Source organism: Amphiura filiformis, chromosome 10, assembly GCF_039555335.1.
Source record: "Amphiura filiformis chromosome 10, Afil_fr2py, whole genome shotgun sequence".
Taxonomy (NCBI): Eukaryota; Metazoa; Echinodermata; class Ophiuroidea; order Amphilepidida; family Amphiuridae; genus Amphiura; species Amphiura filiformis.
The window spans coordinates 40,598,958-40,671,046 of record NC_092637.1 but is presented as its reverse complement, the minus strand read 5'-3'; the positions used below and the strand labels follow the sequence as shown (position 1 = coordinate 40,671,046).

Below are 72,089 nucleotides of genomic sequence, written 5' to 3'. Positions count from 1 at the left end.
GAGAGCACAGTACTTTGACAATGGAGTGAAATTATTGATTAGGTGCGGATTTTAAAAGTACAGCTTCTATGCGTGTATAGCAAAAAATTGGAATAAAATGTTTGGAATCATGTAACTAAAATACTAAATGCATTCTGCAAAATGTGCTCTGACCAATATATAAAGCATTTCATTAGCTTTAATTTGACATATTGTTTGACATGTTTGGAATTATGGTAAATCATTAAATAAAATATTTATTAATTAATCAATTATGTCAATTAATTAAAAATTTAATGCAAATATGCATATTTTCTCTGACAGAATTGTAGGATTTGACAAGAGCCATCTTTCTTGTAAGTTTGATTCTTATAACATACCGGTATCGTATTGCGTCCCGTTATAGTTGCAGAAAAATACGCGTGCAGGACACACATACGCACCCCCCCACACACACACACCCAGGGGATCGTACCGTTTTACAATCGTATAACATTCATTGGCGCTAGTAGTAAATTCCAATTTTCTTTGCTTTACCTCACTTGTTCGGCTCCAAAATTAAAGGGGGACATATCTGACAGTAAAAGCTTACATTTTATGGAAATTATGTTTACCTATTTGCTTAAACAGCACAAAACAGATAAAGCAGACAAATTTACTATGGGCCTATACGTATGCCAGGGACTGTGTTGAAGGGACTGGAAACGGCTTCCACCCATTGTCCCATGCGGGTTGTTGGTTTACAAATTATCCTCAGTTGAGCAAGCATGAATAATACGTTGATCGTAGTCCGAATAATCAGTCCCAGAACCAGTGGCGTATCGTGGGTCATCTGATTGGGGGCACCGACCATGATTGGGGGAAGCGCACCGGGTCTGATTGGGGGGCACAAGCCATTTTTTGGCAATTTTTCTATGGGATTTTTAAAATTTTGCAATCGATTGGGGGTGCGGGCACGTGCCCCCCCCCCCCATGCCCCTATGACGCTACGTCAATGCCCAGAACAAAATATAAATTTCTGACATGATCGTGCTCTGGGTCTGAACTGTTTCCGTTTGAAATCTTGATGGCAAATTGGACAAAAGAAGCACGTGGTTCTACTTGACCTCCTGAAACTTCCGGGCATTCCGGGGAGGGGTCAATCAAGGTCACATGGGGTCAAATTTTCAGAGTGCTCCAACTATGCCAAGTAATATATCAAAATACTCGTATGGTCATGAGGATTCCAAAATGTATAGTTTGTTATGCGTCAGACCTTTCTACAGTACGACAGCAACTTTGTGACCTCTTTTGTTCGACAGAAAATTTATACGGGTTGGTGAACACGGGTTACGTAACACAATGTTGAAATTTTAGCCGGCAAACGCTTTTTATCAAAATAGCTCCAGAAATGGAAGACACGGGTCGTATATTGCTCCATTTATGTACCCTGACCACAGATAAGATATCAAACATTTGTGTAAAGCAACAAATAACGTGTAAAAGTTGAATGCATTAGCATATCTTATGGAGCTTGTCTGGAGGATGATTTGAACTAATGACCATTCGTGCAAGCACTCTATTTGACATAACTTTAGAAATATTTGAATAGGGCAACATGAGTAAATAATAAGAAAACAAACATCACGCCCTCGATGCAACTCGCATGTAATCAAAGGCCATAAAAGATAACCTGATAACAATAGCTTGACAATCTATAATCCGTTTCGAGTCCCTTCATACACAGTCCCTGGTCCAATGCATATACTGTGTGTATTGTTCCCGGGTATAGTCAATGCAGTCAAGCAAACATGTATTACATTTTGAAAAGGCTATAGTGTATCACAGGCATGTATTGAATGGCCAGTCATACAGGAATTAATCAACTTGCAGTGACTGGTTCCTTTGTTACCACATGTTAGTAATCTATTGGTTTTTTGACCATCGTATCACAGTGATGGCCAATCACAGGCGAAGTAATCAAATAGCAGTGACTGTTGCCTTTGTTACCACATGTCAGTCATCTTGTGATTATTGGACCATGTAAACCTGCAAAAAAACGAGCCAAAGTGCAGGCCCTATGACACGCCCGTTGATACTCCGCGTACGCGCTCTGCGAGCACGCGATAGCTCCACGCGCACGCAATAGCACGCGACAGACGGACAAACTCTCTATAATTAGTATTAAGATAATCATTATTTTTGGCGTAAAATAACTCGGCTTCGCCTCGTTGTTTTACTTAAAAATAATGATGTCGCCCGTGTTATATGAGACGATAGATACACTCCAGCGGCTAAAAACAATACCTTTATTCTCAGTGGCGTAGCCAGGATTTTGGAACCGAGGGGGCACAACTTGTAAATGTACCGACGGAAATATTTTTTCCCGACGGAAGTTGTGATTTGTTGACCCAAAAAATTTTTGCATGGTTTGAAAAAGTGAAGAGCAAAAAAAAAAAAAGCAAAAAAAAAAGAAAAGAAAAGGGATTATATGCGGTACCAACATAAAAATACAAATTTTTTTACAATTTTTCATTTTTTTTTCTTTCATAATTCTCCCCTTTTTTCGGTCACCCTGGGTAAAAATAGCCCAACATATCTCATATGCACAGTTTATCCCTTACATACACTGTGTCTTGAATAACTATTGTAGCCCATCAACCTTGTGATTATGAGGCTAGGAAATAATTCCTAATGCCTCATACCCAGGTTTGTATCCCTTTATCTAATCCGGCCCCACATGACAAGGACTTTTTAGCACATCTTATCTTGTATTGAAACAATGGCAGCCAGGACTATTTTTTCGCCTTTTTTCTTAGCATGTTTACTATTGGATTGAGCCATCACATGATTATAATAGGCTTTACTGATTGGTGGGTAAGGTCAATGCTATTGTTTATTTTGTGATAAGGCTGAGCATATTACTGCATATGAAAAATACACTGCTATTTTGATACAGGCGATTTACTCAATTCCTTCCAACTGACAAAACTTAATTCCTGTTATCTACCCAGTAATGTTTGCTTATCTTAATTGGATCCCAAATAATTATTGGGCCAAGGTTATTATCTGCATGGTATATTAATTGAATTTCAATAAGCCTATGATAGTGATAATGAGTTTCTTGCTGGATGGAGAGTTATATAGCCAGAGTCACGATGTAGTAGTCATTATGCCTCAAATCACTAATTTATTGTAAGATCAGTGCAGAGTAGGTTAGATATGAAAATGGAAAGTTATAGAACAAATATACACCTGATCCGTGAACTGTGTCTTTTTAAAAGACTCTTCTTGTTTGGCCTTATCCCATTTTGCTCTGCATTGCTGGCCCCCTGGCTGGCCATAATAGGCTTCAACATTGAAAAGTCCAAGTTTTGAGATATTTTCTCACAATATCAAGACTACTCCCCATTCCAGAAAAATACATTTTTGGGATTAAAAAAATATTATAAAGTTCTGCCAAATGAAACATAGCTCAATCCTAATCATTCATTTAGTCCTAACTGGAGATAAAAGAAAAAGTTCACTATTTTACTAATTCCTTGAAAAAAGAGCCCAAAACATGCATTTTAGGCATGTTTTCTGACAATCAAGTCACACAAATCAGACTTGGAACAAGTCTAAGCATTCAAAATCTTGAGTATATGCCGGAATTTTGCTCGAATTTTCACTTTTTTTGTTTTACTTTAAATGGTTGGTTATAAGAATGAAACATGTATTTTCCAAAATTTAGAATGCATAAACTGAAATTAGTCTTCGTACAAGTCTTTGGGCTTGATTATCACTACAAGTAAAAACGCATGTTTTTGGCCCTTAGGGAACGTTCATAAATACTTTGGTAGGGGGGCTGGAAAATTTTGATTTCGGTATGTCAAAACTTTTTGACCCCCCCGCCTCTGTCTGTATGTTAAACTTTTAGAACCCCCTCTTTATGGACTGAAAACTTTGTTGACACCCCCTTTGGTATACACCCAAGCTCCCCCCCCCCACACACACACCCCCACACACAATGAAGATATACTAGTACTTAAAATACTCCGCTCTTGTTTCCACTATAGGTAATGCTTTATTTTGGATTAAACTTATACAGTTTCAACCTTGTTACAAATTCAAGCAAACAGATCCGCAATAAATTTATCATTTATCAGTGTCACTCTTACGCCTTATGTGTCACAGGCCTTATGTCTATAATAGGCCTAAATTGTCAGGACATCATAAAATATAAATAAATTGCTTTCAAATAAGGTCTCAAAAGTTATTGCACGGATGTATCAGGGGTGTATCCAGCTTTCTTAGTGTGGGGGGGGGGGGGCAAATAAAATTTTGGGGCACAGACGAAAAACAATTGCAGTTGCTTTACATACATATATAGGCCTACCGGAGCTTTAAAAAATGCTTAACTGAATTTTGTATTCAACTTTTAGACCCCCCCCCCTTTATGGGTGTCAAAACTTTCTTGACCCCCCTTTTGCCATGTCAAAACTTTTTAACCCCCCTTTTTTGGAAGGTCAAAACTTTTTTGACCCCCTACAAATTTTCCAGCCCCCCCACCAAGGTATTTATGAACGTTCCCTTATTTCCAAAAATTGGCTAAATATTAAAATTTCTTTTATTGCTAGTTAGGACTAACTAAAGGATTAGGATTTAGGCCTAGCTATGTTTCATTTGGCAAAACAGGATAATATTTTTTTTATTCAAAAAAAATAGTTGTATTTTTCTGGAATGGGGAGTAGACTTGTTTGTATTAATTTTAATGCATTTTTCATATTGATTCAAAATATGGTCATGAAAATGTACGGTACATTCTGAAATATTCTGAATTAAAAAAAATTTCAAACTTGTCGTCTGCAGTCGACACACACGTGGAAAGGGTTAAGCATCTATCTAAAGATATGGTGTGGTGGTTATTACGCGTATACTTCACGTATTTCAATATAATTTACATAAAGTAGAGAAAATCCAAGGAAAGACTATTCTTCTACAATCTACAAGGACACTACTATAATAGTCAGACATTTATAAAGTGAATAGATATGTAATATCATCAATATATGGCCCAGTGGGTTCAGTCTTCACTGACGATGTGTACGCGTGATGGTTCCAATTAGGGGTAGGGGAGACCGGGGATGGACGTTACAAAATTGACATTTTGCCCCATATAATTCCAATGAAAGAACTCGAACACTCCATCTTGGGTCTGTGGTTAGCACATTATGTTTACTAAAACTTGGGGCATACAAAACATGAAAACATCAAACAACTAATTAATTACTAATTACCTAATGAAGGTAATTTTTTGTAACAACTTACCCCGCATACCGGGTAAGTTGTTACACCATGCGGCACACCGACATCGCCTGGCTAATAATTATTTGGTGCAGCAGAGACACTAAAATGAATACACGGGATCGATACACGTGAATTGCTATGCACGATTTTGATATCAGACGAAAATCTTCGGATACTGGGTTAGAAAATGATGAATATCTCCCGCAAATGATTTTTTCTCAAGAAACCAGATGTGGTCTCATACACTTGAAAATACGTGTTAAACAGATATGATAGTCGTTAGCGTGCGCTTTGAAAATTGGCCGTGCGCTTTGAACTCAAAATCTGACCTAAACTCTAATGTTGTATTGCGTTGGTCCTGTATGGACTACGGCGCGCAGCGGGCTATACATGCACTCACTACTCAGTAGAGCAGTATAACCATTGACCGCAATGTCGTATACAAGCTTACTCACACAGCGAGAAATCAATTACCCCGGTTATTGTCAGTAGCCTTAAGGTTCGTTCATACTACCACCGCATTTGCGATGCGTTGCTTTGCGATGCCGATATATCGATTACTTTTGCCGCAACTCGACGCAACTCGTCGCATTTCCAAGTTAAAATGTATTTAACTTTATTGCGATATCGCAATACAGTACTTGCAGTATGATGCAGTGCGACAACGCACCGCATCGCAAAGCAACGCATCGCAAATGCGGTGGTAGTATGAACGGACCTTAAGTCAGGTCACTTCGCTAATTATGCATCTCATAAGGTCCGAATAAAATGGCCATGGGTGGCTGTGGATTTCTACCATGAAGATATCGGGGCGATGTCACTGTGTGCGGGGTAAGTTGTTACAATGTTACAAAATTTTATGGACCTTTTATAGGCCTTTAGAAGCATTTAGATCATTTTTATTCTATAATGAAACAAAATTTAGTTCAACACATGTAAAATGTAATTGGGGTAGGTTGTTACATGGGGTAGGTTGTTACAGTGTAACAACTATCCCCATAAGGAGTTTTACACACATAAGCCATTATAACACAACCCCGAGGCAAAATTACAGGTCATGACTCGGGGATATATTAGTGACCTACACATATTATATTTACCATAACATGCTAGCATAATGCACCTCCAGTTGTTAGAGCTATTACAGTATTACAGTTTTGTCAGAAAGTTACTAGGAAAGGACAAAAAAGTTTTTTTGACTTAACATTTTAGTAGAACAATAGAGAAAGCTCGCAATTGTCAGTATACCCCAGTGATGTATAGGCAACATATGGATGTCAGTTAGCCTGCCCTCTCTTATTCCAGCTTGGCACACCGAGAGGTGTAACAACTTCCCCGTAACTTCCATCCCCGGTCTCCCCTACTTTTCAAGAAATATCCGCGGAATTTTCGAGGACAAAATTGTTCGCGATTGTCCAAATTAGGGGTATTTTGGAGCAAAATTGTCCTTAAAATGAAAAATAGGGTGTATTTCTAGGACTTTCGTCCGCGTTTTATTTTACCGCTACAGTTTTGGTTTTTTGTATTTTTTCTGTCCGTTCAACACAAAAATTGATGGGGTATTTTTTGTCCTCATTTGCCCGTTAAATAGGGGAAAAATTCCTTGAAATGGTAAAAATAGGGTATAAAAAAAAGAAAAAAGACCTTGCTTCTTTGTGATGAAATGCGTCCTCAAAATGATAAAAATAGGGGAGGTATTTGAGGGCAAATTTATTTTCCTTGATTTCGCGCAAAATAGGGGGTAAAATTGCTGCAAATGTCCTCGATTCCCCGTGAAATAAGGGTCATTTTCAAATCCTGAAACGGTCATACGTCCTACTTTTAAATACAAACTAAACCCACAGGGATATATGGAAGCAAGAAGACGGTTGAATAGGGCCTAAGTTGGTTTTATAATTATAAAAGGGGTCATTGGGTGAAAGCTGGTGAAAAAAGGGTGTCATCGGATGGCAGATTTGCCTCAAAATAGCGGGTCTATTGACAGGCACATAACGCGTAGGCCTACAATATATGGGAGTGCCCCGGGTGAATAGTGCATCAATTCTGTGCACTATGAAATGAAGCGGATATAGGCTGAAAATTAATTCTTTTGTGTGTCACTATGGACCACAATAGACTCATCCAAATGGCATAGTCCAATAACCTCAATTGCATAATCAGTAGTGCAAAATTTGACCTCAAGTTGTAGAGTATGAGTTTTGTACCCAAATCTTCAAAGGTCATTCAATGAATGTACAAATGTATTGAAGTTTAAGAACTGTGCCCCTGATAGATGAGCATGTTGTGGATCCTGGTGTGTGTTAAGTATGTGTGTTATGTGCCATAAGGCTGCGTTCACATAGAAGTATACTATTCGGGTATACGGTGCACGTTTTGCAAGTGCACACGTGTATAGTTTAAATCGAGCAAGGCAATTCCATAGTACCGGGTCACATAAGGCTACGATCACATAGAAGTATACTATTCGGGTATACGGTGCACGTTTTGCAGGTGCACGCGTATAGATTAAATCGAGCAAGGTAATTTCATTGTACCGAGTCACATAAGGCACTATTCGAACGGCCGTATACCTGCGTATAGTATAGTATAGTGGGAATCGTGCGTGCTCGATTTTAGTGCAGCGTATACCGTCCTAATTTTAAAACTTAACCATATGTGGGTAAATTAATGTTTTTGTAATAGATGCACTATCTAATTCTACACATTATGACACCTCATTGAATGCAATGTGACCTCAAGAAGTAAAGTTACAAGCATTTGAGTAGACGAAGAAAATTGGTAAATTGACCTACAAATGTATACTCGCTATTCGCTATACGAAATACGCTCATTCGACCAGGCTGAGTTCACATAGTATACTCCTATATGAACTCAGCCTGATCGAATAAGCGTATTTCGTATAGCGAATACCGTATACCGTATACTTCTATGTGAACTCAGCCTTAGGCTGCGTTCACATAGAAGTATACTATTCGGGTATACGGTGCACGTTTTGCAGGTGCACGCGTATAGCTTAAATCGAGCAATGCAATTCCATAGTACCGGGTCACATAAGGCTACGATCACATAGAAGTATACTATTCGGGTATACGGTGCACGTTTTGCAGGTGCACGCGTATAGCTTAAATCGGGCAAGGTAGTTTCATAGTACCGGGTCACATAAGGCACTATTCGAAGCTATTCGAAAAGGCCGTATACCTGCGTATAGATAGTATAGTGGGAATCGTGCGTGCTCGATTTTAGTGCAGCGTATACCGTCCTATTTTTAAAACTAAACCATATGTGGGTAAATTCATTTTTTTGTAATAGATGCACTATCTAATTCTGCACATTATGACACCTCATTCAATGCAATGTGACCTCAAGAAGTAAAGTTACAAGCATTTGATTAGACGAAGAAAATTGATAAACTGACCTACAAATGTATACTCGCTATTAGCTATACGAAATACGCTCATTTGACCAGGCTGAGTTCACATAGTATACTCCTATATGAACTCAGCCTGATCGAATGAGCGTATTTCGTATAGCGAATACCGTATACTTCTATTCACATAGAAGTATACTATTCGGGTATACGGTGCACGTTTTGCAGGTTCACGCGTATAGCTTAAATCGAGCAGGGCAATTTCATAGTACCGGATCACATAAGGCTACGATCGCATAGAAGTATACTATTCGGGTATACGATGCACGTTTTGCAGGTGGACGCGTATAGCTTAAATCGAGCAAGGTAATTTCATAGTACCGGGTCACATAAGAGCTATTCGAAAAGGCCGTATACCTGCGTTTAGTATATAGTATAGTGGTAATCGCGCGTGTTCGATTTTAGTGCAGCGTATACCGTCCAAATTTTAAAAACCTAAACCATATGTGGGTAAATTCTTTTTTTTAATAGATGCACTATCTAATTCTGCACATTATGACACCTCATTGAATGCAATGTGACCTCAAGAAGTAAAGTTACAAGCATTTGATAAGACGAAGAAAATGGGTAAACTGACATACTCGCTGTTCGCTATACGAAATACGCTCATTCGATCAGGCTTGTATACTCCTATATGAACTCAGCCTGATCGAATGAGCGTATTTCGTATAGCGAATATTGATACCATATACTTCTATGTGAACTCAGCCTTAGGCTGCGTTCACATAGAAGTATACTATTCGGGTATACGGTGCACGTTTTACAGGTGCACGCGTATATAGTTCAATCGAGCAAGGCAATTTCATAGTACCGGGTCACATAAGGCTACGATCGCATAGAAGTATACTATTCGGGTATACGATGCACGTTTTGCAGGTGCACGCGTATAGATTAAATCGAGCAAGGTAATTTCATAGTACCGGGTCACATAAGAGCTATTCGAAAAGGCCGTATACCTGCGTATAGTATAGTATAGTGGGAATCGCGCGTGTTCGATTTTAGTGCAGCGTATACCGTCCAAGTTTTAAAAACCTAAACCATATGCGGGTAAATTCATTTTTTAATAGATGCACTATCTAATTCTGCACATTATGACACCTCATTGAATGCAATGTGACCTCAAGAAGTAAAGTTACAAGCATTTGATAAGACGAAGAAAATGGGTAAACTGACATACTCGCTGTTCGCTATACGAAATACGCTCATTCGATCAGGCTGAGTTCACATAGTATACTCCTTTATGAACTCAGCCTGATAGAATGAGCGTATTTCGTATAGCGAATACCGTATACCGTATACCGTGAACTCAGCCTTACGGATAAAGTACAATCCAAGGATGTCTGGATATGTTACAAAATGTTCTGCTCGCTACGCTCGCATTTACGATTTATGGTTATGGTTTCAAATGTGAGTTCCTCAAAATCTTGCATGAGTAAGGGACCGTTCACAAACACTAGTTGGGGGGGGCCTGATGCAAAAATATTCCATCGCGACAATATTTTTGCCCCCCCCCCCTTTCGAGATCTCAAAAATTTCAGGGCCCCCTTTTTGACATGAAAATTATGGGTCAGCCCCATAGAAAAGCATATAAACTCAATTTTCCCAGGAAAATATTTGGTCATTTTTTCAGCCCCCCTCAGGAGGGTAAAAAATTTAAGGGTCCCCTTTTTGCATCAGGCCCCCTAAAAAGTGTTTGTGAACGGTCCCTAAAGGGCATGAGTAAAGGGGGGGGGTATGAAGATTTCTGGCACGTCAAAAGGGCGGGGGTGTCACGTTGAAAGGGGGGTCCAAAGATTTTTTGGCACGGCTAAAGGGGGGGGGGCAAGCGAATTTTGGCAGACCATTGTGAGAATTGACCACCCCGGGGTACACTCGTTGCTGTTCTGTATTGTACATATATAATACATAGCAGTTATAGCTATGGGTAGGTAGGGAATTGGAGACCGTTAAGGGGGAATAATACCCTGATTTTCATCAGTACCCCTCTTCTTTTTTTTCTTGCAAATTTATAAAGTACATAAATATGTTCATCACCTCATGTCATGAACTTATAAAATATATCTACATACAAAGTGTTTTTAAACCATTTTAGTAAGTCATTTTAGCCCTATATATTTTTGTTTACTGTATCCTAGTAACTGAGATGTGTGTTTCATAACAAACCATAATTTATTCTATTGAACATGTCCAAGTAGAATACATGAATAGAATACATTAAATCCTTTGTTATACTATCTATAGAAATGTACTCACTGATTATAACACTGAATAAATTAAATACGCCTAATCTCTTCCACATAGACAATTTAATACTACACCATGTATGTATCTTCTATAATGTGTTGTTAGGAAAAGAGATTAAAAAAAGGCTATAAGGTCATCAAAGGTCAGGTTATATGTCAATTGGTTCAGGTCAAATTCAGGCATCAATTTTGAATACATGTGATAGTCTGGTATATCATACATGTCATAATGAGGCATCAATTTTGATATTTTGTCTGTTACTGGATATATAATGGAAATGTGTGAGGTGGATATACTAAAATACCTTGGGATGTAAATGGTGAGTACAATTTAGATTGCCTTGTTGAGATGGATTGGGCAAATAAATATTAAAATAGTTACCAAAATCACAAAAATGAAGCTTACGGAAAACTACCTAATATGGTGGTATAGGTGACAAAAAATACAATCTTTTTCAACATTGCTGTAGTGTGGTTGTGGTAACCTGTTACCTATGGCTTAATTAGGTTTCAGTGAAATAGTGTCGCAAGTTCAAAATACAAAATATAGCTCAACATTGAAAATAGAAGCATTTTAACCGGTTCGTTTTTTGATAGTTGTGGAGCACCAAGTTCATGAAGTAATAAAAGAAATCAGGGACCACTTATTCCCATTTTACATATCAACATTATTTCCCTAATGTGTTAGCAACACATATCCAAAATTTTAACGAAATCCGTTGATAGTAAGCTTTCCAAAATGAAGTGAATTTAAAACATCAGTGATGTACCACTTTTTGGCTCATACCATTAGAAGTATGTACGCGTCATTGATACTGATGCCACCAATTGAACGAGAAGATTTGCCCCTTCATTTTGCATACCACTTTGTCCAATTTCTTTTTCTCATTTCTTCACAAAATGCAAAAAATGCAAACATGGACAATGACACACTTAAGGGGGTAGGAAGTTTACCCCCTTCGGGGGCCCCTACTACATGAGCACACACAAAAAATTCTCCACCAACAGCAAATTAACTCACTACTAGTAATTACGCAAATAGGCCTATATGCAAATCAGGGGTCGGCTTCACTATATAATACATTAGAACATATTAGTAACACTTTGACCAAGTTTCAGAGCAAAAGTATGCAAAATAAAAGTACCATGAACATTTATGCATTGATTTTTAGCAAAATATTGGCAACTATTACATATAATCATGGAAGAGGCGAAGCCGAGTTTTTTTACCCCCAAAATAATGATTATTATATATAATTATATGAGACGATAGATACACGACAGTGGCTAAAACCAGTACCTTTATTCTCATTCTTAAACACTGTCTTCCATGATATAATGAATCTTTACATTCCTTTTAGCTCAATAACTATATTGATTATTGATAAAAACAATAAGATACGAAGAAAGTAGGCCTATATTTGAATGTATTATGGAAACCGTATGTCCGATTTGCTTCAAACAAAAGGGAAATTGATCAGTGTTATCCCTACTCAATTAAGGTTGGTCTTAACCCTGGAATTATGGAAACTTTCGGGCCTCATATCCGCTAAATTGTTGATTACGTTGAACGAAAAAGAAGTGGGCCAAAAAACCCGTTTTTTGGCCCAAATTTGACCTCACAGATAACTTTTTCAAGTCTTTGCCATTCTAAATATGTATACTTTTATTTTATACTTTAGACCAACAATTTAAATGTCTATGTAATCATAAGGGTGTGGAGGACAACATTCGTTGCGATTTGGTAGTTCACAGCATCTTTTGTAAAAATTGATCATTTCATAGCGAGTGTGTAGAAGAATTCAAATATCACAGATATACTTTAGTAGGACCTAGGGTTCTTGAAATGTGTTGTAAAGAGGGTCGAAACAACAACACTTTTGTAAAACGTATACTCTCTAAATGTAAAAAAGGGAAAAACTCACTCCCCAAAAGAGTGATTCACTTATAAAACCACTCAAAAATGAATGAAATGTGTTTTTTAAACTTAACAAAAAAAAAAAAAAGAGTGAAAACCACTCTTTAAGAGTGAATTTCAACTCGTTCAAGGAGTTTCATTTAAAAATGAAGGACAACACATTTTTAGAGTTGTCCTTCATTTAACTCCTTGAAAGAGTTAAAATTCACTCTTAAAGAGTGGTTTTCACTCTTTGAGTGGTTCTAAAGTTAAAAACACATTTCACTCCTTTTTGAGTGGTCTTATAAGTGAATCACTCTTTGGGAGTGAGTTTTTCACTCTTTTACATTTAGAGAGATAACTCATTCGCAACATTAATAAACCAAGCAATGTTTCGAAGTATATGATTTGTAAAACGAACTTTTGCAAAACATAATGTTATTTTTCAATAATATATTGATTTAGATAACGAAATTGCTTCTACCAACAATACCTATATAGACTTCACAATATTTAAATAATAGTCGTCATCAGAGTAAGTCATACACATACTAAAGAATAATAATGACCCTTGTTATGCAAAGTATCATGCAAAACGACGCTGTCCTTTGGGCTAACTTTGCTTGGCTGCACATCACATGCTCAGAGAAGATGAGCACTTAGGCTCATTTGCATGGCATTCGGACTCCTCCATAGTATTTGTTCATCTGTGTATGGAGAGGGTTCATTGTATTTGGATTCTTCAGTGCCCTACCCATTTTGCTGCTTGCCATTCGAGATGGACGGACGTATTTTGTTAGCTGTAGCCACTGTGGCAGTCCTGTTTTTTACAGGTATGTAATAATATTAATAATATTCAAAGTAATGCTTACTTTATTTCTCGTACTTGGAAAATTCTCACTTGTCTGGTGTTTTTTTTTTTTTTTCAAATAAGTTGAAAAAATATAGGGCATAATCTTAACAGCAATAAAAGTGTTTTTCAACTATGGATGACGGGGGTATACTGGACTGGTTCTATTTTGAAAATATCATAATGTGCTTAAGATTGCGTAAAAGCAGAGCAACCAACTTATTATTGTTCAAATTTGGGTATGCTGAATTTAGTCTCGTCAAAGACTACTCACGATCGCCGGCGCGGCGATGCCGCGACATCGAGCTAGCTGCGAAGCGGCGAGTAGTCTCTGCTTTATAGAGACGCACCATTTTTTTTACTCCTCGGTAAGCCATTTTTTCAAAATAGTAAAGTTCCCTATAGTAAAGTTCCCTATTTTTAACAATTTTGTAGCATCTAAATCTCGCATGCCGTGAAAAAAAATCATTAATTTTAAGTTAAAATACATTCATGGGCATTGATCCATTTCTATGGATTAGGCCTATTTTCTTCAAAAAACTCATGTATTGGGTTACTCACTAAAACATATCCACATCATATCCATCCCACGTATATGGCTCACATGAGTATGGCATAGATTTCTTTTTGACATAGGGTGGACTTTATAATTTTTCATGAATAAAATGCACACAAAAGACTTATAGGCCTACCAATTTGAAGCTAAAATATTGTAGACCTATGATGAAAAATGGACCAAATTCACGCAAACCGCGAGAAAATCTGCTATTAAAAAACTAAGATTGCTCATAATAATTAATTTTTCTTCTAATTTTTGTTCACCCTTAACACCAATTTTTTTCTGTTCTGAGGTGGAGTAATTTTTTTTTTGTTCAAATGGCGAGACATGATTTTTCTTCATTAAACTACTTTGCCCCCCCCCTAATGATGCGTCCCTTACACACTGTAACCACAAGTCACAAGGCATCAAAGTATATATATATTAATTGTGACCTATCCCTTATCTGCTACGTGTATCCATAGTTCTATGCTCCACTAACTTTCCGATAAAAAAAGTCTCAGATTTATTTACCCTAATAATAGAATTGCAAATCCATGTTACGCAATCCCATTGTGACACTTTCCCGGTTCCCTGCGCATCATTACCATAATCAATTCTTTAGCATAATAACAATATTGACACACCCTGTTCAATAGATTATGTTTGTGTCATACTATTTAAGCATCCATGATTTAAGGGACGCACTATTTGATTTTGGGGTGGGTGGGGGTGCTGGAAGTTGGGGTCAAGATTTTTTTTCACCGCCGAAGTGGTGGTGTTTCTTTCGCTGCCGAAAGCGGTAAAGTATATTAATGTTCATGTATTATTGTTCAGGGCCTAGACAGTTAGGCGGGGGAAAGTTTTTCAAAAGCTTTCAATACCGAAATGAGTTGTTCTCTACACCCTTGATCAGGTTAGCCGATCTACTTTCGAAATTCCAACACTGCGCGGGCAGCATTCCTTAAAGTTGAGCCAGTAGCTCCTGCCAGTGTGCTTGTTGATTATGTAGCCTATTCATTTCTATAGATACATACATACATGAGAGCTTTTTGTTTTTGTTTTGGGGGGCACTGTAATGGTGAGGGGGGTATCAGGCGCGTCCGTAAATTCACGTAAAAAGGGTATTTTTTCAGACTAGGGTACGTTACGTGCGTAACGTGAATGGTACATCAAATTCATGTAAAATTGGTGTAAAAGGGTATGTTTTTGGAGCTCAATACGTACTTAGGGTAGTTTTGCCAAGTTTGGGATTTTGTGCTTTCAGTCATTCATGAAAAGTGAAAGGAAAGTGTCTTCTTCCTACACCCCAAAAGCAGTTAAAAGCCATCTTTTAGCTGTCAGAGATGACAGATCCCTATACTGGCCCAGCTAGCATACTAAACACGAGGTCCCCGGACGAGGTCACAACTTGTTCAGAATATACAACCAATCAGCATGCTTTTTCTTAACTGTGGAGTCAATAAATTTTGAGGAAAAATATAAGAGGATTTCCGATTGGCCGAACCTCTTTAAACTCATTAATATTCATAGTCTTGGTGGCTTCCAGCCCAGAAAATTTGATCGGAACATGGTCTAAAGGAGCATCAAAGCAACCACAAACTTCTAGGTTTGTATTTAAGCTGTGTCAATGAACTTTTGACATGTGTGAAATTTTACCGGGGTATTTACAAACACAACGATTGAATAATTTGGCTTTCTTAAAATATAAATCAATGAGTTTCAGGATTTTGGTTGGGTTTACCACTAAATCCAGTATAATTAATGCTCTAGGATGTTTTAAATCGAGACGAAATAAACCAAGCTAATCTGGCCGTGTTTGCCGTCTTCTTCCAACTTCAATGTGTGGTTTGCAATCGCCATGGTCGTAATTTGCGTTGGACTTGCAGTTCAAAGTCTCTTGGATATGTGGAGATATGGGTACATCACAATCCCAAAGAATAAATTCTACAATATTTCAATAAAAAGGGTTGGACCTGTGATCCAAAAAGGGGAAATTATTGGCCCAAAAATCTTGAAAATATTGGACATACTGCATGAACTTTGAGGTAAGCTTTAGCACCACGTAAACTTGCATGGCTCAAAATTCAGACGGCTTGCCAGAAATTGCTAGCCCTATATCATGACACTCGCCGCCTGGGTTCTGTGTGTTTACTTGTTTAGGGGTAATAATTGCATCAATTACTTGTTTAGGGTTGGGGAAAAGACAACTACTTGTTTAGGGTAGCAAATCGTGCAACTTATCTACTTGTTTAGGGGGGGAAATTTCAGTCTCGGAAATACTTGTTTAGGGTGCTTTTTGAGAGTCCTCGGACGCGCCTGATACCCCCTCTTGACACTATAGTGGCCCCCCCGGGGTTACACGCCATTTCAAGCGTGAAAAACCAAAACAGTCACCATCTTCTCATAGATACATGAGAAGATGGCGACTATAATCATGTTGAGAGCAGTGGCGTGCGCAAAGGGTGTGGGGCCGGGGAGGGGTGCCACCCCCACTGTTGTCAAAAAGTCGCTGGAAATCCCGGGCGGGAAATGTACTCAATCGGGCAGGCGGCGGATGACATGATCGAGCCGGCAACTTGTGAAACCGCCCGGCCGTATGGCATTTTCCAATATAGTCGGTTAGTTTTGTGGGGTTCATTATCGAACCCCAACGGTTTTAGCTTGTATTTATATTATTTATCAACATAGGCCTATTTGTTTGTGATATTTCAAGCGTTTTAAAATTTCAAAATAATCCCATTCAATTACACGGTTGACATGAAAATTTACTGAATTTAGAGAATGCAATGCGGCCACACCACCTGCAAGGGGGGGTAAATTAGCTATTACAACTAGCGAATCCAGCCGGAAATTTCAGAACAGTCGGGGTAATCAAGACCCGCGCCCTCCGAACTTTGAAAAACCTGCGCACGCTACTGGTTGAGAGTTCTCAGTAGAAAGCATGTCCATAACTTGGATATACCAGAGAATATCTTCTCCATCTAATCATAATGACCAGGCCCTTTAACTCCGATCTAAAATAGGCCTATCATACCGGTTTACATTAATTTTACTCTACATTATCTTGCTGTACTATTAGGGCGCCATAGGTTTTCTGAGAACAAGACAAATTATACGTAATCTATTCATGACTTCAGTGATGCGACCTCGATGGACACGATTTGTATTCACCATGTCCATTGAAGTGAGAGACAATTGAATAGCTAGAATTTTAGAACGTTAGAAATACTGAATCCATCCATATGCAGGTATTAATATGTAAATATTAAGAATCAGATAGTGGATAAATAAGAGAAGATTATTTTTTATCATTAGAGCGCCGTTGCGTAGTACGCACCATTAAAGCCATATAACATTTGCTGAGAAGAACGCCCTCAAAAAAAAAAAAATTGATTCGGGTTTTTACACGATTCTAATGTACTTTAGTAAACAAAGATTCTCTGCAAAAATCAAGACTTTAGGTACTGTACTTTTGTCAAAGTCCGTTCAATGAACAGACTTTTCTGCGTAAAAATTAGGTTACACAATCTGACCAAAGTTGGTTATTCAGATGATTGGTTTGGAGTGTCCCCTTAAGAAATCAGTATAGGTGGCCCCCGCGGGTGTACTTGGGTCACTAGTTATGATACCGTAAACGTTCGCCCAATGGCGCCCCTGGGCTCCTTTGACTTGGGGGTAAATTTCATGTACAAATAGAGAGCTCACTCCTAAAAAAATCCCAACAAGAATTAAGGGTATGTGCCCTTATTTGCTGGTGGGATTTTTATGGGAGGGCACTTTTAGTTTGTCTAAAATTCCAGTTATGTCAGGGGAGCCCATAGCGCCATTAATTAGGCGAACGTCACGGTATACCGGCGTTATCAACCCATCAATAGTGATACTAGTATAAGGGTAACCCTATGATATGTTCGCAGGGAATAAATAAGATTGGGAAGTGTCACTCTATATAAAAAGTAATAAAAACACTACCGGCTGCAACGCGTCCGTGCTCCGCGTTTATAAGTAATGAAAATTACCCGTAAAATCGCGGCTTGCTGCATCCACGCCAACCCTGCTACAGTGCATTTTTTCAAATGTTGGACAGCTGTTTTAATATATTTTAACGCATCCATTAACTTAATTTAATAATACATCAAATCGACCAACAATCCCAATATCCAGGCCAATATTTATACAAGAAAAATACTGTTTCAATCACAAAAATTAAAGCCATATTATAACATTATCATACAAAATAGATTAGCATTTCTTTGCCATAAAATGTTAGTTTTTACTGTCAGATATCCCCTTTTATTTTTGAGACGAACAACTACGGCAAATCAAAGAAAATTGGAATATACTACCAGCGCGTATGTCGCCAATACGTACCACTCCTTCGGTCATGTTATGGTACGACCCTTTGTTGTGTAGTTCACCGTCCCGCACGCCGTGTATGTACTGTGTGTTATGAACATCGTGGAATGCGTTCGACTAATAATTCCATCGTAATAATAAGACGCCGGTTCCGGCACTTTATTCAAAATTTCGGATTTTGACAAAACTACAGCACCTAGAGTCTTGATTTTTGCAGGGTATATTGGTTAAATAAAGTACAATGTAATCGTGTAAAAAATGAATTTTAAAAATCAGTGAGGGCGTCCTCAACAGTAAATGTTATAATGTGGCTTTAACCTTAAAGCCTTAAGGTTAAAGCCACATTATAACATTTCTTTAAAAATAGATTAGTATTCATTTTCAATAAAATGTTAGCATTTACTGTCAGATATGTCCCCTTTTAATTTTGAGCCAAACAAGTGAGGTAAAGCAAAGACAATTGGAATTTACAACTAGCGCCAATGCGCCGGTGGTTGTAATATGGTACGATCCTGTGGCGTGTCTGTGTGTGTCCCGCACGCCGTGTACGTAGGGGTGTGTTGACATCGCATACGCGTTCGAGTAACATTTCTATTGTAATAATAAAACGCCGAATCCGGCAGTTTATTGAAAATCTCGGATTTTGACAAAACTACAGCACCTAAAGTCTTGATTTTTGCAGAGAATCTTTGTTTACTAAAGGAAGTTACAATCGTGTAAAAACCTGAATTTAAATTTTTTTTGAGGGCGTCCTTTTCAGCAAATGTTATAATATGGCTTTAATTTCGCGCCTACACGTAAGATTTGGCGATAGTCCATTTAGATCATCGTTGTCAAGCTCGAGGTGATTGACCCCCGATGATTGACAGTTTGGACGCGTACTGTACGCCTAGCCATGGTAGTGTTAGCACCCGTTAGCACCCCATGGCGTCACCCACCACCTGTATGTACCGGTACGCTTTACAAAAGTGTTGTTGTTTCAGCCCTCTTTACAACGTAACTCAACTCCACGGGACCTACAAAAGTATATCTGTGATATTTTTAATTCTTCTACACACTCGCTATTCGCTACTTGCACGGTTCCGCCATTATGCACTATGTGCGGGAGAGCCTCGAACTGGCAGCATACATGAATGGGAATTGAACTAGTCATAACGTTCTGTGTAAGGTTACATAATTCTTCCTTTCATGTATGCTGCCAGTTCGAGGCTCTCCCGCACATAGTGCATAATGGCGGAACCGTGCAAGTAGCGAATAAACTGAAATGATCAATGCAATTTTTCCAAAGCTCACAACCATTCGCAAGATGCTGTGAACTACCAAATCACAACAGTTTAAGATAGTTGCTAACGTTGTACTCCGTACGGTACCTTTGAATATAGGACCCACGGTCCAAATTTTGCAACATTTCAGGATAACGGTTCTGGTAGGATCTAGGAAGGGAGGTGGTCGGCCGAGAAACGAAGCTAGTAGGCCTACGAAACGTTTATATAGGACATCATCGATTTGTTTTGGTATATTCCTTAACATTTCGAACAATAAAAATAATTAAACTGTGATAAATGAAACATAAAAATGAGGAGAATAATTTTTTGACTTTGTGAAGTTAGGTTTCCACTTTGAATGCGCGCGCTTTCAATTCACTGTTTAATATGCTTGGATGCACAATGTATATCGGAATGATTGTGGAGCCACAAGACGGAAAATGCGTTGGACAAATTAATTCACATCGCGCAGACTAATTCATTTACTGGGCAAATAGCAAAACGGGGGACAGGTAAATGGCGAGTTAAAAAAAAATGGGCGAGTTAGATGAACTTCGGCGAGTTAGAATGGCGAGTTAGATTAGTTACCCTGAGTGACCCCTGCTGAGAAGTTCCGCCGGCGAGTTAGGATTTTTTCGTCAAGTCCCGCCGATGAGTTACGACAGGTCCCATCGGTACGTGAGTTACGACAAGTCCCATAAGCGAGTTAAGATTTTTTACAGCAAGTCTTATTGGCGAGTTATGATTTATATAAATATTCTAAAATATCAAAATAATGCTTTATATAGTTTCTTTCATTATCATCATGATTTATGTACTAGCCCTGTTGAGGGATTTTATGGTGGTGCCGTAACTCGCCGGTGTGACTTGACGGCATTGCTATAACTCGCTTACAGGACTTGGTGGTGTTGTCGTAACTCAGGCGCTTGCAGGACTTGATGGTATTGACGTAACTCGGCGGTGGAACTTGTTGGTGTTGTCTTAACTCGCCGATGGGACATGGTGTTGTTACTCGCCGATGGTACATGATGCATTGATGGTGTTGTCGTAACTCGCCGATGGGACTTGATGGCTTTGTCGTAACTCGCCTTTAGCTGAAGTTATACTTCGTGGGGGGTAATTGACAAAAATATCTGTGGGGGTAACTCGCCTTTTAATTCGCTTTTCTTCAACTCGCCTTTTTTTAACTCGTCTGTTTTAACTCGCATAGTTACTGCTCTCGCAAAAACGTTCGTTTTGACGTGTTATTTGCCATAACTGAATAACTGCAATACGTATGGAAAATATAAATGTGTCCAGCGGCTTCCTCGACTCATTTCCAATAACATATAATAACCCAAACTGGGACAAATATGCCCTGAATGTTCCGACTCGCCTTAAGGTGGTACGGATAATGTGGTATTGCATACTGAATCGTAATTTATTTAACCCGATTTCATAATATCATAATGCTATTTTAATCTTTTTGGTGGTGTGCGTAGGATTTCATGGTGAGGGGGCAGGGCAATTATATAGCTAGCCCCGTTCTTGAAGGGGGGCCGACCTGCTCGTAATAAGGGGCTGGGCAATAATTGAGCCTCCAGCTTGTCAAAAATTCTTTGCCCCCTTTGCACATGCCAAATTTTTGGGATGTCAATTTGCAAACCTTAAATAGACTAGATACCGGGGGTGGGGTTGGGACACTTAGAAGTGACGGGTTTGTGCCTGACGACTCGATAGGTAGGGAATATCGGGTATAAAACGTTGTTTTTAAAAAGGGGGTCATTGGGTACAAACAAAATGAAAAAGTGGGTCATTGGGTATAATATTTTGAAAAAAGGGGGTCATTGAGTATAAGATTTCAAAAAAGGATCATCGGGTAGAAAATTTTGAAAAAATGGAGCAAAATTCTGCTGCTTGTTCCAAATTTTCAATACAAAATGTAATTTGCTGAAATACGAGAATTAAAGTTTCTGCATTATTTTGTGGCATTTTGATTATGCCATTTTAGAAAAAGGGGAGATCATTGGGTAGCCGCAAAACAAAGGGTAATCGGGTATGACTTTAAAAAAGGGGCCATCGGGTATAGTCGACTTCAAAAGAGGGGACCTATTTTATAAGCACATACCGTCGCGTCACCCCGGATATATTGCGAGTGTAGCGAGCATGGACAATTGCATATTTAGACGTTTCCGTGCAGGTCTACTGTTTTTTTCAGATTCAGATTATTTTATTTTCACATATAAAATCACATCTTCACATACATAAGTAATTAAGATAAATGTTACATGGATTGCACATTATAAAAGTTTTTAAATAAACAAAGTTTTCCTAAGCCTTTTTAGAGCGTTTTATTTAAAAGGCGCCCCATGAATTATGTGTGCCAAAAATCGTTTGCCCCCTCTCGGCTCTCCAAAATTGCTTGCCCCCCCCACTCGGCTTGCCAAAAAAATCCTGCCATCCTCCTTCAATTTTACCCTTCCCCACGGGGCTTATTATTAATGACTAATGACTCTAAATACAGTAAACATGACAATGTGATTTTAAGTTTGTATTGTGTACCGGTATTCATTTGCTTTAATATTCGTTTGCTTATGTTTCTGCCTCAACAGGAGCCTCGGGTACCCCGGAGCCGGGTGATGTGCAACTTGTAGGTGGGGATAACGCTCGAATTGGTAGACTGGAGTTTTATATAGATCAGTGGTATACGGTATGCGATAACGGATTTGGACTCGATGAGGCTGAAGTGATCTGTCGACAACTCGGCCATTCTACCGACCATGCTGTACCTGTATATGATGGTCCATGGGCAGATGGTACAGGGAAGATTGCAAATATAACGAACTGTCCTGCTTCTGGGAATACGGTCGACGATTGTAACTATGATGGGGATGATTCAATACTTAGTTCATCAGCAGGAAATTCCGTCAAGCCATACCAGTGCCTGCACAACGAAGATGTTGGGGTGCATTGCATAGAAGGTGAGTGGTATCATAAGGATCGCACCATTTGATTTCTAGTGGGTGGGAGTTTGAAAAAAAAAACCCAACCTTATCCTACTATTGAGGCAAAAATAAATCGCCAAACTGATGCTGATGAGTAAAACAAACCCCAAAATTCCCTAACCTAACGCTGTATAAAGGTAGGCCTATTATGCGAGGGTAGTCAATATGTAATGAAAGTTTACCTTTGACCCCATATGTATCATAGAGCTATACATATATGACGTTTATAATTGAGGTAGTCCGTGTTACAAAATATGGCTCAGTCTAGGGTTACGAGCCAGTCTTCCTTATTATGAACCACACTGTGATACAAAAAAAATTGTATCTAAAAATCATATTGGTACATATTAACACCAACAACAATGCACAAGGCCCTCGTTTGGCGGAAAAAATCTTGATATTTCAACCCCTCTGAGCCTAGTTTACAAATGACAAACTTTGGAGGGGCATAACATCTTGCGCCATCATCCCAACCTGCATTTTGCATATTTTTGAAGCACCAAATGGTTACATAACTAAAAATCAAGAAAAACAGTTGCGCACTAAAACAGTAAATCCAATTTTTGAAATTGACGTAGCCTCATTGAGCAATTAATGTGGAGGTCAAAAATGACGAGCAGCACAATGTGGGTTTATACTGCATCACAAAAAGATGCGCCAACAAGATCCCAAATTTATTTTTCATCATCTAGCTTCTTTGGTGACTAGTAGACAAAAAACAAGCAAGAACTACTTGGGATCATGTGGGCGCACTGATATTATAGAGGTCAAATTTCATACTTTGTGCCGAATTGGCATGATTGCCTATAGACCTTTTTCCCTCTATCCCACAATGCACTATTCCAGGGGGGTATGACGTAGTTCATTAACCTCATAGATCGTGTGCATCCGATGGTCTTTGTAATGATTTTGTCTTAATATGGGCATACTGATTCCATATATGCGGATTATCGTAAAGGCCATCGATGTTACTAATTATGCAATTATTGAATACACGAGTGATGCAGTTACGGAGCAATGCAGAACATCTGTGTAAGAGATTAATGTTTACATTTTATTTTCATCTCCGAAAAAAAGTGAAACGGAAGCCGACAAAATATCACTGCGTGTCCCGTCATTAGTTTTTCACCATTAGGTCTATAAAATGTATACAAAGTTAGGTTTCAATAACAGGAAACTTATTTTGGCGACGACACCATGTCCATAAAGCATAGAAATGTTGTTTTTGCCCCGAAAGGTATTTAGTGATCGGGCGCCATTATCGTGATTATCGGGGATTCCTTTTTTTTTGTAATGAAGGCACCAGCCGAAATGTCCGTATTCAGAATGTAATGAACATAACTCTGTACTCCCCGGGGAGATGGATGTATTTTGCGACACTCGTACCCCCTGGAATAGTGCATGATGGGAAAGAGGAAAAAGGTCTATATGTGCAGCACAAAAGTGGAACTTTGACCGGCAATAGAAATGTGCGCCAACAAGATCCTATTTTACATTATGGATGATTGGCTAGAAGAGCTTATGTATAACTGATATCAAGTAAAAATTTTTTTTAAAAAACCGTGGGATCATGTGGGCGCAGAAATTCAATCGAGTTCAAATTTCATACTTTTATGCCAAATTGGCATATTTTTGCCTTTGTACAATATAACAGTTGAACAGTGGAACTTTGACTCGCAATTAAAAATGTGCACCAACAAGATCCATCTTGTAGCAAGTGAAAAAAGTGGGATCATGTGGGCGCACTAATCCAATAGAGGTCAAAGTTCATACTATCTGCCAAAGTGGCGTTATTTTGGCTATACCAAAGTGGAACCTATTGAATATAGTGCACCCACATGATTCCACCTTTTTTACTTGCTATCAGTTGTACATAAATCCCTCTAGCTAATCATCCAAAAAGTAAGATGGGATCTTGTTGGCGCATATTTTTATTGCTGGTCAAAGTTCCACTTTTGTGCTGCACATAGGTAAAATTAATATGAATTTGGCACAAATTATGAACTTTGACCTCTATTGAATTCAATAGAGGGCTCGCATGATACCACTTTTTCCGCCATTTGACGAAAACTCTGAATGTAGGCCTATATACACTTCATTTAGGTGTATTTTGTCTTGGGTCCAATCTCTAGCATGGAAAGTTTGCTATATCTTTATAAATATAATGATTGTTTGTACTAGATTTGGGTTTTTGTATCTCATTATTTGAAAGAACCAATGTTTAATTGCAATATTTTGAAACCACAAACCAAAACTGGGTGCTATGATGTACGAAATCTTTTTCGTGGTGACCTTTAAGATGGGTCTTTTCAGAAAAAAAAAAAAAAGAGATGAGGTTGTTGAAGAGTTTAGGCAGATAGGAAATGTGCTGTATAAATTTTTTGTTCATAGCTGAAATTTGCTGTAATCAACAATATCTGGTGAATGACTCAATTTCAGTACAAATTGACACCTAACACATTCAAATCGGTTGAAATTGGACGAAAATCGGATATTTTCTTTTGAATTAATACTTGTCCAATTGTTTTTGTTATATCAATCTATTGGCAATAAAATTCCTAGTAGCCAAATTTTCATATACCAGTTATATCACATCCATCCATCCCTGGTATACTATACTCAGAAACGGGGTTCAATGCGTATTATCTGTTTTTGGCTATAACAATGTAGGCTAATATAATCTTGAGCATGTTTTTGTAGCCTCAGCAGGTAGACTGATGATGAATTGCAGCTAATTAAATCTGAATATACAATTAAAAAAAACCCGCTTATTTTGTAAACAGATAATACAGATAATGTGATTATTTATGGATGAAACTTAAGGGAAATGCTATCAATGAGATAATTAATATATTAAACATACATTTTGTTTTGTCAACGATGAAAACCCGTTCACAAATAAAGTTTTTTAGGACCAATAATATTTGACAATTCAATCAGAAAATGCATGGTTGGATTGAGTAATCATGCAGTCTTTGTGATTATAATGTGCTTTGTAACTAACAGTAAACTATACCATGCGAGTAAATATATTTTAAACAAAATGCCATGCTTTTAAGGGATTGGAGGAGCCATATTTTTTCAGTTTTACGTGAATTGAGTAATAGATTGTCAGATTGTCAGCAAACATTCTTATTTCTTAAGGTCGTCTGAATATAGATTGTTGGATTGTTGGATTGTCGTGAAACTCGGTGGATGAGATTGTTACACGTCTGAATTAAATGTAGACCTATTTAGAACACATTTTTCAATTCAGCTTTCAACATGAAAATTCTTGAGCATTTCCTAATATATATATAAAGGGTTCACAAAAAATAACTCCCCCCTTAAAATTACAATACATTTCTTTGCATAACTTGACATACATTTCGTTGATTTGAAAATTTTAAAACCTGAATAAAGAAATCATTTTCCTACCCTCCTAAAGTTATTTTTTTTTTTTAAATGTCTTTGTTTTGGCCAAAAATAATCAAATTTGCCAAAAAAGATGCTTTCAGAAAAAGTTGCACTTTTCCACATCCTATACATGTAATGTACAAAAACATTCTCGATATCAATGTTTTGATTGATTTAATGGTGTTTTTGTTTTCTTTAATTTGTATGTATACGATAACCCAGTCACCCATGCAATCATCTTGCAGTATAAAACAATGATTCATTGACATGTACGGGGTATTTCTAGAAGGTTTTATTGAGCCGGTGTTTCAAAAATGGTAAAATCAATTTAGGATTTACAAAACATTTCTTTACAGAACTTGACATTCATTTTGTTGATTTAAACAAATTTAAAAACCTGTGAATAAAGGCATATTTTTGCTACCCTATCAAAGTTATTCTTTCTCAAAATCCTTTTGTTTTGGTAAAAAATACTCACATTTTTCAAAATGATGCTTTAAAAAGTTGCACTTTTTAACATCCCTAAATGAGGATGTTGAAAAGTGCAACTATGTCTGAAAGCATCATTTTTGGAAAATGTGATTATTTGTGGCCAAAACAAAAAGATTTTTAGAAGAAAAAACTTTGGGAGGGTAGAAAAACGATTCCTTTATTCACCGATTTTAAATTGTTCAAATCAACGAAATGTATGTCAAGTTATGGAAAGAAATGTTTTGTAATTAAGGGGGGGCGGTATTTTTGTGAACCCTTTATATATGTGTCATTGGTGGTATTTACTAATAAATACCGATATCCCCCACCCGATTGATTGTGCAACACAAAAAAGTACTAGCATTCAAAGTATTTCGATACAAGTTACCTGGAGTCTACGACCCAAGTTTGGGGTAAAGTGTCCGATTTAAGGGGGTACTACACCCCTGCCCAATTTTGTGCCAATATTTGCATTTTTCTCAAAAATTATAGCGCATTTGGAGTCGAGTATAAGATATGTGTATTATAAGGGCAAGGACTACAACTACTGTACTGGAAATCTTATTTCAGCACAGACAACAGTTGTGGAGTTACAGTCAAAAATTAGGGAAAACCAGTATTTGATCAATAAATCAATAACTACTTGCTTTGAGTTGAATTTTCAATACAGTAATTGTAGTCCTTGCCCCTATAATATACATATCTTGTCATAATGTGCTATAATTTTTGAGAAAATGCAAAATGGGCACAAAATTGGCCAGGTGTGTAGTACCTCCTTAAGGCACATTTTGACATCGGACCATATCACTCCTCCTTACGTCAAACATAAATTCGCCCAGCCCCATTTCCTAAAATAAAATTCTCAAAAAATTAAACTTGGCAGAGGTGGGCCTCGAACCCACGCCGCCTGCCGATAGCATAGCTATCGACTAAAACGTCAAGTGTATGGTTGCGATGCGCTAGCCCGCTCGCCCACCGGTTGTTCAGTAGCCATTTTGAAATACGAAGCTACAATGTATGTACATAACCTCAACATATCGGGTATAGAATTGACAATATAAAGACAGAAAACGTACCATATTTTCGGAATTGACATTAAAAACATTAATGTGTATTATTTCCAACAACAGTCGAGTCATTCCAAATCCAGTATTTTTTTCCAAACGTACCTGAGAGGTGTGGAAGATTTTGGAATTCCAACCAAATTTAACACAGTCAAGCCATTCCAAATCCAACCATTTTCCAAATGTGCATCAAAAGGTGTGGAAGATTCAAATTTGACAGTGCCAAACATAGCCCAACTGGGAAAGTATATTAAGTGTATGCCTATATCATACACAGTTACCTTAGTGGCTGTGCAATAATTATGACCCCCCCCCCTCGCCCAGGGGGGTAAATTAACTTCTCGGCCTGCTAAAAATTGCCTCCCTCCCACTTTGCACAAGCCAAATTTTTTTAGGTCTCAATTTGCAAACATTAAATGGTCTATGAATGCGTGCCCAAAATCGCTTGAATCCCAGGAATTGAACACAGACTGCAGAAGTACAAGTAACATTATTTTAATTTCTTAAATAACAGGAATTGAAAAATAATATTACCATATAAAGCCCGAAATGAAATTGAGGGTTTTCTATGATAAATAATTTGATAAAACATTGCTTCTTTTATTTTACAACCATAACTCTTGCATAGGTTGGGGGCGCACGTTTTATGTGACGTGTTATGTCAAAAGGAGACACTTTTGGGCAGGATAGTAAATGGAGAAAAAGCCAAAAATCTGCCCGGGGTGATTTTTTCACAATTTGGGTTTGTTGTGAATTGGTGATGTTATTAATGTTAAAAATATTGTCTGGTAGTTTTAGACCGGAATATAACTGGCATCTTGTATTTTTAAGACATTTTTCAAGGTAATTTCTACTCTCTACATTGTCAATAATATTTTTAAAGGCCGATTATATCTTAATTTCCAATTTTATAATACTATAACTTACGAACGCAATATCTTCGCTTAGATATGTCCGATTTCATTGGGGAAAACGACGATGTGGAGCAAAATATCTCTATATTTAAGATATGTAAAAACCTCAAAATTGATAACCTGCCCAAAAGTGTCTTTTGACATGACACGTCACATATGCGCGATTGGAGATTTCAACATTGCATCAATGTTTTAAAAAACAACATTGAAATTCAATTTAAAGTTGAAACAACATTGATTCCACATTAACATATCAACATGTGCCTGCTGGACATGCCTTTAAACAAAAAACAAAACAAAATATAACCTACATGTTTTATAGATCGATTTCTAATGTTTTGGTGATGGCCCTAGCTGTTAAGGGGTGGGGTATGAACGTTTGGACAGTATATCGAATTGCATTCTGAATATGAAGAATGTCCTTCTGATATCAAATAATTTAGATTTTTGAAATTCGCAATGTAATACACATTTTATGGCAAATCATTAAAATTGAAATTTTTGATATTTAACAGTACTCGAAGTAAACTTTACAAATCTGGTGATTTATACTTGAAGTGTATGTAGGTGGGATGAAAAGCCGACGATCAATTGAAAATTTTGACCTTTCGTATTGAAGATATGGATTTTTTTCCCCAAAACACCAAAACAAATTAGGCCTTTTGGGAAAAAAATCCATATCTTCAATATGAAAGGTCAAAATTTTCAATTGATCGTCGGCTTTTTCTCCCAGCTACATACACATTAATAATATATCATTAGATTTATAAATTTTACTTAGAGGACTGTTATATATCAAAAATGTGAAAAATAGCAAATTTTAATAATTTGTCATAAAATTTGTATTATATCGTGAATTTCAAAAAAAGAAAATTATTTGATATCAGAAAGACATTCTGTGTATTCAGAATGCAATTCGATATGTCTGATGTGCTCTCATGTCCCATAAAAATACTGTCGAAACGTTTAAAACGCTCATTCCAGATCCCTTAACTATAAACTCAGTACAATTAACATATAATTTTGAGTAAAGCATTGGTATTAATTCCTACTCGTTCTAATTCCACCAAAAATCTTGCATATTTCAAAATCTGCTATTAAATTGATAGCGCCAGATCCAGATGAAATTCCAGCTGGAATTTGACTACAAAATCCCACTGACAATAAATCCAACTGGAATTATGTGAAATGTTAAAATCTTCCACAGTACTCTGCTGGAATTAAGTGTAGTATAGGTAAACATTGGTAAACAATTGCTGCTGGATTGGACGTTTGGTTCAGCTGGAATTGAGGTAGTATCCAACTGGAATCATGTTAGATTTCAAAATCTTCCACACCATTCAGCTGGAATTCAACCTAAAACAGGTGGATTTATCCAACCGGATTTTACTTCTGGTGCAGCTGGAATTGAGGTAGCAATCTCCAATCTTCCAGGGGGGGGGGGGTGGATTTCAAATAGAATAGCCCAATACGAGGAGCCTATGATGCACAGCGTCATCATCCCTATATCTTCGTCTCAAAAATTGCCGTGATAGTACGGCGAATCCTCTCGTTTTTCAAAAGCTACGCATGGCGATTTTGTTCGAGATAGGCCGAGCGACTCGGGCTAAGCATACCATTTACATGATATGAGATACCATAGCCATGCCATAGAGCCTGCCGTTTAGTTTCTATTCTACGATTTGCGCATGATCAGTTCCACATATGGTGTTACTATTATAGAAAATTCGAGTTGTTTTCAGGTAAAACCATGAAAACGCAGGTCTTATTTCCAGTACACTAACTCGAAAAGCAATACACTAATTAGCGGGGCCTTGCTGTTTGCTGTGGTTATCTTTAACTGCATTTTATAAGTAAAGATTTTGAAATCCAAAGTAAAAATTCTGATATATTCAACTATTTGAGAAATGAATTCAGCATCGAAGTGGTTACGTAATTCTCTTGGTTACCGGATCACGCTACTTTGGTATGCCTTCGAGTGCCATATACTTTATGTGGTGATCATTTCGATCGTGGTTCATTACTCTAGCGCGTGATCCCGTTGACATAGTAACATTACGTAACTTCGATACTGAATTATAAAAGGAACCCGTGTAAAATCCAGGTGCTGTATCTATAATACAATGTACATTATCGACTTTCTTCATCTGCGTCAATAATAGAATATCGATTTCAATCGAATTGAATACATGTCTCCATTTTGAGTTTGTACTACACCTCTAGCTCTGAGCGACAAAGCGATCGATTTCTAGCCAATCAGATACAGTAGGCCTCCTTTTCTTGCCAACGGAGTATTTAAGTTTATATTTATAACACTGGCTGTTGACACTGTGTGATACATACCCCGGAGGTGTCACTTAACACAAATGACCATACGGGTATGTTCCCCGGAAAGACGCCCCTTTTTGGATTTCGCAGCTCCGAAAGACTCCCTATATTTGACCAAAATAGAGAGTAGTAATATTGCATTTAGAGACGTCCACTTCCGGTTCTGGGTCAACCGAGGTCAAAGGTCAATCGAGGTCAAAGGTCAACTTGGGTCACTTCCGGGTCATGGGTCATGAGGTCAAAGTTTACGAGTCCAAAAGGTCACGAGGTCACTTCCGGGTCAAAAGGTCAACCGAAAATGATCAAGGGTGCATGCCACTAAATCCGCGTGTGAAGCGGTTTCCGGTAAAAGTTTATCACGACTATAGTCCCAACTTTGCATTAAAATGTGCAAAATCGGTACAATATTAACAATTTTAGTGTTGCAAATCGTGTTTTGCTAGAACTTGTGAATGTGATCTCTACTAATTTGAACAGAAAACGCGAAAATTTGAGTGATGTTTACGATGATGAGCGCATGAACACACGAGGTCAAAACGCGGTTAGCAGTCGGACGTAAACACGGGAAAATCGGGTCTTTTTATATAGCGCTATTTTTCTCAAAAAGTAGACCTAAAATATGGTGTCATTTTCGGATATGTTATGCAGAATTTTGTTCTGATTAAGATGATATCAAATATATATTTCAAAGTAAGACGTAACTCGACTTATAGCCTAAAACGTGACCCCTATTTTGCACGTAAAGTCTATGGAAAGCTATTTTGTGGCATGTACCCTCAAAGGTCAATCGGAAATACCGCCATTTTGAAAATTAAAAAAAAATTTCAAAAAAAAAAAAATCAAAAAAAATTTCAAAAAAAAATTTCAAAAAATTTCCAAAAAAAGTTTTAAAAAATTTCAAAAAAAAAAAAAAAAAAATGTATCGGCCGTTCTATGGTACGTATTGGCTTCAAATCCGGTATACAGGGTGAGGGTCGATTTACAAACTACCCGCGGGGGTCGAGAGGTCGAAAGATCGATGCACTTAAAAAAAAAAAATTTTGTCTAGGGAAATATCGTATTTTTTCGTTTTATACTCCGTATCAAAGTAAAACTTAGAGGTAGTTAGTTAGTTAGGCGTCCATCCAATGATGGACTTTTATTTCTCTATCGACCCTTCCGGGTATGAGAGATCAAACAAGATTACATGAATAATAAAAGATGGCAAAAGTAATAACATAATAGAATAACAAAATAAGATAAGATGGTACTGTACATATAAGAGTTTTCAGAAACACATGAACATGATATAGCCCTATACAATGAAGAAGTAAACATACCAATTAAAACATTGGAGTGATGAAATAAAACTTAAAAGCACACTGGTTAAGTAAATTTTGAGGATATAATTTTTACAAATTTACAAAGATTTATGAGCACCATTACATCAGTTGAGTTGAATAGTTCAAACATTTTGTGGTCGTTTGATTGAATGAGGATGTTTGGATGCAAGTATTTAGTTCTATGAGAATTGAAGAAATTACATATAAACAAGTAATGATATTCATCTCCAATCAAATCTTCATCACAAAGTTGACAGTTTTGTTAACGTTGACTGATTTGAAATTGCGTATATTATTAGGGAATTTAATATTCCCGCACCTGAGTTTAGAAAGTAAAAGTCTACAATTAAAATCTAATTCATTTAAATAAAGTTCAAATGAAAGATCTGATTTAAAACATTTATAATTGCTACAAAAACGGTTGCTATCAACTTCATCTGACCAATTTTGAGAGTCATTGTCTTTAATTCTACGAAATAAAGGTGCGACCATGCAAAATGGAAGTGACCTTTGACCCGGATTTTGATCCCTACGTGACCTCTCCTCAAATGCGCAAATTGCACCAAACGGATCAATGAACAAATGAGCAGCAAAATGAGTCAATGAGGAGTGAAACGAGCATATGGGCATTGAAATGAGCAAATGGGCGGTGAAATGAGCAATGAAATGAGCAAATGAGCGGTGAAATGAGCAAATGAGCAATGAAATGAGCAAATGAGCAGTGAAATGAGCAATGAAATGAGCAAATGAGCAGTGAAATGAGCAAATGAGCAGGATTAAGAACAAACTGGAATTTTGAGGGGTATTTACTAGTCAAGGGGGACTCGTGATATAGGACCGGATAAACCGGTTTAAACCGGTTCTCCTCTCCCCTCCCATCACCCCCAAATATACAACAAAATGCACAAATGCGTCAAAATGCGTCGATTGCGTAACAAAATGCGTCAAAGCGTAACGAATCGCGTCAAAAATGCGTCATTGCGTCGTGAAATGAGTCAAAGCGTAACGAATCGCGTCAAAAATGCGTCATTGCGACGTAAATTGCGTCAAAGCGTAACTAATTGCGTCGATTACGCGACGAAATGCGTCAAAGCGTACTAGATTGCGTCAAAATGCGTAAATTGCGTCGTAAATTGCGTCGATTGCGCAACGAAATGCGTTACGCAAAAGGGAGGTTAGAGGTTTAAAATTTGGGTAATAACGAGTAAAAGAGTCGATTGTATTTTGTTTCTCTACTTTATTATCGTGATTATTTGCGGGTTAATCATCGATGTTTGGCCATCGTTCTCTTCACGGCTTTGTCTACCTCGACACCTTTCTCCATTTTCTCCTCGAGATCGTCCGTGATCTCTGTATAAACGTCTTCGTCTTTGAGACGCGCGTGACTTCGTAGAAACGTGCTGTACTGGTCGAAAAGTCACGTTTGACGGCCCATACGGTTTTCAGGTAGGCCTTTTCCCTAGCCATCTCCGGGTCCATGCCGTCTTTGATGTACTTTTCGTATTTTTCCCTCCTCATGTCTTCCGTAGTTTCTTTAGCTCCCTCGTACCATTCTCGATAAGCCTTGTTGTCTTCCAGTTCATCGTTGTCTTCGTCCGACACTTCGCGCTCTTCGACCTCCGACTCTTTATCGTCGGAATCCATATCCTCCTCTTCTTCTTCCTCTGTTTCCTTGGAGTGTACGTGTCGCTCGTGTCTCTCGAGATCGTACTTGTGCGAGAACGTCCTGCCGCACAGGGAGCAAGGGTAAGATTTGAAGGTATTCATGTTGACTCTTTGAAGGCTCGGATCGAAATGACCGAGAGGTTTCAGCTGACCGGTTTATATCATCTTTTGCGTAACGCATTTCGTTGCGCAATCGACGCAATTTACGACGCAATTTACGCATTTTGACGCAATCTAGTACGCTTTGACGCATTTCGTCGCGTAATCGACGCAATTAGTTACGCTTTGACGCAATTTACGACGCAATGACGCATTTTTGACGCGATTCGTTACGCTTAGACTCATTTCACGACGCAATGACGCATTTTTGACGCGATTCGTTACGCTTTGACGCATTTTGTTACGCAATCGACGCATTTTGACGCATTTGTGCATTTTGTTGTATATTTGGGGGTGATGGGAGGAGAGGAGAACCGGTTTAAACCGGTTTATCCGGTCCTATATCACGAGTCCCCCTTGACTAGTAAATACCCCTCAAAATTCCAGTTTGTTCTTAATCCTGCTCATTTGCTCATTTCCCCGCTCATTCGCTCATTTCATTGCTCATTTCACTGCTCATTTGCTCATTTCATTGCTCATTTCACTGCTCATTTGCTCATTTCATTGCTCATTTGCTCATTTCACCGCTCATTTGCTCATTTCATTGCTCATTTGCTCATTTCACCGCTCATTTGCTCATTTCATTGCTCATTTGCTCATTTCACCGCTCATTTGCTCATTTCATTGCTCATTTGCTCATTTCACTGCTCATTTGCTCATTTCATTGCTCATTTGCTCATTTCACCGCTCATTTGCTCATTTCATTGCTCATTTGCTCATTTCACCGCTCATTTCATTGCTCATTTGCTCATTTCACCGCTCATTTGCTCATTTCAATGCCCATATGCTCGTTTCACTCCTCATTGACTCATTTTGCTGCTCATTTGTTCATTGATCCGTTTGGTGCAATTTGCGCATTTGAGGAGAGGTCACGTAGGGATCAAAATCCGGGTCAAAGGTCACTTCCATTTTGCATGGTCGCACCTTTATTTCGTAGAATTAAAGACAATGACTCTCAAAATTGGTCAGATGAAGTTGATAACAACCGTTTTTGTAGCAATTATAAATGTTTTAAATCAGATCTTTCATTTGAACTTTATTTAAATGAATTGGATTTTAATTGTAGACTTTTACTTTCTAAACTCAGGTGCGGGAATATTAAATTCCCTAATAATATACGCAATTTCAAATCAGTCAACGTTAACAAAAACTGTAAACTTTGTGATGAAGATTTGATTGGAGATGAATATCATTACTTGTTTATATGTAATTTCTTCAATTCTCATAGAACTAAATACTTGCATCCAAACATCCTCATTCAATCAAACGACCACAAAATGTTTGAACTATTCAACTCAACTGATGTAATGGTGCTCATAAATCTTTGTAAATTTGTAAAAATTATATCCTCAAAATTTACTTAACCAGTGTGCTTTTAAGTTTTATTTCATCACTCCAATGTTTTAATTGGTATGTTTACTTCTTCATTGTATAGGGCTATATCATGTTCATGTGTTTCTGAAAACTCTTATATGTACAGTACCATCTTATCTTATTTTGTTATTCTATTATGTTATTACTTTTGCCATCTTTTATTATTCATGTAATCTTGTTTGATCTCTCATACCCGGAAGGGTCGATAGAGAAATAAAAGTCCATCATTGGATGGACGCCTAACTAACTATTGTCTGTCCAAATAACTTAGACACCCGGTTTTTAGGATATATATTCGAAAAGTTTTCACTTTGGCAAAAGTCATGAAAGAAAAGTTGCTAAACACGGTTAGACCTAACAGAAATTATTAGTAAAGCGATGAAAAAATATTCTTTCTTGTCTACTTTTATTCAATTTTGACCGATTTACAGCAAGATATCTGGGTCCATCCGAATATTCCTAATGACTTGAAACTTTTGATGGGATAATCTATTTACAGTAAGGGGTGTTTGAATATTGTAATCATGCATATTGATCATTGATTCCACCCTTTTTTCTTTAATCCTTTTACTAATTCACAATAATGGCGGTCTACTCAAATGCATTCAACAAAAGCATGTTTGCAATCTACCGCGAGAGGTCGTCTCACACGCATAACAAATACACTACGCGTTACGATCAAATAGGTTGATGACAATATTTGATTGAATGGACTGCACTGTGCCATGATTTCGGTGAAGGACACCGGTTCAAATCCTTTGTTTGGAGCCAATCAATAATTTCATGCACAACCTCTATAACTCAAAAGATGTCACAGTTGGTGCATTATAACAAATGATAGGGCAAGTTACTATGCGTCTGGAGTGTATTGTGAATTATACTCCTCACCAATAACATCAGAACATTCATAGGGCATACAATTTGTATTTTCTTAGAATTGGACCAAGCCAAAATGCACAGAAGAAGATTCAAATACCGCGCCGAATTGTTGTAATTGGTTGAGGGACAGCTGGGATCACTGAGTTAATACACTAAGAATAAATATGCCAATCAGAAACACTGTCTGCACTTTATGAACTGAATTATATTTTTCATTTTTATGAAATGTTTTTGGTGAGGAGTATAATTGATTTACTATTCATCCATTCACTATCCAAAATCACCATACCTACAAATCTGTATAATGAGACCTTCCAAAATAATGGTACAACCCAACTTCTACCGGATTATTTTTAAAGTGTTGAGAAAAACCTTCCAATTTCAATAGAATTTCTGGTAAACTCTCACTCAATGCTTTGGAAACACAAAAATCCTGTTAGGTCTCGGCGAATGTTAACACTTTTCTTTCATGACTTTCTTTGTAAGTGGATATTTTTTCAAATAAGTAATAAAAACTGGGTGTCTAAGTTAATTGGACAGACAATAACTACCTCTAAGTTTTACTTCGATACGGAGTATAAAACGAAAAAATACGATATTTCCCTAGACAAAATAAATTTTTTAAGCTTATCGCTCTTTCAATCTCTCGATCCCCGCGGGTAGTTTGTAAATCGACCCTCACCCTGTATACCGGATTTGAAGCCAATACGTACCATAGAACGGCCGATACATTTTTTTTTTATTTTAAAAATTCGGTGTTTCCAGAACAAAAACACCCCGTGATGATCATTTCGGGTCAAAGGTCGATTAAAAAAAAAATGTATGCAATTTTTTTTGGAATTTTTTTTGAGGTTTTTTAATTTTTTTTTTTTTTATGAAAATTTTTTAAATTTTTTTTGGAAAATTTTTTGAAATTTTTTTTTTTTTGAAATTTTTGAATTTTTTTTTTTGAATTTTCAAAATGGCGGTATTTCCGATTGACCTTTGATCATTTTCGGTTGACCTTTTGACCCGGAAGTGACCTCGTGACCTTTTGGACTCTTAACCTTTGACCTCATGACCCGTGACCCAAGTTGACCTTTGACCTCGATTGACCTTTGACCTCGGTTGACCCAGAACCGGAAGTGGACGTCTCTAAATGCAATATTAATACTATAGAGCTCCGAAAGACCCTTGATTTTGATCATTTCAGTTCCAAAAGTCCCCAAAATTGCTCATTCCTCATATTTCTGTTTTTTAGGCGATTTTCAACCAGAAAGCCAAGGAAGACTCTTGATTTTGGCTGTTTGCAGCTCCAAAAATCCACATTTTACATGTTCGCAGCTCCAGAAGACCCCCTTTACCGATAGACCCACCACCTTAAAATTCCGGGGGAAACATACCCACCAACATTTGTTGATATAGCCCCACCGGATACATACACAATACACAATACATAATCGATTTTGATTTCGTGTCGTTTGCAAGGCAGGGAGGCCTGGTCGGCCTACAATTTTTCTTGTAAGACGGTCTGGATTTTCGCAATTTATAGTTAAAGTCCACATAGGTCCCCAAAGTTTCTTTCTTTCAGATATTAAAAGATTAGATTCCCATAAAGACGAAACAGTAATCTTAAGTGGGGACCTATGTAAATTTTACATAAAATTTTCACCATCAATTTCAGTGTTAATTTTCACTTTATTCAAAAAATATTTTGGGGTTATATAAAATTGAAATAATATTCTCTGCCTCCTTAACCACAAAAACTATCATGAATCGTTATGTTAATACAGTTAATATTCAAATATTCTTTTATACCTAATTATAATGCTTCAGTTTTTACACAAAAATTATTTCATTGAAAACCCTCTCACTCGGCTATTTTAAAAGGTAACTAATCAGGCTTCCTTAGCATGTGCAATAAATTAGTATTAAAGTTATTCTAACAGCCTTTTAGAAACATTTTGTGAATCGCGGCCACTGCTGTGGGACCATATCATCGATGTCAATACCATTTATTCGATAGTTTATATCATATCACTTTATTAGTCATCAACTCCTATATACAACGCACTTAATTTAACCAATTCGGGGGTCTCCCTGTACATGTGGTTGAATGTATACAGGGATGTGCCACAGATTTGGGGTACCTCTTCAGCGATTTTGATATATCGATGGGTGTGTTTTGAGTGGGGGCCAATGCGCCCAATTGGGTGCTTTTGCGCAAAAGTGACCCTATAAGCGCCCAAGTATGGCAAATTTGGGTGCTTTTTGGGATTTTGGCGGGGGAATGGTATATTGACGCGGGGAAAAACAGCAAGTAGTAGGTATAGAGGTAGTCGGCATGGTAGTCTGCGTGGTACATCCCAGTACAATATTTTTGAAGACAAGACTCCCCCGGCCAAGTCCAATCTTTCAGATGTCAAATTGACGGTCATAATAGAATAGAATAATCAAAAAAAGGCGAAAACCCAATTCAAATTTCCCAAACACAGGCTTCAGTTCAGTCATTGTAAATAATATAAGAATGTTGCTTTGTTTCTTTTCGTTCAGGCGAAGATCCAATGCCAGAATTACGGCTAGTCGGTGGTACCAGTAGCTATTCAGGACGTGTTGAAATCAATGTAGCTGGTTCTTGGGGAACCATCTGTAGCAGCAGCTACGATAATGATGATGCCAAGGTTATCTGCCGCCAATTGGGGTTGCCACATAGACATGCGAATGTATATTCCGTCTTTCCTGAGGGCACTGGAGATATTATCTATTCCGACTTACGCTGCAACGGAGACGAAGAGAGAATTGACTTTTGTGACCACCATGAGTACCCTACCGACGCATCCTGCCAACACGATGACGATATTGGTATAATTTGTACAAATCACGGTAAGTGAGCTATATAATTCAAGACCTAAATTAAAAAGAATATAGTTGGCGTATGACGTCCTGTCAACTAGATCGAAAATGCCGTTCTGCGCATGTCAGCAGCCAATCACGCCGCGCCTTTGCCCTGACGTCAGACGCAAACTAGTCTTATTAATTCGGTCTTCATTCATAGCAAGAGACATAAGGGCTGTGCAGTAATTATGAGCCCTGGGTTAGGGTAAAATTGGGGGGGTGGGAAGAAATTTTGGCGAGCCGAAAATGGGGAAGCATTTTTTTGGCAAACCGAGAAGGGGGAGGGGTAAGCGATTTTTGGCACGCATTCAAACACAAATGCGCTATATATACGCAAATGGGGTGAAGCTGCGTTTTGTGGGAGGATTATGGCGTTATCGACGTGGAAATAAGGCACCTTTTTTTACGAAGGAGTGAGTCCCGAGCCACAGGAACAAGCCAAGACAGATGCCACCAACTAAATTATGAACAGTAAATAAAGTGAACAGTATCAATATTATGAATAAGTGAAATTTAATCATTTATTTGATAATCAATTTTAGCCAAGATGGCCAAGTTTTGATCTATTCTTTTTGATGTTTTTCTACGAACGGACTCTGCGTGATGATCCTGCTTTGATACATGAGATATTTGATCAATTATAAGTTTGATTGAAATGACATATTAGGTTGTTGATTTGATTGTGAAATTATTTTTTTAATATGTATTTTTTCTTCATCTGTTCTCGTTAGGGGCTGTGCAATAATTATGAGCCCCCCTGGTGGGGTTAAATTTCAAACGGCTCGCCAAAAATCGCTTGCCCCCCCTCTCTCGGCCTGCCAAAAATAGCTTGCCCCCCCCCTTGGCCCGCCAAAAATTCTTCCCCCTGCAGCGAGCAGGAAAATTCGCATATTTAAGCGTTTCCGTACTGTTTTTAGAGTGTTTTATTATAAAGGCGCCCCATGAATGTGTGCCAAAATCGCCCCCCCCTCTCGACTTGCCAAAATTGCTTGCCTCCCCTCTCTTTTGGCTCGCCAAAATTTCTTGCCCCCCCCAATTTTACCCTCCCCAGGGCTCATAATTATTGCACAGCCCCTTGTGTCTTGTCTGTGTGCGGTGTGCCTTAAACACGTAAAGAAAAAGCAAAGACACCTAGTATGTGCTATTAGTAAAAACTGTTCATTATTATTGTAGTGATGTGACTACTAAAGAATGTCGTAAAAATATTAATACTAGATTTTGGCATTGTAAACATTGTAATGATGAAATCATATAATTGATGAAACACGAATACTTACTCGTATGTTTGTTGTAACCTTCACAGATGATAAAATGAATAGATTTGAAAATTATGTATTGAACCCTTTACACGATTTTACGAGGTGATATATATAATACTAATAGTTCTGTATGCAATAATAGATCTGAGTATTACACAGATGAACATTTCAATGAAATCTACAAGTCTATAAATGGTAATAACTTGTCTATGTTAAATGCTAACATCAGAAGTATGCACAAAATAATTGGGAGTTTTTACATGATTGTGATATATACGATTTAATGTCATAGGACTTGTAGAAACTTGGCTTAAGGAAGGGGTATGAACGTTTGGACAGTATTTATTGTGGGACATTAGAGCACATCAGACATATCGAATTGCATTCTGAATTCGAAGAATGGCGTTCTGATATCAAATAATTTTGATTTTTTGAAATTCGCAATGTAATACACATTTTATGGCAAATCATTAAAATTGATATTTTTGATATTTAACAGTACTTGAAGTAAACTTTATAAATCTGATGATTTCTACCTAAAGTGTATGTAGGTGGGATGAAAAGCCGACGATCAATTGAAAATTTTGACCTTTCGTATTGAAAATATGGATTTTTTTCCCAAAACACCAACAAAATTGGGTCTTTTTGGGAAAAAATCGATATCTTCAATATGAAAGGTCAAAATTTTCAATTGATCGTCATTTTCCTCCCAGATACACTTTAAGACTATATCATTAAATTTATAAAATTTACTTCGAGGACTGTTATATCTCAAAATGTGAAAAATATCAAATTTTAATAATTTGTCATAAAATTTGTATTATATCGTGAATTTCATAAAATGATAATTATTTGATATCAGAAAGACATTATTCGTATTCAGAATGCAATATAGGTCTGATGTGCTCTCATGTCCCACAAAAAAATGCTGTCGAAACGCTCAAAACTCTCATTCCAGTTCCCTTAAAGATAAGCCTCATGATTACTTTCGGATAGATGGTTACAATTTGGAACTTAATAATCGACATAATAAGGGAGGGGGAGGTGTTTGCTATTATGTTGACCCCAGTGTAAGATATAGTGTAAGAAATGATTTGAACCAGATTCAGCATCCTGAAAACACAGAAACTCTATTTATTGAGATTGAACGTTCAAAATCTAAAAATGTAATTTGCATTTGGCATTGTTTAGGTCTCCAGGTCAAGATGTTGGCGAATTTAAGGGGTGGGGTATGAACGTTTGGACAGTATTTATAGTGGGACATTAGAGCACATCAGACATATCGAATTGCATTCTGAATACGAAGAATGTCCTTCTGATATCAAATAATTTTGATTTTTTGAAATTCGCAGTGTAATACACATTTAATGGCGAATGATTAAAAATTGATATTTTTGATATTTAACAGTACTGGAAGTAAACTTTATAAATCTGGTGATTTATACTTAAAGTGTATAGGTGGGATGAAAAGCCGACGATCAATTGAAAATTTTGACCTTTAGTATTGAAGATATGGAATTTTTTCCCAAAACACCATAAAAAAATTCGGTCTTTTGGGGAAAAAATCCATATCTTCAATAATAAAAAGGTCAAAATAATGTCAATTGATCGTCGGCTTTTCCACTCAGCTACATACACTTTAAGAATGTCATTGGATTTATAAAATTTACTTCGAGGACTGTTATATCAAAAATGTGAAAAATATCAAATTTTAATAATTTGTCAATAAAACTTGTATTATATCGTAAATTACAAAAAAGAAAATTATTTGATATCAGGAAGACATTTATGGTACAAATTCACATGTCTTCTTTCGTGGGGGGGGGGGGGTGCCATTAATTTCTGGAATACACCAATTGCTGCGATTGGGCTGAAACTTGGTCATTCGAAAAACGTAAAACTATAATAATTGGAATTGCAATTGGGAATGTTGATTAGGCAAACAATTCGCGAAATCGTAAAAGGGCGTTTCCTCCTTGAAAATGTCATGAAATGCAATGAAAAATGAGGTGCGTTCAAAGTTCGCTGACAAGCATGCCTATACCTACATGTAGCACCTGTATAAATACACGAAATAGCCGGGCGCGTAATTACTTTAGTATAATTTTTTGCGGCCCATTTACAGTCTATGGTTGTAGCGGCCCAGTTATATGGCCGGGGCTGCAACAAAAGCCATGAATCGCGATTTCATGGAAATCGACAGAGGTTTATTTTATTCAGCTTTATTTTTTCATGTTTGTTATACTTATGTAATTTTCTGCAAAAAGTGGATTTTACTAAATAACTTTGTATTTCTTTTTATCTTTCCCCCTCTCTCACCTTTAGCGCATTTTGATGAAGACCATATTCGAACATACGACGGCGTGTTGGATGGTGGCAGCATTGTTGAACGGTTTTTCCGCATTCAAGAGGGAGCCATTGTTAAATTCATATGTGCAACACAGCAAGCAGGAGGCCTGAATACACTAGACAACGACCACATGGACATCGAATGGGAACTAGGTCAACAAGTTGTTACGAGTGATAACACTGATGGCATTGACATCAAGGAGTATGTTCAGATGTACCAATCCAATGGTTTAGGATTTAATGGCAGAAAAGGCAAGCGCCTCTCAACAATGGTCTACACCGCTCGAAAGGAGGACAACCTGAAGACGATAAACTGCGATTTTATAGACGAGGATGAATATGACTCTGTACTTGTCTCCTCAGTCCCTGAAAGGATTTTACTGCTGGTCTTACGTAAGTGCCAAACCGGGGTGCCAAACTTTACTAAGGTCAACCGAGGAGGAACCAAAGGGGAACTACAGCCCAGGGGGGGTACTCAAGTTTGGTTTTGGTAGGGACGTGCCGCTGAGAATTTGAAAGTGGACCCATAAATATACCAATTTTTCAAGAAATTTGGACCCATTGATACACCAAAAGTCAAAATTTTCGGCCGAATTTAACCCAAATTATCTTAGTTTTTACAAATTTTCCCAAAATGTTGGGAACATTTTGAAAATTTTAGCTAGATTAAGGAAAAATTGGGCTTTTTTCCGAAAAAATTGAGAAAATTTTGAAAAAGGACCCATTCATATACCAAAATAGGCTTTGAAAAAGGGGTCATTGATATACCAAAAGGCTGAAAATGCTACCCATATTTGCGGCACGTCCCCGGATGGTCATTTGTACTGAGACCCCCCCCCCCCGGGACTACAGTATGTGATTTCAGTATGGGGTGGGGTAAAATCTAAATTCTAACCGCAGTCAACATCCGTTTTAGTTTTGACATCGCCAAGTTTTACCGGAGATAAATCACTCTCCTGTGTGACGGATGGAGGTTGATTTTTCAGCCAGTATGGCAGATTCTGCACGTTAACGTAGAAAATGCACACAATTTGTCCGTTTCACAATATAAAGACATTCAAGGATATTGAACGAAGAAAAGTTATTAACTATTAGGCCTAATGTGGTACATTTCGTAAGAAAGCATTTATAAATAAAGCAATAGCGAGGTGTTGAAATTTGACTTCCAATTATACGCGCGGTTCATGCGTAGAGAGATCGTCCAATTAAATTGGCCGAATAAAAAGAGATTGCGATTGCCATCGTTGAAATTCAGTTTTGTACGATGGTCAGGCGGTTCATGCAACGTGACCAATTTTTCCCTCTTGAAAAAGTATCTTTTTGAAAGTTATGATAGTGCATGTCCATAGTCCACATAATATTCAAGCGGCATGTTAGAACTCTTTTAAAATCAAAGGTGTTAATTAAATAATAGAAACCGGTAAAAGTGCACACCTGTGACCAAAATTTGGTCACAAGCATTTGGGGTCACAAGAGGGTCGAACGCCTTCATATGCAAAATCTTTGGTTGAGTATGTAACAGCCTCGTGCAAAACATACGTGCGTTTATCAACTCTCGCATGAATGTACGTACCGCGTATAGTATAGAACATCGCAATCTCTATATCATAATCATGCCTCTTTTGAACATGTGAAAAAGATACCACTCTTAACTCTCTTCACGCGGGTGTCGACTGCAGACGACATGTTTCAATTTTTTTTATAAAAATTCAGAAATGTAAATTTTCATGACCATATTTGGAATCAGCATGAACAATGCATTAGCCTAGTATTGGTTAAGTAATTCTTAAGATAGCTCTTGATATTTTGAGAAAATATTTCAAAACTTTTTCCGTTGATTGTCCGAATAGGATTGTGCCATTGTTGACTGGAGGGGCATGAAAACTAGTAACATGGTCTTGTCATTGATTTTTCAAAGTTAAATGCCAAAACAAACAAACAAACAAATACCTATTTCAGTGTCCAGGGAAATTAATGAGGGGTCACTGGAGCTGAAATAGTTAATAAAAAGAAGTCGAAATTAAAGACCACTTTTACCAGAGAGTGATATTGATCACCGTTTGAAAGAGTGGGTGATACCACTGTTTGATGGGTAAATATCCAACGTTTTTCATGTTTTTAAATATTGAATGGCAATCGAGCATTAACTACAAGTTAAAAGCTTAAACTAAATATAGTGATGCTTATTTTTGATTGATTAAGGGCTGGGGTATGAACGTTTGGACAGTATTTATTTTGGGACATTAGAGCACATCAGACTTATCGAATTGCATTCTGAATACGAAGAATGTCATTCTGATATCAAATAATTTTGATTTTTGAAATTCGCAATTTAATACACATTTTATGGCAAATCATTAAAAATTGATATTTTTGATATTTAACTTTATAAATATGATGATTTATACTTAAAGTGTATGTAGGTGGGGTGAAAAGCCGACGATCAATTGAAAATTTTGACCTTTCGTATTGAAGATATGGATTTTTTTCCCAAAACACCAAAAAAAATTAGGTCTTTTGGGGAAAAAATCCATATCTTCAATATGAAAGGTCAAAATTTTCAATTGACCGTCGGCTTTTCCTCCTGCTACATACACTTTAAGAATATATCATTAGATTTATATAATTTACTTCGAGGACTGTTATATAGGCCTATCAAAAATTTGTCATAAAATTTGTACTATATTGTTATTTTCAAAAAATGAAAATTATTTGATATCAGAAAGACATGCTTCGTATTCAGAATTCAATTCGATAGGTCTGAGGTGCTCTCATGTCCCACAAAAAATACTGTCGAAACACAATAAACGCTCATTTTAGATCCCTTAAAAGAACGATAATGCATTTTTGTTATTGATCGGAATTTACACTCGCATCCAAGTGGGGAAAAACTCATTCCTTGTCGTAATTTTGCGGGAAAATTATTAAGTCCTCAAACATTGCAATAATCACTCAAACATGTCAAACGAGAGTAAATGGTACTCGATTCTGAGCTAAAAGTGTATCACTCTCAACGTGGAGTGGGAATTAAATTTTTATCATTTTACGTTAGGAGACTAACTGAGTAACAATCACTTAAATGATTTTTCTAACTTTCCTTAATGTAGCCAGTTTCCAGATCCAAAGGCCACCCGTCTATCATGATAAATATGCGTATTTCTTCTTTATTTCAGCTGGTCCAGAACCACAACACTTCGAAACTACCGTAGGAGATCAAGTTTGGATTGGAGGTTTTGTTGGAGAGATACACATTCCTATTACCAGCTACTACAACTCCTGGAAGATAGTCCTCGAGTTCCCGAAAAAAGTCTTCCGACTATATGTAAGATAATGATCAGCTCTCCTTTCTTTTATGACCAATGTTATTATCAAGTACAACATATTCTCTCACTGACAAGACTTAAAATACCTATTTTCATACACACTTTAAAATTTATGTTACTGCTATTACTCGAGAGAGCTAGGACCACTTTCTGTGCACCCCACAGGACCAAACCAAACCAACTTTTTAGGTTCCTGAGATGACCCCAAAACATAATCAGGATGTTCCCAAAACTATAAACTGGCCCCAAGGGGGGGTAAAGGTCATCGAACTTTGCATAGGGTCAAAATTTCAAACTTGCTCAAATTGTGTTGAAAACCATTCCGATGTATTCCTTAGTCATAAGGATTCAGAAAATATATAGTTTGATCTATCTAGGATGCACCGTTCTTGAGTTATGACCAAAAAGGTCAAAGGTCACGTTTTTGCCTCTATGGGGTCGAAAACATCAAAGTGCTCCGATTTTGCCAAAAGAGGTGTCAAAATGTTCGTTTTGATGAAACAAATCAAATAAGGATAGGATTGCACCATCTCGGATGTTTCGTTACCTAGGTAACACAGCAAAATAGGTCAAGGTCAATAGGCCTCAATGGTAGGGCCTACTTGACCTATTTTGCTGTGTTACCTAGGTAACGAAGCATCCAAGATATTACAATCCTATCCTTATTTTATTTGTTTAACCAAACCGTACAATTTGACACCTCTTTGGCAAAATCGAGCACTTTGTTGTTTTCGACCCCTATATAGGCAAAAATGTGACCTTTGACCTTTTTTGGTTATAACTCAAGAACAATACATCCTAGATAGGCCAAACTATACATTTTATGAATCCTTGTGACTAGGGGAATACATTGAAATGGTTTTCAACACAATTTGAGCAAGTTTGAAATTGACCCTATGCAAAGTTCGATGACCTTTTACCCCTTGGGGTCAGTTTATATTTTTGGGAACATCCTGATTCTGTTTTGGGGTAATCTCAGGAACCTAAAAAAGTTGGTTTGGTTTAGTCCTGTGGGGGTGCACAGAAAGTGGTCCTAGCTCCCTGAGTATATGCATTGCTATGTGAAGACCAGGAGTGAATGGTCAAGCACGTCATTGCTGAATTTACCATATTGTGTTGCTTATTGAGAGTCAACACGTTTTTGGAAAATACGGAATCCCGTTTAATCACACGATGACAGTAAATCACGTTAAATCACGTTTTATCACACCAAATGACAGTAAATCCCATTAAATCACGTTTTATCACACGAAATGACGATTAATCACACGACAGGACAGGATAACACAACAAAATACATGACAATAATTGTGACGTGGTATCCCGGGCGTGGTATATATAATAGTCCAAAAAAAAAGGTTTGTCTCGCGCGAGCATTTATAAAATCGTGAGATTTGGGAAAAAAAGAATTTTTTTTAAATAGTTTTTCCAAAAAAATTCGACGAAATTCAGATATTTTTCTCCAAATACCATGAAAAAATTCGAAAATAAAAAAATCGCATTTCGCATTTGTTTCCAACCACTCGTGAGCTTTGAGACAAACCATTATTTTTTTTTTTGCCAATTAAAAGAGATACTTTTTAAAGGCAGATATCTCAAATTTCCAATTTTATAATATCATAACTTATGAACTCAATATCTTCGCTTAGGAATGTCCGATTTAATTGGGGAAAACGGCGTTGTGGAGCAAATATCTGTTTAAGATATGTCAAACACTCAAAATTGACAATCTGCCCAAAAGTGTCTCTTTTTGATATACCACGTCACAATTATATTATTATCAATATTTTTATTTATCATCTTTATTTACTAATCATCATTATTACTATATATTTATTGCAATTGCAGGGTGGTAACTTCAACATAGCTCACGAACCGTGCCTACATCGTGGATCATGCACCCAGAGTAAATACACTTGGATTATCTACAACACCTATGAAAATCGCGTACTTAGTCCTCTTAAAGATCTCCACTTGAGCTTTGTCGCGGACGTGTCCAAAAAGCTGCGTGGTGGTCGTGGAGGGAAGGGACGTGGTAGAGGCATTGTCGCTGATGTCAAATTCTACGGATATAACAAAGTCTTCGGCTCTGATAAGGAACCTATATACGAACCTATAGCGTAGACGAAGACAATTATTGCCAGTTGCATGATATAATCACAGACAGAATTAAAAAACTATAGTTTGCGTCTGACGTCATCTGTCAATAAAAGTCGGGCATGGTTTGCATACGAGTGCTGTGATGATTGAGTTTCTGAACCCGGCGGTTCAAATAATTTTACACCTTCAAATATACAAACCGTCTCAAAAGTTCTTGGTAATAGGAAACTTTCTTATCTGAAGGCACCATGTAAAGTTGCCTTTTTCTGCGATTCCTTTTCTCGGATCAGCAGCAGATGAATCGACCTTTCTTTTTACCACCTTGATAGGTTAGTAAGTAGCTGGTAATACCAGCTACTTACTAACCTATCAAGGGTCGTGGGGAGTTTTGATTGACACACATTTTGTCAGACGCAAACTAGTCTTTTTAATTCTGTCTTTAATTATGGAAGGGTGCAACATAATCGCTAACTCTTCTGAAGTATATGCATTTACTTTATTTGTCTATACCCATACCCGCACCTATACCACTGAGCAGCGGCGGCGGAAGCAATACAAATTTAGGGGAGAGAATATTCTGTGCCTGATTGAGATGGATATTTGTGCTCGAAGCGCGCGAAATATTTTCAATTTTAGACTACTTTTTTTGGCATTGATTGACCAACCAACCAATCGCAATTTGGCAATTGTACCCTATTTTGGGGCAAAATACGCAGTTTTTTGGGCTAAAAAGGAAGACGCACAAGGCAAATATTTTAAGATTTTTAGGGGAGACGTCCCCTCGATGGAACAATTGGGTGGTTGTGTCCCCTACCATGCCTTCACACCGCTTCCGCCGCCGATAGCACTGAGTAATGTCTATAAGGAGTACGAAATACTTTTCAACAGCAGTGTGCAATCATATTTTCTGACCGATAGCCGCCATACATCCATTGTGATCAAAAAACCAAAACGCTTCAATAGCGAGTTCAGTTACGGCGCAGAGTGGATGCCCACAGTCATGCGCAGAGCGCAGTTGTCATATGCGCAGTCGGTACAATACATTTTCTCTGCGCATGACAAACGCATAGACATGATAGTGCACCCACTCTGCATCTTGGCTGACACTCGTTTTATTTGAACATGCCAGGATGACTTGGTGAAGTTTATTTCGATAAAACAAATTAAGCTTACAAATTGAAGTTTCGCTAGCTCTCCAAGTGCACTGTGCGAGATTTCCCGCGGTGCATTTTGTCATTAATTAACTCAGTTTGTGTGCCAAATTTCTGTATTGAAATGATTTTTGTCAAAAATATAGCCTAATAGATCGAGATTCTGACTTGCTACAATGTTAATCTCCAGCATGTCTAATCTTGATAATTACATTCTAGTATTGGAAACAAACTTGAATGAATGCATGTTTTAAATAATTGATAATTTTCATTTTACGCATTTTATAAGGGCCTACTACTTATAACAAACAAAATATGAAACTGCAAACAAGAAAATAGAGGCATGTGGTGACGGCAGTCGATGTGAACGCATTACATAAAATATAATATACAGTATAGCGAGTTTCATATTCCTTAAAATGATTGTAACATTTCAGTAAGATACTACTCTACTCAGTCACGGGTTATGATATGTAAAACGTTTAACATTGCAACCGGCTGTCATAGTGTACTGCAGCCACATTTATTTGTTCTAAGGGAATTCATGGAAATAAGGATTACAATAAGGCAAAATAATGCATTCTTTATGGAAGAGATGTGGGGAGACGTCCTCATAGCAAAATATAATGACAAACTCATCAATAGACCATATCCCTAATTCCATCATGGATTTTTTCAGGTGTCCGACGGGTCTGTTCTAATTTCAGCGCTCAAATCGCATGTCGGACTCCACGAGCCCGGTTGGACCTCGTGCGCGGAGATGCGAGTGCCCGAATATCAGGGCCGGATTTACCATAGGGCCAGATGGGCCCGGGGCCCCCCAAAGTTGCCCTGTGCAGTGTGCATCTTCCAGTTTAGCCGAAACGCACCATGTTTTGGGCCAAAATAGGGTACAAAGATTGCAAAATTCAGTTTCAATTTGGGCTAAAATAGTCTAATAATGAAATTTTTTTCTCGCGCTTCGCGCGCAAATGTCATAGGCCTAGAATGTAAAACCTTGGCCACTTGAGTGCACATGCCTTCCTCGCGGTGCGTTTGGGGGCCTCCAAATTTTGGCCTGGCCAGGGACCCCAAAAAGGTAAATCCGGCCCTGTGCCCGATCCTGGAATAGTGCATGGTAGGGGATAGCGATATGGTTTTTCGATAGTTTGCGTGTATTTTGCAGTGGATAACGATTTCGGGATAATCACATCCGTAATGTAACGACTACGATTATTGTCACAATTTGTACTCTGATGGTGGTGGTTAAAACATAACAGACTGTATTGTATTTTTGTATACTATATTAATTTTACTTGAAGTTGAATAACCAGAGACTGTATATACGTCCAAAATTAGAATGTTGTGACCTAAACCAAAGAAAAATTATTACGTATTGCCATCATGGACTAATCCAGGGGTCCGACTGGTATAACGCTCGCTTCGCCACGTTAGAACACGTGCGAGGAGATGCGAGTGCGCGGTACCCTGGAATGGTCCATGTTGGGATTTAGGGATGTGGGTTTTTCGATAGCTCGCGTGTATTTTGCAGTTCATAATGACATCCATAACGTAACGACAGCGATTATTGCCCTCAATTTCTTATGGTGGTGGTTCAAAAATAACACTAAAATTTTCTTGTATTTTTGTAAAAGTCAAATAACCGGATTTGGGGGATTTTTAAGCACATTGAAATATCATAGTTATTCGCAAAATGCAGCTCGCCTCGGCATACCATACATAAACGGTACTATGATGCTAGAGGTTTTATACACCATACAAACTTAAAATGACTTTAAGTTTCACAGGTTTTGGTTTGTCGGGGGGGGGGGTGGCACTAAAATACATACGACAGCGTGACCAAATGTTTTTAACACCCCCAAAACAAGTTTTTCTCCATATGTATGGGTTTGGCCCCTCCCCGAAATGTTAACCCCTAAACAAGTTTTTGTCTAAATTATGATGGTGGTCGTATTAATACGAGTGACGTACATTATGTCCTATGGGTATGATGTTGAAATTAAGGAGGTGCTTGGTATCTTCGGGATTCGATGGACTCATTGACATTAGCAGCAAAAATAGTTCCAAATCACCGGTAAAATTATTACGGGGAATCCCGACACACGGAACTTCGAAATATGCGTGGTGGCAGATACGAAAAGCGAGTAAAAGTACCCTAATTACCTCTGCGACGATTTTGAAACTACCCTTTTTCATGTAAATCAGCGGTGCGTGGCCCCTTTAATGCACCATGTGCCAAATTTGCCCCTCCCCTCAAAGAAAATAGTCTTGTTATTTTAATTAATAGATTCTTATTACATTAACATTAATGAATGTTGTAAAGATTATGTCATGTAGTATGTTGTCTCTGCCTTTACAAGTATAGACGGGTAGTTCAATAGATTATCTTTTACGATTAAACCTGATACTGGTACTAAAAGTTTGCAACTTACGTTGCTACGTCTGACGTCATAACATCATTAATGGGATGCCTGGTGAAGTCCGATGGTTTCGGACGCAACGTAGCAAAGTGAATTGCAAAAGTTTAGTTCCAGTATTAGATTTAATATACAAAATTATAATTATTTTAGGTTTGAGAAATGTAACTATATTATTTTAACAAGAGTGATACCCCACTTATATTGAGCTGTTCTCATTGATAAGATAATAATGATGTTTATAGCTACTTTACTTTGCTACGTTTGACGCCACAACATCGCCATCCCGATTGATTGTCCGTCCGATGGCTTAAGACGCAACGTAGCAAATTAAATTGCACACTTTTAATTCCAGTATTAGATTTTTATTTACAAAATAATACTTCATTAGGCCTATTTCGTCTTAATGTTTGGGACATTTAGCTATATTTTAACAAGTTGATACTACACTTATAATAGGAATTATTCTATTCGATGATCTAATGACAGCGGTTATACAGTAAGTTAAAAACCGACACGTATCCTCATTCCGACACAGCAATGGAACTGAAGAAATGCCTTTCTCAGAGGCGAAGTAAAACACTCCGTCAATGGAGCCAAATTTAGGCCAAATAAAATAATAAACATGTTTCACGTCCCCTCCCGCTTCCTTTTTTGAGGTTTCTTCAATTTTATTTTTATTTTTTGAAATTCAGTTATAACTTTTCAAAAAATATGTCCAGGAAGTAGATGCTTTCTACAGCCTTGCTAATATACAAGAAACACTTTTATAAGGTTTTGTGATAGTTAGAGGGGGCCTATCTCTCAGAACAACAAATAAAAAGAGGCCGCCTCCTTTTTCCAGGCATTATTGTATACGCTAAAACAGCTCTAATTATGGGTATTTACACCGATTTTGCGATAAAAAATAAAAAATAAAAAGCCCCCTCTTCCTCCTTTTTTTCAAAAACCCGGATGTGAAACATGTTTTTTATTTTACTTGGCCTTATGAAATCCATATTAATGAAATATCAATTAATTACTTGATAGCTCATTAATTACAAGCATTGAAACAGTATCGACGGTCAAATTCAAGAACGAGGAAATTTGGATGCGATGCCCGAGTGATTTCATACTTGAATTGTGAAAGATTTACTGGCACTCGCATCGCTCTATCCTTTGTAAACGAAGCGGTAGGGCCCAAAAAAAAAAATTGTTTGTTTGTCCTCCACGGCTTTGAAAGAGGACGTGTGGGCGGGCGGATTTTTTTTTGATTTATTATTTTTTGATTTGGCGCATTCTTGGACCTAGCTAGAGCTAAATGCTACAATCATTCATGGTGACTTAAAAAAAACCACCAACATTTTGTTTCTTTAATATGCAGTTTAAGTTATAATTTGTGTTCATGTCATAGTCTTTTAATGATTTCAAATCCAATGTATTTTGAAGTCACTAAAAATGATAGCCTATGACATGAACACAAGTTTCAACTTTGCATATTGAAGACACAAAATATTTTTGGGGGGCTTTTTTAATTTTCAACCATGGAAGATCTTAGTATTTAGCTCTAGCAAGGTCCAGAGATACTCCAAATCTGAAAAAAAAAATTGAATTTCATTTTTTATTAAAAAAACAAATAGAAAAAAAAATATTGGTCAGGCCTTAATCTGAGGAGCGGGCGGTGGAGGACAAACAAACACCTTTTTTTTTGCCTAGTCGTAAGCATTGTAAGCATCACTGTTTGAGCGATAAGTATGGTTCCTATGTTAGATGGAATATCTATATAAAATTATGTGTAATGGGAAATAAAAGAATGGTTTATTGACACAACTTCTTGTCTGATGTGTTTTATCACAGTCTCGTTATCCAGATTCTTTGACATACTTCTCCGGGCATATCGAATTGCATTCTGAATACGAAGAATGTCTTTCTGATATCAAATAATTTTGATTTTTGGAAATTTGCAATGTAATACACATTTTATGGCAAATAATTAAAAATTTATATTAATATCTAACAGGGCCGATATTCATAAAGCCTTGCTAAATTAGCAACCAACTAGTGCTTAGCAAGATGCTAAATCCACTAGTTGATAGCTACGTAGCAATCAACTAATTTCTTATTCATAAAACCTTGCTAAACACTTTGCTAACTAGCTATCAACTAGAAATATTTAGCTGATAACTTATTTGGGTGTTTTGGGTGCTATGGCCTTCAACAGTTGTGTAACATCTAATACAATAGGCTAATAGTATATGGGGAATTGTGTTTTTTCAAAACTTTCATACACAATCTTGCAAATTAGATTTTTCTGAATCAAAATTTTGTGAGGATTCTAAAAATCATGGGTGTCATTTTTTTAAAGCTGTTCTTGGGTGTTTTTGGGCGGATTTTGGGCGAATTCTGATTTTCAGTATTTGGCATATATTATGGCATTAAAATCAACTTATTTAAGTCATATATTGCATTTAAAGGCTTTTATATTATCATTCCAAACTTTAAATACACTTTAATATGAACTACCTCAAATATTAAAGAAATGTGTTCAAATGTTTAGATTTGTGGGTGTTTTTTGGGCGGATTATATTTTTTGTGCATTTTTGATGGGTGTTTGGGGGCGGAAAGTTGCCTTGGCAAACTAAATCCCGTGGCCTTTTTTTGATGACAATGTGCCACCTATCCTAATATGTTGTTTAGGTCTGAAGTAACATATTTATAGGGGCCTACATGTCTACAAAATTCCAGATGCAGCAGTTGGTGGCCATCTTATTTTTCAAAACGGTGCCCATTTTGGCAATACATTCCCAATATTGTTCAAACAGACCCTTCCTATTGTGAATTTATTGGTACAGTAGCATTTGTTTTAAGCTTAGGATATAATTTATGACGTATGTACTAACATCGACGACTTTGATATTCAAAATGGCCTCCAAAAATTCAAAATGGCCGCCAAATTCAACTTATTTCCTCCAAACATTATAATGAGCATTGTAAAATATAAGTTTAAGCAAGTAACATGTTAATTAATATACCAACACATAATACACTGCAAATACACACCACACCACCCCACACCCACATTCAAATGCTCACCTATAATCATGAATTCACTTTCTACGATGACATTTTGTTATAAAATAGTTCCCGAATTTAAGATCTGTAACCTTATTCCACCTTAAATGTCTTCATCCGTCTCCTCAGGATATGATAATTATGTTCCCGCCAAGTTTGATGTACTCTGGGCCAGCGCATACCCATACCCTAACCCGTAATCCTAATCTGTACCCAATACCCTTAACTCGGTACCTCATGTCATAACCATGTACCCTGCTAAATCTACATCATACTCTGATACCTGTTCATGTAGGCCTACCCCATAACATGTATCCCCGTACTAGTACCCGAATGCTCCTATCTCATAACCGTGTATTTTTGGTACATCTATCCCCATCCCTGGCCAGTAACCCTACCCATCCCTGGGACTCCTAGACCCATCCATGGACACAGTGGCCCATAACCTGATATGTACTCGGGGCCAGCTAGCCCATAACCCCATCCTTGGCATCCCCCCCCTGCCGCTATGACCCTACGCCACTGCTAACCACATCCTTATTAGCTCTTATTACCCTACGTCTCTTACTCCAGTACCCTTGCACAGTCGTCATTACTCCTAATGTCATCCCTGGGACTCCTAACGCCAAACCTGGAACCCCCAAACCCACTCCATCCCCAGTACCCCTAACCCTATCCTAACCTTAAACCTACTACAGGACCTTTAACTCCATTCCTAAAACCTAAAAAGTCTGTCCCCGAGACTAGACAGACCCCTAATCCCATCTTCGGCACCTGTAACCCCACATACCGGTACGGTTCCCCTTACCCCGTTCCTGCATGGTACCCAGTACCCCAACCCTGGGAACCCTAACTCAATCCCCAGTACCTCATCCTATCCCTGGGACCTCAAACATGATCACGTGTCCTCTAACCCCATTCCTGGAACCCATGACTGGTCATCCCTGAAACCCTAACCCCTTCACCGGGACCCATAACCCGTTGTACCCTTTACCCTGCACAGTCCTCAGTACCACTAGTCCCATCCTCTGTCCCTGGTACCCATTATCCAAACCCTGAGGCACTTAACTCTATCCCCACTCCCCTTACCATATCCCTAGATCCCCTAACACTGACCATGGGGCTCTCTCCATTCCTGGAACCCCTAACCCTCGTCTCCGGAATCCCTAACCCTGTTCCTTGATACCCCAAGCCCCATTGTCGATACCCCTAATCACATCCCTGGAACCCCTAATCCCTTCACCTGGACCCATAAACTGTTGTCCCTGGGACCTTCGGGGAACCCTGTCATTGGTACACCTAACCTTCTTTCATGGTCACCCCTAAACATGTCCTTGGTATTTCTAACCCCATCCTTGATATACCTAATGTTGTCTCCGGTACTCTTTATCCCATCCCTGGTATCCCTTACTCCATCCCTAGAAACCCTATATAAGTCCATCCCCCAGGACCCATAACCCATTTGTGGGATCACTCGGTACCCTTTACCCTAGCTGCAGTTCTCAATACCCCTAATTTTTTTTTCCTGTTTAAAGGTGTACAGGAAGTTGCCATGGTTTGGGGGTATATTTTGTAGCAATATTGATATATATATATCGATGGGTGGGTTTTCAGTGGAGACCAATGCAAGCGAATGGGCACATCAGGACAAAAAGTGCCCTTAAATGCACCCAATTAGGGCAAATTTGGTGCATTTTGTGAAAAATTGGTATCCTGATGGGTTGCAGAAACAGCAAAAAGAATGTAGAGAAAAGCCAGCATCCGAAAATCTGTGTGGCACATCTCTGTTCAAAATATTTGAAGAACCCCCTCCCCTGCTGCCATGGGCTTATGGATGTATTGATACAGCCTGCAGCCCAAACTAGCACCACCAACTGCTCTTGTTCTTGTTTAAAGGATACACATATTATGGGCCAAGAAACATTTTCTATGGCATTTTAAAATTTTACCCGGTATAATATGCAAAATGAAGTCATCATTTAAATGTGATAAACAGATATATAGGTCAACTTGCACAAGGGGTGGGGGTGTGCATTTAGTATCGGATTTGTGTGTGTGTTATTATTTTAATATTCATGGCACATGTCCAATCTCCTATTTTACCAGCTTGATATAGGCTCATTGTATGATTGAAGGAAATAAATTGATTTCGGTGGCCATTTTGAATTCTTGGCGGCCATTTTGAATTTGAAAATCATCAATATTGGTGCTACTGCATGCCAACATGATAAAACTAATACAACAAGCCTAAAACAAATGCTACTGTGCCAATAAAACCATTGCTACTGTGCCAATAAACCACATTGGGAAGGGGCCCCTCCCCTGCTGCCATATTGGAAATATTTTGCAAAATGGGCGCCAGTTTGAAAAACAAGATGGCCGCCTTCTGCTGCATCTGGATTTTTGTAAACATGTATAAATATGTTACTTGTGACCCAAACAACATGCTAGGATAGGTGGCACATTGTCATTATCAAACGGCCACAGGACTTATAAACTGGGTAGTAGGGCCTACGCTCGAGTTTTTGTATCAAAAAGTACATGCATTAGCTATAAGTGACGTAAGGCTACCATAGCAACAGATGAATACAATTGTTGACTATATCGCTCTGCACTGTACAACGTTTATGTGGTACATATGCATTGAACCATAGATGTCAAAGAACAGGGAAAGACCTGGACCGTAACTCTATAGAATATTCATATCATGCTGATCACTCGCACCTGTAAGATTAGTATTTTTGGAAAAGAGCGGTATTATATTCAATCTATGAATGCAGACATACACAGGTGATGAGTGCAACCTGCTTGTAATGCAGGGCGATAGAGTCAAAAATTGTATATATCTATTGCTATGGTAGTTCATCCAATTATGACGTCACTTCTACAGCGAATAGTGACAAACTTGTTATCTTTTCACATTTGAAAACACTCTATATATATACATTATAAATTGCACCCAAAAGCACCCAAAAAACACCCAAAAACACCTACAATCACCCAATTTGATAAAAGTGTCTGTCCAAATTTCTTCTGGGATAACATTTGACCATTAATTGTTATTAAAAAAGTATTCAGCACACATTAGTTCATATTATACAGCAAATAAAATGGAAATTAGGCTGAAAACATATGAATTATTGAAAAATATGATAGTTGCCAAAAACCGCCAAAAAAACACCCAAGAACAGTTTTTAAAAATGACACCCATGATATTTTGATTCTACATAAAATTCTGCTTAAGAAAAACCTTGGTGGCAAGATTGTGTATGAAAAAAATGAAAGCAAAAAATAAATGACATTTCCCCATATACTATAATACATGTCTATTATACTTGAGCTCTGAACCAGTCAAAATGATCAAAATGTAATGACTCATTGCTGATGGTCTTCATTGAGATTTCGTTAATAAAATTACATGTGTATTTTGTAAGCTATATAGGCCTACAAGGTTGTTACGGCAAATTAAATTAAAAAAGATACTCTGAACAAGTAAAGTTCATATACATGTTAAGTCCTTGGTTTGTTGTAAAAACATACTATACATACTATATTGCTTCATCAAATAGAAAACAACATGCATCCACTTAACGCTGCTCATTTAGCTTCATGAGCAACACTGTGTAAATAATATTAGATAATTTAATAGCATATGATATATCTTGCTTGTTGTCCTGACAAAAGCCAAGCATGATTTATCTTTATCAAATTGACATATAATTTGTTATTGAAAATAAGTCATGCATCTTTACCAAAGAGAACATTGGTAACATGTCTCCAAAATATATATTTTACGTATCAAACAATTGAACAGAATTGCTTCGATTGAACATATCTGCTTAACTAAATATTACTTGCTATATCATAATCATTTTTCTTGTGCAAATTTGGTTAAACAATACTGGCTTAGTTCAATGTTTATTCATTCACCCTAAATTTGTTGTGTGTTTTAAGACAGTTTCTTATGTGTAAACACACTGAAGACCTCAGAAACAGAATATTCTGAGAACATTATTTTTCATAATTGACAACAGTTAATATGAAATTAAAACAATAAATCATGTCAAACTTAGTTCAAAATCATTAAGACTAGTTGTCAACTAGTGACTTAGCGCTGCCCCAGATCAACTCTAAGTTTTGGCAAAATTTTAGAATGTTGCTAACTCTAACTGGGTTTTATGAATAAGAATTAGCAATCAGCTTGGCTTAGCAGCTTGCTAAAGTCAATTTTAGCTGTCAACTAGGCCTAGCGTGGTTTTATGAATATCAGCCCTGTACTCTAAGTTAACTTTATAAATTTGATGATTTATACTTAAAGCGTATGTGGGATGAAATGCCGACGATCAATTGAAAATTTTGGCCTTTCGTATTGAAGATATGGATTTTTCCCCAAAACACCAAAAAATTAGGTCTTTGGGGAAAAATCCATATCTTCAATTATGAAAGGTCAAAATTTTCAATTGATCGTCGGCTTTTTCCTCTCAGCTACATACACTTTAAGAATATATCATCAGATTTATAAAATTTACTTCGAGGACTGTTATATATCAAAATCAATTTTCCTTTGTCTGCAGCATCCTTTTTAATGTTGCCTACATTAAATCCCTATTAAATACATAGAGGTCAACGAACTTTATTAATGTAGCAACAAGTAATTAGTAATTTTTAATTGTGTAATTAACAAATACTGAAGCAATGAATGCTAAACATGATATCACTTGGATGAGATCAAGTACAGAAACAAGTAGAAATCCAGCAATAATGTTTATTGAAGATCATGTGGCGGAGGATCACCATTGTACAGCATTGTGATCCTCCGCCACATGATCCTCCGCCACGTGAGCCACCCCTGACTAATTAGACTTAAAGAGTTACAGAAATTAGTACAAATGAAATGAAATTAATTTTTGTTTCAGAAATTGAAAGACCAATGTCTAAGGAAAAATAGTACTGAGCCATTCCATGTCAACTCCTGGGATGTGCACCGCAGCACCTCTTCAATTTTTTTTTTTTCTGTGTGGTGGTAGATATTGATGAGAAAGTAAAATCTTGAAAATTTGAGCTTCATACGCTATTTCGTTTTCCCGGAGGCATCAGTTTGAAATTTAGGGGGATCAGCGTAAAAAATGTGTCGCAACGCGAAAGACGATGTTTGGAGGTCCATAAATGTATAAAGGGAACCCCCTACAACTTTGAAAAGTATGTATCCTGGGGTACTTAATTGTGTAGAGTTCAAATCTGGCATCAGAAAACTTGTAACTCCTTTGCTTTAAAAGATATAGGGCCCTCAAAATGCAACTTTGTCCATCCAGGACCAACTTCGGGGTGGGGGGTCAGAACTCTAAAAGTAAAAATAATTTTTTGCCCATTGTTTTGCCAGTCGGAACCCTTTCGTAGGACATTACTCTTATCCAATATTGAGTCATTAGCTGAGATATTACCCGTGCAAAACTCCAATAGTACATTTTTTTGGTACATTTTGACCCCCATGAAAACCATGTCAGACATTTTGCCCCACCATCAACTTTAGGTACCGGTATGTTGAAAATATGTTCTTGGACAACATTTCTGAGAAATTGTGGCTTGGGGCCTTGATGACTTTGCATTAAAAACATCAGTTAGGCTTGCCTACTTACGTGGGAGTCATTCCAACCACATCAACAAAAAGGGTTGGTTGGTCAGTGGTCATCCCCTCAAAAAATCATTTCTAGCATACCTCTATGAGCATAATGAACACATGGAAAAAATTAATACTCAACTCCAAGCGGTTTGGGAGATATGGCTTGTCAAAATTTGGCCCAGACCCCCACTTTTTGCTCTCTCGAGTCATGTCTTTGAATTAGTAGCGTTTTGGGACACTCATATTTTGACTTTGAACAATGATATTATGCTGCTATTATTTTTGCATATAATCTTTGGTCACGAACTTTACAGGACGGTCTTCTACTAATTTAGTGATCTTTTATATGCAACTTATTGTAACGATTTAAATGGATTTACTCCCCATTCCAGAAAAATACAGCATTAACTATTTGGGGTTAAAATATAATAATCAAATTCTACCAAATGAAACATAGCTCGATTCTAATCATTGATTTAGACCTAACTGGAGAAAAACTTGGAAAAAGTTCCCTATTTTACTAATTTCTTGAAAAAAGAGCCAAAAACATGCATTTTCGGCATGTTTTCTAACAATCGAGTCACAAAAATCACAGACTTAGAACAAGTCTAAGCGTTCAAAATTGTGTGTATATGCCGAAATTTTGCTCTAATTTTCACTTTTGTGTGTGTTACTTTAATAAATGGTTAGTTGGTTATAAGAATGAAATTAGACTACATAAACTGAAATTAGTCTTAGTACAAGTCTTTGAGCTTGATTGTCACAGCATACGAAAAATACCCTAAAAACGCATCTTTTGGCCCTTATTTCCAAACGTGGCCTAATATTTAAATTTTACGTTGATCGCTAGTTAGGACTAACTAAAGGATTAAGCTTTAGCTATGTTTCGTGTGGCAAAACAGGATAATATTTTTTGGTATTAAAAAACCCCAAAACAATTAGTTCTGTATAATAAGAATGAAACCTGTCTTTTCCAAAAATTAGAATGTATAAACTGAAATTAGTCTTAGAACAAGTCTTTGGGCTTGATTGTCATAGCATACAAAAAATACCAAAAAAACGCTAAATATTACAATTTGACTTTTATCGCTAGTTAAAGGATTAGGATTTACCTATTACAATTAATACATCATTTCAACGATTTCATTACATTTCTTACACATAGTGATTACAATTAATACATCATTCCAACGATTTCATTACATTTCTTACACATAGTGATTACAATTAATACATCATACCAAGGATTTCATTACATTTCTTACACATAGTGATTACAATTAATACATCACTCCAACGATTTCATTACATTTCTTACACATAGTGATTACAATTAATACATCATTCCAACGATTTCATTACATTTCTTACACATAGTGATTACAATTAATACATCATTCCAACGATTTCATTACATTTCTTACACATAGTGATTACAATTAATACATCATTCCAACGATTTCATTACATTTCTTACACATAGTGATTACAATTAATACATCATCAACGATTTCATTACATTTCTTACACATAGTGATTACAATTAATACATCACTCCAACGATTTCATTACATTTCTTACACATAGTGATTACAATTAATACATCATTCCAACGATTTCATTACATTTCTTACACATAGTGATTACAATTAATACATCACTCCAACGATTTCATTACATTTCTTACACATAGTGATTACAATTAATACATCATTGCAACGATTTCATTATATTTCTTATACATAGTGATCACAATTAATACATCATTCCAACGATTTCATTACATTTCTTACACATAGTGATTACAATTAATAGATCATTCCAACGATTTCATTACATTTCTTACACATAGTGACTACAATTAATACATCATTCCAACGATTTCATTACATTTCTTACACATAGTGATTACAATTAATACATCATTGCAACGATTTCATTATATTTCTTATACATAGTGATTACAATTAATACATCATTGCAACGATTTCATTACATTTCTTACACATAGTGATTACAATTAATACATCATTCCAACGATTTCATTACATTTCTTACACATAGTGATTACAATTAATACATCATACCAAGGATTTCATTACATTTCTTACACATAGTGATTACAATTAATACATCATTCCAACGATTTCATTACATTTCTTACACATAGTGATTACAATTAATACATCATCAACGATTTCATTACATTTCTTACACATAGTGATTACAATTAATACATCATTCCAACGATTTCATTACATTTCTTACACATAGTGACTACAATTAATACATCATTGCAACGATTTCATTACATTTCTTACACATAGTGATTACAATTAATACATCATTGCAACGATTTCATTACATTTCTTATACATAATGATTACAATTAATACATCATTGCAACGATTTCATTACATTTCTTACACATAGTGATTACAATTAATACATCATTCCAACGATTTCATTACATTTCTTACACATAGTGATTACAATTAATACATCATTCCAACGATTTCATTACATTTCTTACACATAGTGATTACAATTAATACATCATTCCAACGATTTCATTACATTTCTTATACATAGTGATTACAATTAATACATCATTGCAACGATTTCATTACATTTCTTACACATAATGATTACAATTAATACATCATTCCAACGATTTCATTACATTTCTTACACATAGTGATTACAATTAATACATCATTCCAACGATTTCATTACATTTCTTACACATAATGATTACAATTAATACATCATTCCAACGATTTCATTACATTTCTTACACATAATGATTACAATTAATACATCATTCCAACGATTTCATTACATTTCTTACACATAGTGATTACAATTAATACATCATACCAACGATTTCATTACATTTCTTACACATAGTGACTACAATTAATACATCATTCCAACGATTTCATTACATTTCTTACACATAGTGATTACAATTAATACATCATACCAACGATTTCATTACATTTCTTGCACATAGTGATTACAATTAATACATCATCAACGATTTCATTACATTTCTTACACATAGTGATTACAATTAATACATCATTTCAACGATTTCATTACATTTCTTACACATAATGATTACAATTAATACATCATTGCAACGATTTCATTACATTTCTTACACATAGTGATTACAATTAATACATCATACCAACGATTTCATTACATTTCTTACACATAGTGATTACAATTAATACATCATTCCAACGATTTCATTACATTTCTTACACATAGTGATTACAATTAATACATCATTTCAACGATTTCATTACATTTCTTACACATAATGATTACAATTAATACATCATTGCAACGATTTCATTACATTTCTTACACATAATGATTACAATTAATACATCATTCCAACGATTTCATTACATTTCTTACACACAGTGATTACAATTAATACATCATTGAAACGATTTCATTACATTTCTTACACATAGTGATTACAATTAATACATCATTCCAACGATTTCATTACATTTCTTACACATAGTGATTACAATTAATACATCATTCCAACGATTTCATTACATTTCTTACACATAGTGATTACAATTAATACATCATTCCAACGATTTCATTACATTTCTTACACATAGTGATTACAATTAATACATCATTCCAACGATTTCATTACATTTCTTACAATAGTGATTACAATTAATACATCATTCCAACGATTTCATTACATTTCTTACACATAGTGATTACAATTAATACATCATTGCCAACGATTTCATTACATTTCTTACACATAGTGATTACAATTAATACATCATTCCAACGATTTCATTACATTTCTTATACATAGTGACTACAATTAATACATCATTGCAACGATTTCATTACATTTCTTACACATAGTGATTACAATTAATACATCATTCCAACGATTTCATTACATTTCTTACACATAGTGATTACAATTAATACATCATTCCAACGATTTCATTACATTTCTTACACATAGTGATTACAATTAATACATCATTCCAACGATTTCATTACATTTCTTACACATAGTGATTACAATTAATACATCATTCCAACGATTTCATTACATTTCTTACACATAGTGATTACAATTAATACATCATTCCAACGATTTCATTACATTTCTTACAATAGTGATTACAATTAATACATCATTCCAACGATTTCATTACATTTCTTACACATAGTGATTACAATTAATACATCATTCCAACGATTTCATTACATTTCTTACACATAGTGATTACAATTAATACATCATTCCAACGATTTCATTACATTTCTTACAATAGTGATTACAATTAATACATCATTCCAACGATTTCATTACATTTCTTACACATAGTGATTACAATTAATACATCATTCCAACGATTTCATTACATTTCTTACACATAGTGATTACAATTAATACATCATACCAACGATTTCATTACATTTCTTACACATAATGATTACAATTAATACATCATTCCAACGATTTCATTACATTTCTTACACACAGTGATTACAATTAATACATCATTCCAACGATTTCATTACATTTCTTACACATAGTGATTACAATTAATACATCATTCCAACGATTTCATTACATTTCTTACACACAGTGATTACAATTAATACATCATTGCAACGATTTCATTACATTTCTTACACATAGTGATTACAATTAATACATCATTCCAACGATTTCATTACATTTCTTACAATAGTGATTACAATTAATACATCATTCCAACGATTTCATTACATTTCTTACACATAGTGATTACAATTAATACATCATTGCAACGATTTCATTACATTTCTTACACTATAGTGATTACAATTAATACATCATTCCAACGATTTCATTACATTTCTTATACATAGTGACTACAATTAATACATCATTGCAACGATTTCATTACATTTCTTACACATAGTGATTACAATTAATACATCATTCCAACGATTTCATTACATTTCTTACACATAGTGATTACAATTAATACATCATTCCAACGATTTCATTACATTTCTTACACATAGTGATTACAATTAATACATCATTCCAACGATTTCATTACATTTCTTACACATAGTGATTACAATTAATACATCATACCAACGATTTCATTACATTTCTTACACACAGTGATTACAATTAATACATCATTCCAACGATTTCATTACATTTCTTACACATAGTGATTACAATTAATACATCATTCCAACGATTTCATTACATTTCTTACACATAGTGATTACAATTAATACATCATTGCAACGATTTCATTACATTTCTTACACATAGTGATTACAATTAATACATCATTCCAACGATTTCATTACATTTCTTACACATAGTGATTACAATTAATACATCATTCCAACGATTTCATTATATTTCTTACACATAGTGATTACAATTAATACATCATTGCAACGATTTCATTACATTTCTTATACATAGTGATTACAATTAATACATCATTCCAACGATTTCATTACATTTCTTACACATAATGATTACAATTAATACATCATTGCAACGATTTCATTACATTTCTTACACATAGTGATTACAATTAATACATCATACCAAGGATTTCATTACATTTCTTACACATAATGATTACAATTAATACATCATTGCAACGATTTCATTACATTTCTTACACATAGTGATTACAATTAATACATCATACCAAGGATTTCATTACATTTCTTACACATAATGATTACAATTAATACATCATTGCAACGATTTCATTACATTTCTTATACATAGTGATTACAATTAATACATCATACCAAGGATTTCATTACATTTCTTACACATAATGATTACAATTAATACATCATTGCAACGATTTCATTACATTTCTTACACATAGTGATTACAATTAATACATCATTCCAACGATTTCATTACATTTCTTACACATAATGATTACAATTAATACATCATTCCAACGATTTCATTACATTTCTTACACATAGTGATTACAATTAATACATCATACCAACGATTTCATTACATTTCTAATACATAGTGATTACAATTAATACATCATTCCAACGATTTCATTACATTTCTTACACATAGTGATTACAATTAATACATCATTCCAACGATTTCATTACATTTCTTACACATAGTGATTACAATTAATACATCATTGCAACGATTTCATTACATTTCTTACACATAGTGATTACAATTAATACATCATACCAACGATTTCATTACATTTCTAATACATAGTGATTACAATTAATACATCATTCCAACGATTTCATTACATTTCTTACACATAATGATTACAATTAATACATCATTGCAACGATTTCATTACATTTCTTATACATAGTGACTACAATTAATACATCATTGCAACGATTTCATTACATTTCTTACACATAGTGATTACAATTAATACATCATTGCAACGATTTCATTACATTTCTTATACATAGTGACTACAATTAATACATCATTGCAACGATTTCATTACATTTCTTACACATAGTGATTACAATTAATACATCATTGCAACGATTTCATTACATTTCTTACACATAATGATTACAATTAATACATCATTGCAACGATTTCATTACATTTCTTATACATAGTGACTACAATTAATACATCATTGCAACGATTTCATTACATTTCCTACACATAGTGATTACAATTAATACATCATTGCAACGATTTCATTACATTTCTTACACATAATGATTACAATTAATACATCATTGCAACGATTTCATTACATTTCTTACACATAGTGATTACAATTAATACATCATTCCAACGATTTCATTACATTTCTTACACATAGTGATTACAATTAATACATCATACCAACGATTTCATTACATTTCTTACACATAGTGATTACAATTAATACATCATTCCAACGATTTCATTACATTTCTTACACATAATGATTACAATTAATACATCATACCAACGATTTCATTACATTTCTTACACATAGTGATTACAATTAATACATCATTCCAACGATTTCATTACATTTCTTACACATAGTGATTACAATTAATACATCATTGCAACGATTTCATTACATTTCTTACACATAATGATTACAATTAATACATCATTTCAACGATTTCATTACATTTCTTACACATAGTGATTACAATTAATTCATCATTTCAACGATTTCATTACATTTCTTACACATAGTGATTACAATTAATACATCACTCCAACGATTTCATTACATTTCTTATACATAATGATTACAATTAATACATCATTCCAACGATTTCATTACATTTCTTACACATAGTGATTACAATTAATACATCATTGCAACGATTTCATTACATTTCTTACACATAATGATTACAATTAATACATCATTCCAACGATTTCATTACATTTCTTACACATAGTGATTACAATTAATACATCATTCCAACGATTTCATTACATTTCTTACACATAGTGATTACAATTAATACATCATTCCAACGATTTCATTACATTTCTTACACATAGTGATTACAATTAATACATCATTCCAACGATTTCATTACATTTCTTACACATAATGACTACAATTAATACATCATTCCAACGATTTCATTACATTTCTTACACATAATGATTACAATTAATACATCATACCAACGATTTCATTACATTTCTTACACATAGTGATTACAATTAATACATCATTGCAACGATTTCATTACATTTCTTACACATAGTGATTACAATTAATACATCACTCCAACGATTTCATTACATTTCTTACACATAGTGATTACAATTAATACATCATTCCAACGATTTCATTACATTTCTTACACATAGTGATTACAATTAATACACCATTCCAACGATTTCATTACATTTCTTACACATAGTGATTACAATTAATACACCATTCCAACGATTTCATTACATTTCTTACACATAGTGATTACAATTAATACATCATTGCAACGATTTCATTACATTTCTTACACATAGTGATTACAATTAATACATCATTGCAACGATTTCATTACATTTCTTACACATAGTGATTACAATTAATACATCATACCAACGATTTCATTACATTTCTTACACATAGTGATTACAATTAATACATCATACCAACGATTTCATTACATTTCTTACACATAATGATTACAATTAATACATCATTGCAACGATTTCATTACATTTCTTACACATAGTGATTACAATTAATACATCATTCCAACGATTTCATTACATTTCTTACACATAGTGATTACAATTAATACACCATTCCAACGATTTCATTACATTTCTTACACATAGTGATTACAATTAATACATCATTCCAACGATTTCATTACATTTCTTACACATAGTGATTACAATTAATACATCATTCCAACGATTTCATTACATTTCTTACACATAGTGATTACAATTAATATATCATTCCAACGATTTCATTACATTTCTTACACATAATGATTACAATTAATACATCATTGCAACGATTTCATTACATTTCTTACACATAGTGATTACAATTAATACATCATTCCAACGATTTCATTACATTTCTTACACATAGTGATTACAATTAATACATCATCAACGATTTCATTACATTTCTTACACATAGTGATTACAATTAATACATCATTGCAACGATTTCATTACATTTCTTACACATAGTGATTACAATTAATACATCATTCCAACGATTTCATTACATTTCTTACAATAGTGATTACAATTAATACATCATTCCAACGATTTCATTACATTTCTTACACATAGTGATTACAATTAATACATCATTCCAACGATTTCATTACATTTCTTACACATAATGATTACAATTAATACATCATACCAACGATTTCATTACATTTCTTACACATAGTGATTACAATTAATACATCATTGCAACGATTTCATTACATTTCTTACACATAGTGATTACAATTAATACATCATTCCAACGATTTCATTATATTTCTTACACATAGTGATTACAATTAATACATCATTCCAACGATTTCATTACATTTCTTACACATAGTGATTACAATTAATACATCATTGCAACGATTTCATTACATTTCTTACACATAGTGATTACAATTAATACATCATTGCAACGATTTCATTACATTTCTTACACATAGTGATTACAATTAATACATCATTCCAACGATTTCATTACATTTCTTACAATAGTGATTACAATTAATACATCACTCCAACGATTTCATTACATTTCTTACACATAGTGATTACAATTAATACATCATTTCAACGATTTCATTACATTTCTTACACATAATGATTACAATTAATACATCATTCCAACGATTTCATTACATTTCTTACACATAGTGATTACAATTAATACATCACTCCAACGATTTCATTACATTTCTTACACATAGTGATTACAATTAATACATCATTCCAACGATTTCATTACATTTCTTACACATAGTGATTACAATTAATACACCATTCCAACGATTTCATTACATTTCTTACACATAGTGATTACAATTAATACATCATTGCAACGATTTCATTACATTTCTTACACATAGTGATTACAATTAATATATCATTCCAACGATTTCATTACATTTCTTACACATAATGATTACAATTAATACATCATTGCAACGATTTCATTACATTTCTTACACATAGTGATTACAATTAATACATCATTCCAACGATTTCATTACATTTCTTACACATAGTGATTACAATTAATACATCATTCCAACGATTTCATTACATTTCTTACACATAGTGATTACAATTAATACATCATTCCAACGATTTCATTACATTTCTTACACATAGTGATTACAATTAATACATCATTTCAACGATTTCATTACATTTCTTACACATAATGATTACAATTAATACATCATTGCAACGATTTCATTACATTTCTTACACATAGTGATTACAATTAATACATCATTCCAACGATTTCATTACATTTCTTACACATAGTGATTACAATTAATACATCATTCCAACGATTTCATTACATTTCTTACACATAGTGATTACAATTAATACATCATTGCAACGATTTCATTACATTTCTTACACATAGTGATTACAATTAATACATCATTGCAACGATTTCATTACATTTCTTACACATAGTGATTACAATTAATACATCATTCCAACGATTTCATTACATTTCTTATACATAGTGATTACAATTAATACATCATTCCAACGATTTCATTACATTTCTTACACATAGTGATTACAATTAATACATCATTCCAACGATTTCATTACATTTCTTACACATAGTGATTACAATTAATACATCATTGCAACGATTTCATTACATTTCTTACACATAGTGATTACAATTAATACATCATTGCAACGATTTCATTACATTTCTTACACATAGTGATTACAATTAATACATCATTCCAACGATTTCATTACATTTCTTACACATAGTGATTACAATTAATACATCATTGCAACGATTTCATTACATTTCTTACACATAGTGATTACAATTAATACATCATTGCAACGATTTCATTATATTTCTTACACATAGTGATTACAATTAATACATCATACCAACGATTTCATTACATTTCTTACACATAGTGATTACAATTAATACATCATTCCAACGATTTCATTACATTTCTTACACATAGTGATTACAATTAATACATCATTCCAACGATTTCATTACATTTCTTACACATAATGATTACAATTAATACATCATTGCAACGATTTCATTACATTTCTTACACATAGTGATTACAATTAATACATCATTTCAACGATTTCATTACATTTCTTACACATAGTGATTACAATTAATACACCATTCCAACGATTTCATTACATTTCTTACACATAGTGATTACAATTAATACATCATTGCAACGATTTCATTACATTTCTTACACATAGTGATTACAATTAATACATCATTCCAACGATTTCATTACATTTCTTATACACAGTGATTACAAATAATACATCATACCAACGATTTCATTACATTTCTTACACATAGTGATTACAATTAATACATCATTTCAACGATTTCATTACATTTCTTACAATAGTGATTACAATTAATACATCACTCCAACGATTTCATTACATTTCTTACACATAGTGATTACAATTAATACATCATTCCAACGATTTCATTATATTTCTTACACACAGTGATTACAATTAATACATCATTCCAACGATTTCATTACATTTCTTACACATAGTGATTACAATTAATACATCATTTCAACGATTTCATTACATTTCTTACAATAGTGATTACAATTAATACATCACTCCAACGATTTCATTACATTTCTTACACATAGTGATTACAATTAATACATCATACCAACGATTTCATTACATTTCTTACACATAGTGATTACAATTAATACATCATTCCAACGATTTCATTATATTTCTTACACATAGTGATTACAATTAATACATCATTCCAAC

The 72,089-nt window shown here is 35.8% G+C and overlaps 1 protein-coding gene across 1 annotated transcript; it reads left to right on the top strand.

Moving 5' to 3' along the window:
• Nucleotides 1-13,477: 13,477 nt before the first annotated feature.
• LOC140162858 (uncharacterized) lies at nt 13,478-53,661 on the top strand. Its single transcript, XM_072186164.1, has 6 exons — nt 13,478-13,647; nt 22,415-22,783; nt 38,912-39,241; nt 42,838-43,254; nt 46,035-46,183; nt 48,033-53,661. The coding sequence occupies exons 1-6, from the start codon at nt 13,488-13,490 to the stop codon at nt 48,306-48,308; spliced, it is 1,701 nt and encodes a 566-aa protein (XP_072042265.1). The 5' UTR covers nt 13,478-13,487; the 3' UTR covers nt 48,309-53,661.
• Nucleotides 53,662-72,089: the final 18,428 nt, after the last annotated feature.

Excerpts from the sequence above, each read along its gene's own strand:
- LOC140162858 (XM_072186164.1), top strand. The coding sequence starts at position 13,488 with ATGGCATTCGGACTCCTCCATAGTATTTGTTCATCTGTGTATGGAGAG. Across the intron at positions 22,784-38,911 it reads TGGGGTGCATTGCATAGAAG|GCGAAGATCCAATGCCAGAA; the intron begins GTGAGTGGTATC and ends CTTTTCGTTCAG. Across the intron at positions 46,184-48,032 it reads AAAAAGTCTTCCGACTATAT|GGTGGTAACTTCAACATAGC; the intron begins GTAAGATAATGA and ends TTGCAATTGCAG.